A 72,089-nucleotide genomic window follows, 5' to 3' on the forward strand; every position below is an offset into this window, starting at 1 on the left:
AAGCAGAGAATTCTGCACTGAAGTTCACTAAACAGTGGGATTTCTGAGTTCCCTGGAGGGCCTGGAAGTTTTGATGCCGAGATCGGTCACTTTTCACCAAGGTGCATGAGAGACCAGTGGAGACGAATGTACTAGGTATTATACACTAGAGTTCATTGTTTCCCATGCTTGAGATTGTTCATTGAATGGGGCTCCGCCACTCTACCCTGGTTTGACTTTACAGCTGTTATCTTTTTCCTGTTGCCCAAACTGTGATGTTGTGAAGGCCACTAGCAATATGAATGCAGTGGCCAACCTTATCAGCATCCAGGTCTGGCTCTAGTTGTGTGGGTGTTTTACTGTTAGGATTTTGAAGCCATCCATGAAGACAACTTGCAGGAAGAAAGGGGTGGCAATTTGGATGGATGGGCGAGAATGTAGGATTCTTCTTCGAGTGCTGTCCCTGTGGGTGCTCCACTCCAGGTGACGGTGCGTCCCGGCACCATTGATCGGAGCTCTTCGGTAGCAGTGCCTGGTCGGGACACACACGCTCAGCTGCTGTCTCGTGGCATTGTTAGGATCTGCCGGAGCGTGCGCGTCCCACACCCCCTCAGTTCCTTCTCAACCATCTTAGGCTGACGACGGGACTTGGGGTAGTGTTCATCTCTTCCCTGGTTACTGTAGGAACTAAGTAGAGAAATAGAAATAGTTAGCTAGACATTCCCCGTTCTCCCTTTCCTTTTTTTAGTTAAAAAAAAAAAATTCCCTCAAGTTAGTCTCTCGTTGAGACTTCCCCGGCTGCTCATACTTTCATTATACCGGGGTCTCCAGGCTTTAAGAAATGTGGCTCCTGCAAGGAGTCTGACGGGCACTCACTCTGTGTTAAATGCCTCGGCGAGACACACGTCCCTGTGAAGTGTCTCCACTGTACCAACTTAAAAACTAGAGCTCGCCGGGACAGAGACTTGTGGCTAAAAATGTGTCTCATGGAGATAGCTCTGCAGCCGCCTATGGAGAAGGGCAGTAAACCCTCTCCCTCACGCTCCCCTGCCAAGTCAGAACCAACCGGGACCGCGGTTGACCCTCTCACGCGAAGAGGCAGGAAGCCCTAATGTCTCCTCTCAGAGACACTCAAAAGGGTAAACGATCTCCCGCAAGGTTTTTACCCTTGGTGCTGACAGCGCCGAGAGCAGGCACCTCTGACCGCTCCAGCACCTCAGCAGCGGCTCACGCGGGGCACAAAGGCAGGGACCCGACTTCCCACAGCGGGAAGCTCTCCTTGGCACCGGTCCCACTGGCACTGACGATGGACCCGGTGCTGGCAGCGTGTTCCACCTCAGTGCTGACAAGAACGTCGGTACTGAGCCTGCCCGCCGCCCCTGGAGCAGATTCAGACCCCCTGCGGGGCTCTCACAAACGTCTCGCGGCTCCTACTAAAGCCAAACAAAAATCACTCCGGGCTGCTGCTCACACTCCACGCTCCGCAGCACACCAGCCTAGGGAGCAGCAACAATTTCTGCACTAGCAGGATATCTCTGTGGCCCCTGAGCCTGACTCTCTGCTCCTCGACATGGAGCCTTCATTGTTTGAACAGCAGCTCTCGCCACCTGACCTGCCTACTTTCACTGACAGCGAGAACGACATACAGCAGCAGGCAGAGTTCTCCCCACCTGAGTCTCCCCCTCCCCTAGAGCCATACATGTCCCAAGACATGAGGCATCATACGAACCAGCCTCAGTTTCCCTAATTTGTCCCCCAGTGGGTGGGAACCCACTTTTCCTACCCGGTACCCTGGCCTCAGCTCCTGCCACCACTCCTCCTTGCGCCCCTTCTACCAGACCGCAAGCTCGTCCTGCGCCTATATCCCCAGCTCCATCAACATCTAGAGCTCCTGAACCCCCTCTTGAAGAGGTGGGCTAAGAACCCTTCCCAGATTTACCGGCTCCTGTCTCGCCATCAGCCGCAGAGGATTCCCTCATGCCTCCACTTCCACAGAACGTGGACAACTTTAAGCAATTCCAGGAACTTTTCAAGAGAGTGTCACTCAGCCAGGACATCCCTTTGGAAGAAGTCCAGGAGACACAACATAGACTCCTCAAAATCCTCCAACCCTCTGCACTCTCAAAGATTGCGCTACCCATAAACGAGGCCCTCCTAGAACCAGCCGATACTCTCTGGCTGACCCCTGCCTCCATCCCACCAACATGCAAGAAAGCTGAACGTAAATACTACGTGCCCGCGAAGGACGTCGATTTTTTATTTTCCCACCCACAACCCAATTCTCTTGGGGTGGATGCAGCGACGCACAGAACAAAGCAGCCACAATACCGGCCCACTTCGCAAGGCAAAGACCTCAAATGCCTTGACCTCCTGAGCTGCAAGGTTTATACCTCTTCCACTCTACAATTTAGGATTGCAAATTATTCCGCCCTCCTCGCAAGCTGAGACTGAAAACTACAACAAGCTCTTTGATTTTGCCTCCCATATCCCGGAGGACAGGAGAGCGGACTTTAAGTCAGTCCTTGTCAAAGGACACTTTGTGTCTAGAATGGATGGCAGACACAGCAGCCCGGACCACTGCCACTGCAGTGGTGATGCTCCAGTCTTCCTGGCTGTCTGCATCCGGTATCCCCAAAGATCTGCCGACCAAAGTGGAGGCTCTTCCCTTTGATAAAGATAAACTCTTCTAAAAAAACCAATGAAGTTATAGAATATCAGGGTTGGAAGGTACTTCAGGAGGTCATCTAGTCCAACCCCCTGCTCAAAGTAGGACCAATCCCCAACTGGCCCCCTCAAGGATTGAACTCACAACACTGGGTTTAGTAGGCCAATACTCAAACCACTGAGATATCCCTCCTCGCCGAAGTCCTTCACACTATGAAAGACTCAAGGGCCACTTTGCGCACACTGGGCATATACCCATCCCTCCCCAGGAAACAACGGTATCAACCTTATCAGAGGCCCCACGCAGAACAATATCACTGACCTCAGTCCAGACCATATGATACTGGGAGAAACCGCAACAGACCTCCTAGGCACAGGCAAAACCATGTGCAACCAACTACTTCCCACCCATTGGGAAACAAACAGCAATTTTGAAGTATTGCTCGGGGGTCTGTGCAACCACCCCTTGACTCTGCCACCTATTTGCCCATTTGGCCACCGCCTTCAGGCTTTCCACCATGTCTGGCAACAGATCACGCAGGACCGCTGGGTTCTGGAAATAGTTCAGTCAGGTTACTCCATCCCTTTCCTATCTTCCCCGCCCACCCTTCCCCCTCCCTCTTCAGGGACCCCTCTCACGAGCACCTCCTTCATGTAGAGGTGGCTCATCTTCTCCATGTAGGTGCAGTGGAACATGTACCAACGCAACATCGGGGAAAAGGGTTCTACTCCCACTATTTTCTGACCCAAAGAAAGATGGGGGATGGAGACCTATACTAGACCTACGCCAACTGAACAAATTTGTACCTGTACAAAAATTCAAGATGGTCACATTGGGCACAATAATACCCGTGCTGGAATCAGGGGACTGGTTCACAGCCCTCGACCTACAAGATGCCTATTTCCATATATCCATTCATCCAGCACACAGACACTTCCTGCGATTTGCACTCGGACAAGACCACTTTCAATACAGAGTACTTCCATTCGGTCTCTCCACAGCACCGAGGGTATTCTCCAAGGGTAGTCCACCACCGCAAACACGGGATTATACTTTTCCCCTACTAAGACGACTGCCTTATCAAAGCCCGCTCCTATGACGAGATGTTAAAAGCGACGAACTTTACCATTTCCCTCTTCCACAATCTAGGCTTGCAAATAAATTTCCAAAAATCCACCCTGATACCTACACAGCAGATAGAGTTCATTGGAGCTCACCTGGACTCAATTTGAACCAGAGCCTTGCTTCCACACACCAGATTCCTCACTATTACGCATCTCAGACACACGATCTCTGTTCGCCCCAGAATACAGGCACGGACCTGCCTACACTTCTTGGTCACATGGCAGCCAACACCTTCGTGGTCAAATACACCAGGCTGCACATGAGATGCCCTCAGGGCTGGCTCAACTCCAACTACAAACCCAGCAGACACAGTTTCTGCATAACACCGACTCCGCCACTGAATGTATTGGCCTCCCTACATTGGTGGACAAAACCAGAGAACCTATGCATGGGTGTTCCCTTCCATCCACACCCCCCAGTACTCATGCTCACCACGGACGCTTCCCTGATAGGGTGGGGAGCGCACCTAGGCAAACACAAGGTCCAGGGCCGCTGGTCCCTATCAGAGACACGTCTGCACATCAATCTTCTAGAGCTCAGAGCCATCAGGTATGCTTGCCTTCACTTTCTTCCCATCATAAAGAACAAATCCATTCAGGTCCTCACGGCCAATATAGCATGTATCTTCTACATCAACAGGTGAGGGGAGCACGATCACATTCCCTATGCACAGAAACCATCCAATTACGGAATTGGTGCATACAACATCACATAGAAATCACCGCTTTCTACCTGCCTGGGTGTCACAACGCTACCACCAACACACTCAGCAGACACTTCTCCGAGGAACACGAATGGGAATTGCACCCCACAATACTCCGACAGCTCTTATCCCACTGGGGCAGATCACAGAGGACAAGGCCCAGGTCATACTTATTGTCCCAGGTTGGCCCAGACAGACATGGTATCCTTACCTGCTACGCATGTCCATCTGTCCTCTAAGGACTCTCCCTGACAGGCTAGATCTGCTCTCCCAGAACTGCGATTGGCTTCTCCATCCACTGCTCCGGAAACTCCATCTGACGGTGTGGTTCCTTCATGGTTTCAATCCCACGAATTAGCCTGCTCGGAACAGGTCCAGTACATCCTCATACACAGTAGAAGGGACTCCACTCATAAGACTTACCTGCAAAAGTGGAAACGCTTCTCCATCTGGTGCTTCCACAGACGCCTGACACCCCAGACTGCAACCCTCCCTGACATCTTAGACTACCTTTTCGAACTGAAACAGGACAGGCTTTCGCTCAGTTCTATCAGAGTACACCTTGCGACCCTTACCACCTTCCATGACACTCTGGACAACTATTAACTTTTTGCCCACCCCACCATGAAACACTTCCTCATGGGCCTGCAAAATCACTACCCTGAGATTCATTCACCAGTAGCCTCCTGAAATCTTAACCTAGTTTTCCGCGGTCTCATGAAACCTCCTTTCGAGCCCCTGGCTACCTCATCCCTGCTCCACATGTCTATGAAAGAGGCTTTCTTGGTTGCCATAACGTCAACGAGAAGGGTTGGTGAAATAAGCGCCCTGATGGCCTACCCTCACTACACCATTTTCTCCAAAGACAAGGTTACTATGTGATCCTACCGCAAATTCCTCCCCAAGGTGGTGTCTACCTTCCACCTTAATTGCCCAATACACTTACCTGTATTCTATCCCAAGCTTGACACGACTCCACAGGAAGCAGCATTACATACCCTCAATGTCCGACGGCTCTTGCATTCTATCTTGATAGAACTAAACCATTTTGTAAATCCCCTAGGCTATTTGTTTCTACTACCGAGAGATCAAAGGGTGATGCTATCTCTAAGCAAAGACTCTCCAAGTGGATCTTGGACTGCATCAGATCCTGCTACCAGACCCAGAGTGTTCAACGACCAGAAAGTGTCAGAACGCATTCTACTAGAGCAATGTCAACATCCGTTGCCTTCTTCCACAACGTACCTATTACAGACATATGCATGGCGGCCACGTGGACATCTAACCACACATTCGCCAAACATTATGCTATCACACGGGATACCATGGCAGACGTCGTAGTCGGCCATACGGTACTGTCTACCGTTATTACTGCCGCAACTCCAAAATCCCACCAAACATAATGGGTACTGCTTCACCTTCACCTGGAGTGGAGCACCTACATGGACAGCACTCGAAGAAGAGAAAGTTACTCACCTTGCAGTAACTGAAGTTCTTTGAGATGCATGTCCCTGTGGGTGCTCCACTACCCACCCTCCTCCCCTCTACTTTGGATTACTAATCAGACAACTCTACATTAAAGAAGAAACTGAGGGGGGTGCAGGACACGCGCGCTCAGGCAGACCCTAACAATGCCGCGAGACAGCAGCTGAGCGTGCCGACCAGGCACTGTTACCAAAGATCTCCAATCAACGGCGCCGGGATGCACCGTCACCTGGAGTGGAGCACCCCCAGGGACACACATCTCGAAGAACCGCAGTTACTGCAAGGTGAGTAACTTTCTCTTCCCTTTCAAATATCTCTGCAGACCAACATGTCAGTAACTTCATGAAGCATCTCTGCTTGCTGGGATTGGCCCTGGGCTGTGATCAGAGGCATCAGTTACAAGGAAAGGGTGAGGCAAGAAAAGACTCAACCTGAGACTATCCAAGCTGCCTAACGCCTCTGGATGCCAATTCCCATTCAGAGGGGTGGGAAGGATGGTCTAGTGACTAGGGCACTGGGCTCGGACTCAGGAGACCTGGATTCAATTCCCGGCACTGGTTCCCAGTGTGACCTTGAACAAGTCATTTAATCTGCCCTGTCTCTAAGTTCCCCATCTGTGAAATGGGGATGCCCTTTCCTTACCATGCAGTGATGTGAGGATAACTGCATTATGAGGCCATCAGATACTGCCGTGATAAGGGCCATATAGGCATGTTATGTAGTGAAATGTCAGCGTCAATGTGCCCGACTGTGTCAGTCTGGAAAACAGGGCACAAAGACATGGAGCCGTGGGCAACCCCCCTGGGAAGCTTCACGTCCGGGGTGCAGCCTCAGGCAAGGTGGGGCTGGTGAGCTGTAGCCTCTTCGGAGCCTGGGCATTCCAGAGGGACACAAGGTTCAGCTACTGCGGCTGTTTGCCGCTTGCTGCGTCGGTCGGGGTTTGGCAGAGTGTTTATTCTGAGGACCAAATAATTAATCATAACAAGATCTAATGGCTGGAAGTTGAACTCAACAAAGTTCAAACTGGAAATAGGGTGCAAGAAAAGTGAGGCTAATCAATCATTGAACGGAGCCCTAAGGGAGGTAGTCAAGTCTCTGTCACTTGGAGGTGTTAAATTAAAAATGGATTTATCTCCAAAAGATATGCCCTAGCTTGGTCACAAGTTGTTGGGCTCGATGCAGGAGTCACTGGGTGAGGGCTCCTGGCCTGTGCTAAGCAGGAAGTCAGGCTGGGTGCTCATTACGAGCCCTTCTGGCCTTAAAATCCATGAATCGCTGAAAAAGGCCAGGAATTTCAATGGAACCTTAAAGGAATGGGTGCCTAACTCCCTTAGGCCCTTTTGACTAGCCCAGCCCAGGATGATTGCTGCCCCATTTCTCACAGCATGGATCATGGCCATAGGCGCCAGCTTCCTCCGGGCCCAGGGGGCAATCAACCCCCTCTCCACCCCACCTCTTCCCCCAAGCCCCACCCCCACCCCACCTCTTCCCATCCCCATTCTGCCCTAGACCCCGCTCCCACCCCATCCCTTCCCCCAAGCCCCACCCCCACCCCACCTCTTCCCATCCCCATTCTGCCCTAGGCCCCGCTCCCACCCCACCTCTTCCCCCAAGCCCCACCCCCACCCCACCTCTTCCCACCCTGTTCTGCCCCCTAACCCCCAGCATGCCCCATCCCCACTCCTCCCCCTCCTTCCCAGAGCCCCCTGTACGCCATGAAACAGCTGATCGCAGCGGGTGGTAGGCGCTGGTAGGGAGGGGGAGGTGCTGATTGGCAGGGCCACTGGTGGGCGGGAGGTGCTGAGGAGGGAGCTGGTTGCCAGTGGGTGCTAAGCACCCACTTATTTTTTTCTGGAGCACCCATGGAGTCAGCATCTATGATCACGGCAGCTCTTTCAAGCTATGTACTATGCAACGCTATGACTACTAGTGTCGTTTATCCTTGGGTCAGTAATTATTGAAATATGGGAACAGCTTCCCTTGACTTCCATGTGCTTTGGATCAGGCCTTGTGTCTTTTGACAATGCCTAGCACATTGTGGGTGCTACTGCAACACAAATAAACAATGATCATGGCAATTCACACAACTTCACTGTATCTTTCAGACTGCCAGAGCCAAACCCAAGAGAGCTCTTTGGGCCTCAGATAAAGCACCTTCCTCAAAGGATAATGGCAAACCCCAGGAAGGGAGAGGAGCTAGAAGAAGTGATTAAGTCCTGCTGGCTCAGTGTTGTGATTTCTGAGTCATGTGACTGGCACGGCAAGGACATCCGGACTTAAGGGGATTTTTTTCACAGCTAAAGAAAAATAATGTTTGAAGAATGTATGGAATCCCGTGTCTGCACGGTGCCGGTCATCATGATTAGCTGGGAGCACGGCACGTAGTATAGCCATTTCTAGGCATTCCTCCACCATGGCATGGCAGAGTAGACTCTAGCCGCCACTGCTGCTCCCTGGCTCTATAACCAGAGTGGTCCTGGGCTGTGCTCAGAATTTAACCTCATCTCTTTCTGTCAAAGGTGTATTTTTCCTATTGATGGTAATTCACATGAAGAGCTCTTAGGTCTTGCTCAGTATTATCCCTCCATTTCCTCCATGATCAGCCGTGAAGTCGGCCACCATAAGGATGTCCTTCCAAGAGACACATGGCTGGTCTGTCTTCTATCATCCTAACCACACGCCCTGCCCACTGAAGTTACTGGGATTTTACTACATTTACTATACTTGGTTCTCCATAAACCTCCCACAGTTCCCTATTAGATCTTCTCCACACATCAGTCTCCTTTACCGGCTCAAAAACTCATCTCAACACTTCATTTTCAAAGGTTTTCTGCTGTCTTCCTCCCTTCTTAGTAAGTGCCCAAGTCTCACATCCATATAAAACAATAGGCCTTGATATCTGAAGCCTGGTCTTTCTCAGTAGATGTTTGGAGCTGAAAATTCCAAGCAGGCGATGAGGGGGCTAGTTCACAGTGGGCAGAGTTGATAAGAGCAGCTGCTCAGGTTCAGATGAGTTCTTGTGGACAGTCTATTTGGGAGGTGAGTAGTAAATTGTGGGCACCAAGAAATTAGGGTTCAGAATTCCACCTGTAATCATACACACCCCAAAATATGGAGGCCACAGTCAGCAAATCTGGCCCAGTGAAATGCAGAAGGCGATTGTGTACAGTGGCTAGTGTATGTTTAATGACGCCAGATGTGTGGATTAATGAATTGCATTGAATGTTGCCTGCAGTGCCTCACTGTGGTGTCTCTGGGGAACCCACTAGGTAGCATATCTGACCAACAGAATTGTGTGTGGGCTGCATTTTAAGCCCAGGAAATGTTAACCCCACTGTGAGCGTGACCACGGTTACACGGCCTTATCTGTACCACACAGACCACTCTGAAGGAGAGGAAGGTGTCCTGGCACTAGAATGGACAGCTCTAGTGGTTCCACCAAGGACGGTCCGGGGTCTGGGCAGCACATTGACAGGTGGGCTCTGGAGCTGCACCTTGGACCCACCTGCAGCTCTTGGTGCTTTGCAGTGTGGAAATACTCTGTTTTGCCTGGTGTCACGGATCCGCAGGATCGGTGCTCCGCTCCTAGCCTTGGAACTGTCTCTTGGAGGAACCCTTTGATGTGCCAGATCCCAACAGGTCTGACTCTTCCTTTGTCCACTGCCTCCTGCGACTGAACTTCTGGGGCTTCAGCACTCCTGCGTCACGTCATGAGCTCTGTTCGGTGTGTCCAACGGAGATAGATCCCTGGTAGAGACTTGTCCACTCTTCAGGGATTTACACACGTCAATAAGTATTTACAGTGATACTCAAGCAGTGTTTTCAAAACAGTTGGGTTTCTTAGTCAACTGGAACACAGCATTGGAAGTCCTTAGGTTAGCATAGAGAAATGAAGATTAAAGCATAGATCATCCTGGTCAGCGAGAGCACCAGCCAAATTGTAGCAAACTCCATTTTCAAGCTCTCTCTCTCTCTGACTTCCTTCCTTAATATCTGCATGTGAACATTGCAGAACTAACAGACCAACGCAACACAAAGAACCTTTAATAACAACACCCCTACCAGACAGGCCTTGGAAGAGACGACCGGCAGGTTTATGTGAATTCAGAGGACAGCATTACCTGGTCATAGTGGACTATTTTGGTCTGCGACCCCAGACTCTTTTTGGAAGCCAACCTTTTATTCCCCCACCTCATACTTTCCAGTCCTTTGTTGAGCTGGGGTTTCTGCTCAGCTTCCTTGCTGAAAGATGGGGAAATCTATGAGTCATTGGAGCTTACATTGTCTCTCTGGCCCCCTTGTTTATCTGCGTCGGTTTCAACTAGTTCTTAACGACTCTTCATTCCACTCAGAAAGGGAGGTGACACACAGGTTTATGTCCCTTAGCTTTCTCTAAGAGCAAACGTAGTAATCCTCCCTGCCCAGGTAGCCATGCAAAATATAAGGGAAACTGAGGCACATATAGGATTCATAAAAATATTACACAAATTCCCATTTCATCACCCATGGCTAGTCTTGATTTATGGCTGCTGATTTGGAGTATTTGAATATAAGAGCTGACACACTGGTACAGGCCAATTGTCCTGTCTATGAGCATGACTAATTACAGATTCTTCAGTGAATCCCCACTAATCCATCTGGCCAATTGTGCAATGGATTTCCTCCCGAGTGTGGCCGAAGACAATGGCATGTTCTCTTACCATTTGTCTTACCGCAGCACCAAAAGGCCCCCTTCTCCCCTCTCAGGAGTGTGGCTTTTCTGTGCTATGGCGATTCACACCCAGATGACAGCTGATGTCATCTTTCTGGCCCAGCATGTACTTTACCTGGAGTTCTTCTCTTCTTCTTTCCTGATGGGAATATTTATATAAAAACAGCTCCTTTGTTTCTGAAGCTTCATTTTAGCCCAGCTAGTCAGTAAAATACCTGCCAGTTTTAGTTAAAAACATGAAACTTATCAGTCCAGTCTGCCTTGTTCTGGGCATTTTTTATACTATCCAGGTGACAGTCATGGAGCTGATATGGAATGTTATGAGTACTGAGACGTGATCATTTTATGGACACTGTATGTGAGTGGGTCAGTCAAAGTTCCTCCAAGCCAATGGCTTGTCAGGATGATGTGGTTAAAGGTACATCAGTTTCATAGTCAACAGTACACAAGAGAGTGAGGTAACCAGCATCAGACTGCCTCAACCTGATGGGTCAGGTACACCGTTTGCAGCTGGGTGAACTGGAAAGGGCCTTTCAGTGGGAGATCAAGTGAGATGCAAACCCATACCCTGTAGGATTGTAGTCAAGCACCTTTCAGCCACTGCACCTCAAGAAACTGAGTGAGTGAGAGGAAGTTATTGTGTATTGATTATTAGAATTTCCTGTATGACTGTATGGCTCTAAATTTCATTGTTGGTAGTGAATGTTTAGTACATGCTGTGACATATCGGTGTATAATCCAGAGCAGTGAGGGGCTATGTCACACCTGCCTTGTAACCTGGGGTGCCTTGCTGTGCCTTGCTGTTGTAGCTTCCAACCTAGACTGCTCACAACCAGCCATCAGCATGCAGGCCATTCCCCAGATGTGTTTGTGTAACTGCAGCCTGCCGGTCATACCCTGGCTCTCACCAGCCTGGGTTATACTGCAAGGCGACCTCCACACACTCCCAGTCCTGGACTTTCTCCCCAGAAATGTATGTCTTGCACTGTCCATCCTTCTCCCAGACAGACCAGAAATATTAAGTTTGTTATTCCTTTATGGAAATAATATACACCAGTTTGGTGCTACATGAGTTTTGAACATGCACTCTTAATCATACAGGGAAATCTTATAACTTTACATGCAATGTTGCCACACATATGCTATCAGGACAATACTGACCAGCAGATTATGAGTTTTCAGATGGTACCTCAAGAGGCAGACCATGTACAAAAGTTATTACAACAGGGTATAGGGTGTGAATACAGGGGTGTATTCCATCACACATATCTTTAATGCTCAAATTCAGTGGGGTCTGTAAGGAAGGCAGCACAATGACTTCCCAGAGACGAATGTCCAAGCACACACTTGAAAGGCAACAGGATCCTGGCTCTGAGGAAGATGCCAGCTTGTTTTCCAAAGCTGGAGGTTACCAGAGCAAAGGGCTATAACCAGTTACAAAGTGATTTGATCCATGCAAAGAGGAGTTGGCACTCTCCAGGAGCTGCCACGGGTGTTGTCCGTGAGCTCAGACACAGACAAGCTGCCCCAGAGAGAGGCTTTGCAGAAGTGTCTATCGGGAGTTAGTCCTGCTAAGGTCCCCGGGTGGGAGATAGCCAGACCCCTGGTAAGCTGGAGATGTGTATGGAGTGTTTTACCACAATGTGTTCTGCTAAAGGCATTTGTTCTAAATAAGCACTACTTTGCGTGAAGAAGGCCGTTTTGGTCACCACTTACCACTGTCATTGCGTGGCTCAAGCTTTCTCTTGCTGCCTTGGAGTGGCTTCTCATCTCAGGGGTCTGAGTCCAAAGTTCTGTATCTTAGCACCTGGTGCCTCTACCCAAGGGAGCCCCTCCCAGTGCCTGGGACACAAGGGGTGCTGTCCCTTGGGGAATTGTTTACTAACAAATAATACACAGGGAGTGTATTTCAATATACAAGGAATAAAATAATTATCATAGTCCCCAGAGTAGCTATACAAGAACAGGGAGAACTTAGGTACAGGGAACAAAGGATAAGGGATAAGGAAAGAATAGGAGTAACTAGAATAATACAATAGTAACAATACTTTAAACCTTCCACCTCTCAACATTTACAACAGGCCCAAACTACCCAGCTGCATCCCAGCACCTGCCTCAGCAGACAGTGGATTGAGAGTCAGTTCTCTTTACTGGGTGATGCAATGCTGTCATTATTAGCCAGCTTAAAACTCACCAGCAAAATAAATAGACGCAGGATTTCTTACAAGATCTTCACCCCTAAAAGGCTAGTATCCTCCTGATGCTTCCTGCTCTGGAGTCCAACGGAAACTTAGGCTGACACGGTGCCCTGGTCTGGAATTGCTTCTCAGGCTCCTGGGTTGCTGGTCTCTGTTGGGTTGATGCTTTTCAACAACCCAGGAATCACCAACAGAGTTCAAAGTTTCCCTTTGGATAGGAATGGGAAGTTTAATGGGGACCTCCCAGGCTGCGATGTTTCTCTCTCCACTCCATGGCAACAACAGCCAAAATTGAGAGTAAAGCCAAACTTTTGGTCTCTGAGTTCTGGCTTATGTTTGGTTCTGGGAGTAGCAGCACCCTGGACTCTAGGCATTCTGGGAAACGGAGTCCTGAGCCTCTGTAGCCATTGCTACTGTAGTCCAGGGGCCAGTTCCTCAGAGGCTTGGAGGAATATGTCAGGAACAACCATCTCCAGAGAGGGTTACCCGTGCAACCCAGCGCCTGGTCTCAGAGTGGGAGAATTGCATGAGTCCACCCCCAGAGACAGGTGACAGCCTGAGGTCTGAGACTTTGAAGGGGTGCACACGGAGTCGGCAGGAGATGTCAGAGATTCCAAGGCCAGAAGGGAGCATTTCGCTCCTCCAGTCTGACCTCCTGTGTAGCACAGCCAGAGAACTGCCCTACAAGAACTGCAAGAGCATTTATCCCAGTAAACGTACCAGACCCTTCTGAAAACTTCACTTTGGTGCTTACAGCCAGCACCTGGTGTTCCACTGAGCTCACTGGCTACCTTCCCTTTCAGGTCAGTCTTGGGATCCCAGGGGTGACCTATGAACTGGGCTATTCATACTGGATGGCTGCAGCCGGCACCATCTGCACCTGTGTGACAGGGATCCTGCTGATTGTTGCCAACTGTCCCAGCACCCGGACACCAAGACGGGGGAGGAAACGTCCACGTGCCTGCCTGCCACCTGTCTCCCAGAGGAAAGGCACCTACCTGTGAGGCTGGAGCTGAGCACTTCACTCCCTGCCAGCCACTGGAGAGACAGGCCTTTGCTTCAGTGCAAGATGCTCTGGAAAACTGAGATGAAATTTTGTTTTTGTCAACGTTTACTGTCCCCCTCCGACCCCCATTTTTTTTACCAGCTCTACTATAGGCCAGTGCTGTGAGAAGCCCCTCGCTCCCTTGGGAGAGCAGTCACATGCACGCTGACATCAATGGGGCTACAGAGGAGTGAAGGCTTTGCACTCTGGTCCAGAGGGAGGGTAGGATGGCACTGCAGGAAATGCAGCACAACCTAACGATGGTCAGGCAGCTTCACAAAATAGTTGTAGAAACCGTTAAAGCTGCAAGTCACCTTGGGGGCAGGAGATCGTCCCGATGTCTGTGCCTAGCGGTGAAGGCAGGATCATTGCAGGGCACCGAGCTCTGGAGAAGCAGGACTAGCCTGGGGACAGAAGGCAATGCCAGCGACACTGGGTTTCTATCTGTGCTCATTTCTCTCTGTGTTTGTGTGTGTGTGTGTGCGCGTGCAAATGAGAATCTGTGTGAACTAGATGATATCAGTGTCTCAGCAATGAACTGATTCGCCCTCAGATAAGAGCACTATGAATAAGCAGCAGTTCATTCCAGTTTGCTCTAGCGAGAATTAGACAGTCCTTTGTTTTCAGCTCTTTTTCATATTAATCTATTACAATTACACATTATTACAGGGGAGGAAACCTCTTATTTACTAGAAGAAAGCAACAAATGGTGCTCTTTAAACAAGGCTGTGGAAAGCCCTACAGATGGAGCACTTAGGAATGAGAGCAAATGACTTCTTTTTGTTCAAAATGTGGAGAAAAAAATCACTGTGCCAGTGATCTCAGGGCAAAGAAAGACTGGAACTAGGAAACATCACAGTATAAATGGCACCAGACCGTAGTACTTTGTTGTGCGTAGTCTGTATTATTCAGCTTGCTTAACTACAAAAGCTCTGTAAGAATATTCCACCTGGTTGTGGGCAATAGAACGGCTTGTATGGAAATGCTCCCCCATCGGGTATGGCCAGGTATTAATTTAATAGAAACAGCCAGGTGGACTCCTCAGATTTCTGCTAGAAGCAGAATTTAATAGGGATCCAGGCTTGTTTTATGACTAGGAAGAGATTCCTATTGTCAGAAGCACACAATGTTGGCCTGACTCTGCTCCCCCTAACAGCACTGAGATTTTGGGCTGGGGTTTTCCAAGTAGCCTCTCAAGAGAGTTAAGAACTGGAATCCCACTGGGAACCTAACTCCCTTAGGCTCTTCTGAACACCCCGGCCTTCACCCAGTAGTGACTCTGGGAAGGATTTGGGAGTTGTGGTGGATATCAGCTGAACATGAGCTCCCAGTGTGACACTGGCCAAAAGGACTAATGGGATCCTGGGATGCATAAACAAAGGAATCTCGAGTAGGAGCAGAGAGGTTATTTTATCTCTGGGTGTGGCACTCGTGCGACTGCTGCTGCAATCCCGTGTCCAGCTCTGGTGCCCACAACTCAAGAAAGATGTTGATAAATTGGAGAGGGGTCAGAGAAGAGCCAAGAGAATGATTAAAGGGTTGGAAAATATGCCATATAGTGATAAACTCCAGGAGCCCAATCTATTTGGCTTAAGAAACAGAGGGTTAAGGGGTGACTTGATTATAGTGTATAAGTATCAACACGGGGAACAAATATTTAATAATGGGTATGACACTGGCAGACAAGGTGCAAGCTCATGCCAAGGCCCGGGCCTCACTGAACACATACAAATGCATGGCTGGAAACCAGTCTTGCTTACTTGTGTTTTAGCATTATCAAAATTGCTATTGGATGTTAAATTGATGAAAATGTGTTTAGTGTTTAGACTTTATAAAATGCTTGTAGGGTGCTGGGTGTATTGATCTCACTTATAATCTCTAGAGCCTATGGTATAAAGTTATATTGTGTGTTTGCATTGTAAACCTCTGTAATTGTGTAACTCAACAAACAGGCAAAGAAGAATTGAGTAAGGGAAAGTGCTCATCCTGCATACAAGAATAGCCCATGGAAGGCAAAAGATGTATTGTGTAGCATCAAAGCACACACTGTTGATTTCATTCCCACCTCCCTCCAGGAACTCATCCCATCAGTTTTGGACTTTGGAAAGGAGGGGATAAGGAGTTTCAGGAGTAACTGAATCTCTCTTATGCTGCCTGGTTTCTGAGGGGCAGGGACTCCTAAACATAAGCATTGAGAGCCCCATGCTGGTTAGCCGGGGTTAGCCCTGAAAAGGCATTCAGTGCTGACAGATTATTACCTCTTTGTCACCTGTTGAGACCGTAGCCTGAACTCACCTGTGTGTAGATGTTGCCTGCTTTAACCTGTAAATAACTCTCTTGTTTCTTTTTCCTCGGTAATAAACCGTTTGTTAGTTTATTACGGGATTGGCTACCAGCATTCTTTGGTGTGAGATCTAAGGTACAAACTGATCTGGGGTAAGTGATGTTAGGGCTCCCCTGCCCTTCCTTGGTTCTTGTCACGCAGACAGAGAGCAGAAGAGCCGGCAATGCAATGTTTGTTGGGGTTACCAAGCAAGCATAATGCACAGCTCCGTACACCAGTAGAGTTTTTTTCCTGTCCCCCCCTCCTCTTTCTTAGCAGCTCAGTTATTCCTGTAGGGCATGCCCTGGCCCCACCCCTTACAATTTATGGTCTGTTCCGGTTTGGAGGGTTGTGAGTCTGGGGTTTTCGGCACCACCTCCCTTGTACCCCATGAGAGGGGCAGGGGGTGAGGTTGTGTACTGGCCAAGGCCAGACTTTTCTTTGGCTTTTCGTGTTTCTTACGCCTCCCCCACAACCCCCCTTGCCCCTCCCAACTGGTTGCTGGAGCTTGTCTTGTGATAAGAGTCGAGGCAGCCGGATATTAAACTCCCACCAAAACCAGCAACACTTTAGCTCAATTTCTTACCTTTTCTCATTATACTAACAAACCCATCTGGTTGGGCAGAAGCAACACAAAGTGTCTTTGTTCACACTGTGACAGACCCAGAGCAGTGGGGTACAGCAGTCTGGTAGAGGGCAAATAGACTGGTCACTGGATGAGTAGTTGTCTGTTCCCTGAGTGACCAGAGCTGGGGCTGCACTAGAGTAATCAGGAACCTGCTAGAACCAGTTAAGGCAGGCAGGCTAATTAGGACACCTGGAGCCAATTAAGAAGAAGCTGCTAGAATCAATTAAGGCAGGCTAATCAGGGCACCTGGGCTTTAAAAGGAGCTCACTTCAGTTTGTGGTGTGTGTGAGGAGCTGGGAGCAAGAGGCGCAAGGAGCTGAGAGTGAGAGGGTGTGCTGCTGGAGGACTGAGGAGCACAAGCGTTATCAGACACCAGGAGGAAGGTCCTGTGGTGAGAACAAGGAAGGTGTTTGGAGGAGGCCATGGGGAAGTAGCCCAGGGAGTTGTAGCTGTCATGCAGCTGTTACAGGAGGCACTATAGACAGCTGCAGTCCACAGGGCCCTGGGCTGGAACCTGGAGTAGAGGGCGGGCCTGGGTTCCCCCCAAACCTCCCAATTGACCTGGACTGTGGGTTCTTCCAGAGGGGAAGGTCTCTGGGCTGTTCCCCAACCCACCTGGTGAATCTCTGAGGCAAGAAAATCTGCCAATAAGCGCAGGACCCACCAAGATAGAGGAGGAACTTTGTCACAACACATATTAGTAAGGATATAAGAATATCAAAAATCAAATGGGCAAACAAAACCCCAGAGTCTATCTCCGGCAAATATACAGGCCTGAATGCTATATTACCATCACTAACAAGTGACTGGTCTCTTGGGACTGGACGCAACCTAATTATTTTGATCTTTGGTTAAAGTGAGCATTTATCACTAAGGCTAGTTTAGGTGGCGAGATAGACTGGCGTGTCCAGGGGGACTGTCTGTGACGCCATCTTATCTTATCTTATCACAGGATAAGATTATTGTGAGTTCACTTTGGGAGTTCACATTTGTTACTGGGTTGGTGAAATCTAATTATAAAACTTGCCACCAGTCTGGGGTTTCTGCCCTGCCTTTTGACAGTCTGCCCTGAGCTTGGCGCTCTCGGCTGGGCATCACTCCAGACAGCGTGACAATGGGCTCTTCATTCTAGCAGAGAAAGTTCTAACATGATCCAGTGGCTTGATGCTGAAGTGAGACAAATTCAGACTGGAAACAAGATGTAAATTTTTAACAGAGAGTAATTAACCATTGGAACAATTTACCAAGGGCCGAGTGGATTCTCCATCACTGATGATTTTTAAATTAAGATTGGGTGTTTCTGTAAAAGCTCTGCTCTGGGCAGGTCTCTGGCCTGGGTTATACCGAAGGTCAGACAAGATGATCACAATGGTCCCTTTTAGCTTTGGAATCTCTGAATCGACATCCGTGGGAGCAGAGTCGGGGCAACGCAGAGCACCTTAGAAAATCCCACCCTGACTGTACAATGCAGGAGAGAAAAGTCGTTGTGCTCATTCTCCATCCCTGGTGATTTTAAAATCAAGATCGGACGTGTTTCTCGACGATCTGCTCTAGATCACACAGGAATGAATTCAGGACATTCGCGGGCCTGTGTTATACCAGAGGTTAGACAAAATGGTCATAGTGGCCCTTCTGGCCTTGGAATCTATGAATCATTATAGGCCTGGTGCTGGAGCCCTCCTGATGTTGAGTGGCACTTACTTATGCAAGCAGAGGGATTGAAACCAATGGGATGGTTCATATGCGTAAGCAGTGTCCATCCCGAATATGGGATGCAGAACTGGGTCCTGTAATAGCAGCTCCTGCCCGGGATAATATCTCCTGAATATGACACATTTAATGGAGGAAACATAATTGTAAAGGACTTGGCACTCACTACTCTGTCACCTGTCCTTAACTAGAAGTGATGACTGCCATCTTGGCCAGCAAGCTGGGATTGAGCAAGGCTAAAAGCATGACCTAGCTGCTGCCGTACCTTCTCATAGCCTGGGGGAGAGGAAGATTGTGTCACACTCCCACCAGTAGGTGACCCAGACACTCAGCAAACACCTAGAGAAACTGGGCAAAACTTTCACTACAATGGGAGTTTAAAACAGCTGTGATAGATGATAGGTTACGCGAGTGACTTGTCCTCGTTTGTACTTGTAATAAGCTGGTTAAGTGTGTTGTGTCCTGCTCTAATGGCTGGTCTGCAGAGAGGATAAGCACCTACTACCATTGCTAGTGCATGGAGCTATTTCTTTAGCTAAATTGTAGAGGCTTTTCTGTGGAGCTGCATGTGACAGGTTCATTTTCCGTGGGTCACCCAGGGGAATGGGGTTGCTGCATCCAGAGAGCAACGTGCTCCGTGTACATTCACATCTCAACGCCACCTAGAATGTTTACTTGTCAATAAACTTATCTGATTGGTCCAGTTTTGTGAAAAAAGTAGGAGTGTAAAACAGAATGTTTGTGAGTTGTAGGGTGACCAGATCACAAGTGTGAAAAATCGGGACGGGGGTGGGGGGTAATAGGAGCCTATGTAAGAAAAAGCTCCAAAAATCAGGACTGTCCCTATAAAATCGGGACATCTGGTCACCCTAGTTGGTGGCTTCCAGGAGCTGCACAGGATACATAACCATAAGCAGAACTTTTTTCTCATGTCCAGTGCTCCAAACAACAAGGATTTTTGAACTGCATGTGTATAGTCTGGAAGTGCCTGTATTTCTCTGGGAGGCAGTTATACCCTGGGCATCTCTGTGCTCCTCCCTGTGAGCCAAGAGCTCCTAGGAATCTGTTAGGTTTACGGTCATTACCATTTCTTGGATTCTCCAACCCTGCGATGATGCTGGAGCCCCCCCCACCCCGCTTTCTGATGGGGGTCAGTGATGTCAGAAAGCCTAGATCTGATTTTATCAAAGGAAAATATGAAGGGCCAGCTCCTCGGCTGGAGTAGATCAGCATAACTTCATTAACATCATTGGAGCTCCTATGGTGACATACAGAAACTGAGGCTCTCCAGGATGTGAAGGGGGTAAATGAAAAGTGTCTCTTCGTTAAGGCCTAAAGCAGCTACCACTGCATTTCTCCAATGGACGTGGGGTAGCTGAGATGCCACGGGATGGGGCAGGGCTAACCAGGCTTCTTAGGGCTCCAGAATCCAAGATAAAATTCTGGTTTGTTGGCGACTCCCTTGCCAGATTGCCAAAGTCTTGGCGAGTGGGATGGAGCTAGTGACATCAGCCAACTGAAGGGTTGGCAGGAGGGACAGGCAGCCTGGAAAGAAGTGATCAGACTGGCTGGATTCACACTGGGCTTTGGCTGAAGGATGTGAGCCTAAGTGAACTGAGCTGGCCAGAAAGGCTTGTGGACCCAAGTACAGCTCCCCTTAGGCCCAGGCAGCGCTGGTGAGGTCACTGATGCATTTCACCCTTTATGCTGGCTTCTGTAAGACAGAATCTTACAGGTTCTAATCTAACATGGAGATATACCTATCTCCCAGAACTAGAAGGGACCCTGAAGGGTCATCGAGTCAGCCTCCTGCTTTCACTAACAGGACCAAATACTGATTTTTTGCCCCAGATCCCTAAGTTGCCCCTCAAGGATTGAACACTCAACCCCGGATTTAGCAGGCCAATGCTCAAACCACTGAGCTATCCCTCCTTCTGGGGGAGATGGCGTGGGATCCACACGGGACTGCCTGTTCCACAGATAAACGCTGATGACAGATGCAAAGACGCTTCTCTCCAAGAAAGATGGATCAAACCCACAAATTCCTGTGAAATTCCCTGAGAATAACAGCTACTGCGCCTGGCTGCTGTCGAGGTGGGTTTCAGCATGTTATTGGCCAAAGAGATGATTTTAGTATGAATTGCACAAGTGCTCTGAGTACTGGAACTGCATATTAGAGAAAGTAGAACTGATTAATTAACCCAGGCCGGATTTTCAAAGAAGCCAGTCAGGTGCCCAACACTCACTGCATTTCAGTGGGAGCCAGGGCTCAGATTATCAAAGATATTTAGGTCTTTGAGGCACCTAACCCCCTTAGACTAATTGGCAAATCCCAGCCTAAAAGTAGAACTCAAAAAGCCATGCTGTGATTCTGGGTCCTTTAAGAAAAAGACGGGCATCTGAGTCTGTAGGCATCATCTTAACTCCACATTTATTTCTGAAATTCCTACAGAAGATAAAGAGTCCTAATTGCTACAGGCTCAGGAGAAGCAAATTCATTTTGCTAAATTAAGAATCCACTCAGAGATCATGGGCACGGGCAGCTCGGAGGCACGAGTTCCATCTTGTCTCTGCACTGCTGCGTCTTCATTTTAAATCCAGCCAGCTGTCCTGGAGCCAGGACAGAAGCTGAAGGGGAAGGTGGAAGGGAGAGGAACTGAGAGGTCGCAGAGGTCAGTGATAAGGAGGATGGGGTCACTGAGGGCAAAGGAGAGGCAGGCAGGCATCGAAATGAGAAGAAGGTGGATGGTTGTCAGGGGGTGTGACATTCTGTACCTTGAGGGAGCTCCCTGTAACCCCCATATTCCTCATTTACATATAATTGTGATCTTTCTTATAAAGCAGGCTGTGTGAGGTCTCAGGGGAAAGGTTATAATCTGCTGAAAGTCATATCTATATCTATATCTATACATATATATATATATCATTAATGCATATGGAGTTATGAGAATTGAGTTGTATGGTGGTCACTAAAACATGCTGAAAGTTGGGGGATCAGCCAGATATTAGCTCTTCAGAGACAACAGCAAGGAAAGTAGCCAACACCTGGGTCAGGTGTCAATCAACCCGTCACCAGCCATTGTCCAGAAAGGGAGCTACAATTCAATGATTCACCTGCATGAGGCCACACCAGGGGAATTGCTCAACCTGCATTGGAGACTCAGCAATGCCCCAGACATGCCTGGACTTGTGTTTTCCCAGCACATGGACTGAGGGTATAAAACAGACACAGGGGCCCCATGCTGGGCCTTTCTCCCTCACCCACCTACGCTGCACGCAACAAAGGACACTCTGAAGACTCCATCTGAGGGGACTGGCCAGGTTTTAAGGGTGAAATCTGTGTACGAGGAACTGCAATATCCAGTGGGGTGAGAAAAACTGCTTAGCCTAGATGTGTTGCCCAGTCTAATAGGGTTGAGAGTTTAGACTGTGTGCTTATATTTTATTTTGGTAACTAACTCTGACTTTTTGCCTATCACTTATAATTACTTGAAATCTATCTTTTGTAGTCAATACATTTGTTTAACTGTTTATCTTTACCAGTGAGTTTGTATGAAGTGTGTGGCAAAACTGCTCAGGTTTGCAAAGGCTGGTGTATGTCCACTTTCCATCGATGAAGTGGTGAACCAATTAATAAATCTTGAGAAGTGCAAGACAGTATATTCCTGTACAGTGCTGGGCGCTGGGGGAATTTGGCTGGTGCCTTTCTCTGTGTGATTCATGAGTGTCTCTGGGAGGATTCATGCAATAGAGCTGGGTGTGGGTCTCCACATGCGGTTGTGCCGAGTGATCACAGCGCCTAGAGGGGTTGCTGCTGGTCACTAGCAAAGCATGGTGAGAGACAGCCCAGGCTGGAGAGTCTTAAGGCGGCACAGTGGTCCCACAGTACCCCGGGGATCCAGTCACAGGGGGGATGGTAGGTGATATCTCCTCCAGCAAGAGGCAAAGATGGTGTGTGGCTGGAAGAAAGAAAATGGTTGAGAAGGATGGAAGCTGAAGGGCTGGAGGTAGAAAGCAGAAGCCCTACATCACTCTTAGGGTATGAGTGTGTGGCCACCAGAAGAGAGGTGAGCCACTGAGTCTGTGAGATTCAGCCAGGCTTTGGTGAGGACGAAGGGCTCGAGGCGGTCAGAGCTGAAGGGTTCACGGTTAGGGAGAAGGCCTGGGACCTGCAGGAGAAGGCAAAGGATGGGAGCAATGTTAGAGGGAGTGGAACCTTTCAACATGATCCCTGTCAACACTAAGGGCACTTTGTGGCCTCGGGAATGACTGAGATATTTTCCTCTTAGCATGTCTGTTTGCACTTGGTTTTCCTCCCTGCTTCCAATGGGGAGAACGTAGCCCCTTCCATGATCAGTCGGGATTTACACTGCACCTTTCATCCGCAGAATTCAAAGCGCTTTATAGCCCAGCCTCCCCTTGCCCCTGGGAGGGCAGTTTGCACTTGGGGCCTGGGTCTGCCAGCAGCAATCTGCAGATTTGGGACCTGATTCTGAACATACTCCACTGATAGGAGTGTGGTCCCTGCTGACTCATGGGGGTGAGCTCAGGACCAGGGCAGGCCCCTTCTCAGGAGGGGGCAAAAGCAGCTTTTCCTGCCGACGCTTTGGAATATTTGTGTTAAATGTAGAAAACGTCATGAGCCCCAATCAGAATCCACACTGATCGTGACAGACCTTTATTAAGCAGATGCTCAGCCTAGCACATCTATATCATGCTAACATGACACCATCTTCGACAAGCCCGTGTCTTGCCAACATGATGCCAGCCTCTGTGTGGAGTACCTTAAAGCCCCTTGCAGCTACGCTACACTTACAGAACACGACAGAAACATTCATGAATTGCCCTAAAAACACATCAAGGTTCTGGAAAATTAATTGCTCACGGTCAAAGAGTCACTGTCACAAGCTGGAACCTGACATGATGCCCTCACTTCAAAAGCAAATCCAGAGAAAAGGATTCCAGGCTGCGTAGAACAGTCTGGCTCTGTCTGGCAATTTCAGGAGGTTTGGTCGCTCTGGGAGAGCAGCAGACGCCGAGAGTGGGACTGGAGGCAGGTATCCTTGGAGGTGCAGCTACTTCATTACACTCGGGAGTTTATCACGTACAGCCGCCCAGTGGCAGTTCTTCCAGAGGGGTAGATGGACCTTTGAGGTCTCCTGGAGGGGCTAGCATCTGACAGAGAAAAGATGTAAAATAATGTAATTGAGAAAGATTATCATCTAGAGAAGAGGGGAAGTCAAGTTGTGACACTACACCCCATATTCTTTGTAGAGATATGGCTACGCTATGAATGTGGCATAACTAAGATATGTTTTATGCAAGATGGGTCGGGTGAGATATCATTGGGAAGGTTATGAGTTACTGAATGTGATTATCCAATGTGTATGCCTGTATCATTTCTGTATCTGAAGTTAGGAATATTGACTATGTATCAATTACAAAAGTGTTTGCACCTGGGGAACGCCCATCAGACAGAATGCCATCAGTCTGGCTGGTTAGTCAATGGGCCATGAGGGAGGACAATAGGACTCCGAAGATGCTAATCTCCCTCCTTCCTGAGAAGCTTCCTGGGATGCTGCTTTGACACTGCAGGGTCATGTGATCATGTCACCTGGTACTGGACCCCATCTTGACCTGCTAGTATTTTTCCACAAAAGGGGTGGAGACCAAACTGGAAAACAAATGATTCCTGCCATATGTAAATCCTATTTAAGGCAGGGAAGTGAGTTAATCAGGGCTCTTTTCTTCACTGAATCCCCGGCCAGGATGACTGCTGAGAAGATCTAAGAAACTAGGACTGGGGGGAGGGAGTGGGGAGAAGAGCTGAGCCCAAGCTGGAAAAGGTGTCTGGCCTGTGAAAGAAATGCCTAAAACAACATTTAGGGTGAGAAAATGACCACTTCTAACCGGTTTCTTTAGTGTATTGAGCTTAGGTTGTGTGTTTTAGTTGCTCAGTAATCTGCTTTGATCTGTTTGCTGTCCCTTATAATCATTTAAAATCTAACCTTTGTGGTTAATAAACTTGTTTTGTTTTCTAAAACCTAGTTTGTGGAATTCATAACTGGCGGGGGGCAAAAAGCTGTGCATATTTTCCTCACATTGTGGGAGGGGGAAATTTTCATGAGCTTACGCTGCACAGATTTCTGTGCAGCGCAAGATGATATAATTTTGGGTTTGCATCCCAGAGGGGGAGTGCGCTTGAGTGCTGCACAATTCCCTAGCTGAAGCCTTACCAAACAATACTGATCTCAGTGTCTGTGGCTAGGTCTACACTACCCGCCTGAATCGGCGGGTAGAAATCGACCTCTCGGGGATCGATTTATCGCGTCCCGTTGGGATGCGACAATCGATCCCCGAATCGACGCTCTTACTCCACCAGCGAAGGTGGGAGTAAGCGCCGTCGACAGGAAGCTGCGGAGGTCGATTTTGCCGCCGTCCTCACAGCGGGGTAAGTCGGCTGCGATACGTCGAATTCAGCTACGCTATTCACGTAGCTGAATTTGCGTATCTTAAATCGACTCCCCCCTGTAGTGTAGATGTAGCCTGTGTCTTTCTGCAGTTGGCTGTGTCCCTACCTGTGTGTGCTGGAGGAGGCTTGAGGGCCTGGTTCAGCAAGACAGGGTGAGGGAGCCCAGGCTAGTGGAACAGGCACGCTCAGTGGTACCCCAGTACATCAGGTGGCACCCCAGAGGGGAGGGGGCAACCTGTCAAACAAGTGACTCATTATTAGAATCATAGAATATCAGGGTTGGAAGGGACCTCAGGAGGTATCTAGTCCAACCCCCTGCTCAAAGCAAGACCAACCCCCAACATCCCAGCCAGGGCTTTGTCAAGCCTCTAAGGATGGAGATTCCACCATCTCCCTAGGTAACCCATTCCAGTGCTTCACCACCCTCCTAGTGAAATAGTGTTTCCTAATATCCAACCTAGACCTCCCCCACTGCAACTTGAGACCATTGCTCCTTGTTCTGTCATCTGCCACCACTGAGAACAGCCTAGCTCCATCCTCTTTGGAACCCTCCTTCAGGTAGTTGAAGGCTGCTATCAAATCCCCCCTCATTCTTCTCTTCTGCAGACTAAACAAGCCCGTTCCCTCAGTCTCTCCTCAAAAGTCATGTGCCCCAACCCCCTGATCATTTCCATTACCCTCCACTGGACTCTCTCCAATTTTTCCACATCCTTACTGTAGTGGGGCCCAAAACTGGACACAGTACTCCAGATGTGGCCTCACCAGTGCCGAATAGAGGGGAATAATCACTTCCCTCAATCTGCTGGCAATGCTCCTACTAATGCAGCCCAATATGCTGTTAGCCTTCTTGGCAACAAGGGCACGCTGCTGACTCATATCACTGCTCTACAGCCAAAATGCTTCTGAAATGAATGTAGTCAAACTTTACTAATTCTGGGTCACTGAGAACAAAAATGATGCTTAAAATTGTTGATTGGCTCTAGTTTTCAAGATATGCTATTGGGGCAGTATATACGACTTGGGAATGGCAGAGGATAAGTGAGTTATAAAGGGAAGGGATCTCAATTTAAACCAGAAATGACTAAAATACATCTTTGACTGGATCTATGAATAGATCTATGACTGGGTTTGGACAGTACTTGCTTTTTAGGCAAAACAATGAATGATGCAATCTGAAGCTGGTATTGCGTCATACATGATATGAATTGCATCATGTTATTCCTAGAAGTCATGGACGATGCAATCATAATGAAGCTTCCATCACTCTGCTGAACAAATTGCCCTACATCAGCTCTAGAAATCATACAGTGTCGTGCTCTCTTATTTGTCAGTGTTTGATTTTGCAAAGGGACACATTTCTGTTTAGCCAAAGTGAGCAGAGATGCCTCGTACTTGTGTGAACAGTGCAGATAACTTCTGCTATGTTTGTGGTGAAGTGACTTTTGCATCACAAAAGCGCAGTATAACCACTATGGTTAAGAAAGCCTATCACCTTTATTTTGGCTGCAAAATTGGAGATCAGGACAAGAGGTGGGCCCCACTTGTGCAACAAATCTTCGCCAGTGGTTGAACAGGAAAAGGAAATCTATGCCTTTTGCAGTGCCAATGATTTGGAGAGAGCCAACAGATCATACCAGCAATTGTTACTTCTGCATGGTGCCTCCAGTTGGGAGAGGTGTGTCAGAGAAGAAAAAGTGGACTGTGCATTATCCAAACATTCCATCAGCTATATGCCCAGTACCCCACGGAGAAGGACTGCCAGTTCCTGATGCACCAGAATCATTCTCACTTGAGTCAGACGAGGAAGAGGATGAAACTTCTGGTCCTGAACCATCAATGTCACAGGACCCACGTTTTCTCCCATCCTCCTCCTCTGAACCACACCTCATAACACAAGATGAACTGAATGACCTTGTCAGGGATTTGGAACTACCCAAGAATAAGGCAGAGCTGTTGGGCTTCAGACTACAGCAGTGGAATCTCCTGGCAGGTGATGTTAGGGTTTCCATGTTCCGTGACTGTCAAAAGGATCTTGTCCCATTCTTCTTCATGGAAGGTGATCTTGTAGCCTGCAACAACATCGATGGTGTGATGGCAGCCCTCAACATCGTTCACGATCCAGATGAGTGGAGACTGTTCATTGATTCATCGACGACGAGTCTTAAAGCTGTTTTACTGCATAATGGCAATGTTTTGCCATCAATTCCAGTTGGTCATGCAGTCCATATGAAGGAAACCTATGACAACATGAAACAACTTTTGAGGTGCATAAACTATGACCAACATCAGTGGCAGCTTTGTGGCAATTTGAAGGTTGTTGCTCCCTTGCTTGGTCTGCAGACTGGATACACAAAGTACTGCTGTTTTCTCTGCGAATGAGATAGTCATGCAAGAGATTCCCACTACATCAAGAAAGATTGGCCACTCCGACAGTCATTGGAGCCTGGGAGGAAAAGTGTTCAGCATCCACCACATGTTGAATCAAGGAAGATTTTGTTACCACCCTTACACATCAAGCTGGGTCTGATGAAGAACTTTGTCAAGGCCATTGACAAAACACAAGCAGCTTTCAAGTACCTCCGTGGAAAATTTCCAAGGTTAAGTGAAGCTAAGATAAAGGAAGGTGTCTTTGTTGGTCCTCAGATTCGTAAACTTCTTCGAGATGATGCATTTGACCATGCACTGCGTGGCAAGGAAAAGACGGCATGGAAAGCCTTCCAGTTAGTGGCAATAAATTTTCTTGGAAACAAGGCAGACAACTACAGGTTGTTGGTGGAAAACCTCCTCAAGGCATACAAAAGCCTTGGTTGCAACATGTCACTAAAGATACATTTTTTGCACTCTCATCTAGATTTTTTTCCACCGAACTGCGGAGCAGTGAGCAACGAGCACGGCGAGCGATTTCACCAGGACATTGCAACAACAGAGAAACGCTATCAGGGCAAATGGAGCCCATCAATGCTTGCAGACTATTGCTGGACAGTGACAAGAGATGCTCCATTTAATGAATACAAGAGACAAGTCAAGAAGCGCCGAGTAGACACTGAATAGGACTAAACTATGTACATAATAGTTTTTTGCCTTTTGTTTCATAATAAATTTTATTTATATAACCCTTTTGTTGATTTTTAAAGTGTTACATAAACCGAACAGGTGAAATATTATCATGTAAAGCAACCATAAACACATGAAAAGACCTAGGTTTACAATTTATGATTAAAACTCTATCTACACAATATACATAGACATAAAATGTAAAAACTTAAATATCTTAGAAACAGTAGCCAATCAATTGTTTTAATTGTCATATTTGTATTCAGCACATCAAAATACATAATAAATAGCACATTTTATCTGTGAAGCAGACGACTTCTCAAAAATTGTAGACCAGTGTATCCAGCTTCTCATCCACTGTAATCGCCAGATCCTTTTCTGCAGAACTGCTGCTTAACCAGTCAGTCCCCAGCCTGGGGATTCTTCCTTCCTAAGTGCAGGACTCTGCACTTGTCCTTGTTGAACCTCATCAGATTTCTTTTGGCCCAATCCTCCAATTTGTCTAGGTCACTCTGGACCCTATCCCTACACTCCAGCATATCAACCTCTTCTCCCAGTTTAGTGTCATCTGCGAACTTTGAGGGTGCAATCCATCCTATCATCCAGATAATTAATAAAGATGTTGAACAAAACCGGCCCCAGGACCGACCTCTGGGGCACTCCATTTGATACCTGCTGCCAACTAGACATCAAGCCATTGATCACTACCCATTGAGCCTGACAATCTAGCCAGCTTTCTATCCACCTTATAGTTCATTCATCCAATCCATACTTCTTTAACTTGCTGGCAAGAATACTGTGGGAAACCGTAGCAAAAGCTTTGCTAAAGTTAAGATATATCACGTCCACTGCTTTCCCCATATTCACAAAGACAGTTATCTCATCATAGAAGGCAATCAAGTTGATCAGGCATGACTTGCTCTTGGTGAATCCCTGTTGACTGTTCCTGATCACCTTCCTCTCCTCCAAGTGCTTCAAAATGGTTTCCTTGAGGACCTGCTCCATGATTTTTCCAAGGACTGAGGTGAGGCTGACTGGTATGTAGTTCCCCAGGTTCTCCTTCTTCCCTTTTTAAAGATGGGCACTATATTTGCCTTTTTCCAATCGTCTGGGACCTCCCCCGATTGCCACAAGTTTTCAAAGATAATGGCCAATGGCTCTGCAATCACATCAGGCAATTCCCTCAGGACCCTCGGATGCATTAGATCTGGACCCATGGGCTTGTGCATGTCCAGCTTTTCTAAATAGTCCTTAACCTGTTCTTTCACCACTGAAGGCTGCTCACCTCCTCCCCATACCGTGTTGCCCAGTACAGCAGTCTGGGAGCTGACCTTGTCTGTGAAGACCGAGGCAAAAAAAGCATTGAGTACTTCAGCTTTTTCCACATCATCTGTCACTAGGTTGCCTCCCCCATTCATTAAAGGTCCCACACTTTCCCTGACCTTTTTCTTGTTACCTGTAGAAACCCTTCTTGTTGCCCTTCACACCCATTACTAGCTGCAACTCCAGTTGTGTTTTGGCCTTCCTGATTACACCCCTGCATGCTCGAGCAATATTTTTATACTCCTCCCTAGTCATCTGTCCAAGTTTCCACTTCTTGTAAGCTTCCTTTCTGTGTTTAAGCTCACCAATGATTTCATTTTTAAGCCAAACTGGTCGCCTGCCATATTTGCTATTCTTTCTGCACATTGGGATGGTTTGTTCCTGCGCCCTCAATAAGGCTTCTTTAAAATACAGCCAGCTTTATATTTATATTCCAGTAGCTCCTAGAGGCCCCAGTGGAGATCAGGTCCTTCTTGTGACACTCCCTGAAGAACTCAGAGTTGACTTTCAGTGAAATTTAGGGTGCATTGACACTTCCAATCTGGAGTGTAAATTCCAGCTTGAGGGGACATGGCTGCTCTAGTTCTGGTCAGTCTAGTGTACTAAGAATAGAATGTAGTCATGTTGGCGTGCAGCCCCTAGCATTTTGGATGGTTATGTGCTCGGATGGCGCTAACTCCTCCCACCAAATGTGCAGTTGCAGCTCTACTTTATTTTTAGCATGCTAGCTTGATCAAAGCCAGAATTTACCTCCATCTCCAAGTGCAGATATACCCGAAGTCTCACTGGAAGTCAACCCTGAGCTCTTCAGGGAGCGTTTCTTGCTCTGTGTCTGTGCAGCACCTGTCACAACAGGACCCTGATCTCCACTGAGGCCGTTAAGTTCTACTGAAATACTCTTAAGCTCCTAAGTACCTAAGACCCAGAGCTACAGAGGTATTTAAGCATCTAATTCCCATAGAAATCAATAGGAGTTTGGCACCTAAATACCTTTGAGGATCTGGGCCTAAATTACTTTTGAAAATGGGACTTAGGTGCTTTTGAAACTTTTACCGTATATCTTTAGCTATTTGTGCTTCAGATTCCATTCCAGCCTCCTAATTAATTTCCTCCTTTCATTCTGCCTGCCATAGTTTATGCTCCTTTTCCTTGGCTTCACCATGACAGGACTTCCATTTCCTGAAGGACCCCTGGCTTGAATAATCTCTTGACCTTGCCATTTCACCAGGCTAGTTTACTTCTTGTCTTCCTGTTGCCCTGTTTGCATGCAGGTATTCATGCCTTCTAAGATTCCCATGCTTGACTCAAGTAGTCACACTTATCCAGCCCAAAGGGGACAGTGGCTTAGAGAACTGGGACAAGGTCTGCTTCCAGTTTCCTGGCCGGTGGTAGATGGGGGAGAGGAGGCTGCAGCCACCTAGGTAGTGGGGAGTCAGGGGACAGCTTGTAACAAGCACTGGGACGCAGGGAGTGCACTCTTGGTGCCTTATTATATGTTCAATAATCCTGTGCTGAAGTCCCACATGCATGGCACCGTGTTCTCCATCCCCGAAATGGGTGAACAAAAGCCAGAGCGATGCTGAGCCCAGGGGAGTATGTGTGTGTGACGTGCTCCTTCTACTGACATTGGGGTGACTCTATCTGATTATGCTGGGCTGCTGGGTTTCCTTCCTGAGCCAAGGCAGGTTGTCACAATCACTCAGTGTCCATGTGATACTGAGAAAGGAGCGGGAGGCGCCTTGACAGGCGCCAATAGCTCAGCATCCCCTGAGGCAGGACACCAGGGGCCATATTGCCAAAGGCAATTTGCAGCTCCCATTGACTGCAGTGCAATGTGTGGGGGCCCAGCACTTCTGACGACCAGCCACATGAGGGCTTCTGCTCTGGAGGCAGCAGCTCGGCCCATCCAGACGCCCTGGAGGCTCCGGCTGTTGCATTGTTGACAGGTTCTTCTTTCACTGGCTTGAACCAAACTGGGAATGAAAGCCATTACTGAGCCTTCCTTAACATGCACGCCTACAAACTCATCTTCACAAAGCTTCCACTAACAGGAAGTGAGTGTTTTACATACATCTGGCGTACAGAACAACACAGTAATCCCTGTGCACTGGGGGAGCAGGGCAAGCATCACAACCAAAGGCCAAATACCAACTGATCTCTTACACCGGCCGGGGCAAATCCAGAATACATTGACTTCAGTGGAGTTACTCTAGATTTAAGCTGGGACAACTCAGAACTGAATATAGGCCAAGGAGAATCTCCTGGTGTTTCTGAGCTGGGTCTCTATCTAAATTATTTTCCTGTCTAAAGATAAATTATGCTGAAAAATAATAAGTTTGTATTAAAGCAGAAGACATGTTTTGTGCTCTCTAAGGTATGGTCTTGACTAGGAAAGGGGATGGTTGTGTTCTAGGCTAAGCCACAACTTGAGGTGTTACCCTGCATCTGCATGAGGAAAAAGGCTGAGTTTACATCTGGTTTAGCTAGCACACGTCAGCTAAACCTAACCTAAACTCAACCACTTTTCCTAGTCAAGAAAAGCCCAATGGCTACATGTAAAGCAGCAAGTTTAATATTGATTGATCAGTGAGATTCCTCAACTGTTACAATTTTCTCCTAAATCTGGGCCAAAAGTTTCAAACTTTGTGTCACTATGTTTCTGAAGATACTGGACAGTTTGCAAATCTGTTTGTAATCGACTTGTCCCTAGTAGACTGGTATTGCCATTACTGACCTGTGAAGATATAAAGGCAGCAGGTTAGCATGATGGATGCCATAAAGCAACCTGTCGAACCAACCATTCCCAGCCAGCAAGACCACCCGAAGTCGTAGTGGATCCCCAGGAATACGTCGTGTAATATCAGAGTAGCTCTCTCCACATAGACATCCACCGCATACCACACGGAGCCGACCATGCCAAAGACGCCTAGCCAAAGGACAAAGTCAGCTGAGAAAAAACAGCACAGAACACACTCCACACCAGCCACTCTCCTTGGGGGGACAGGCCAGGCCAGTCTGACCAGGGCTGCCAATCCCAAGGCTTCAAATATCATGAGTCAGACTTCAAAAGTCAGGAGATTTTTTTTTAAATAATATAATATTTGGGGAGGGGAAGAGAAGGGGAGAAGGGTAGTAAAATCTCTCTGAACCCCTGGGCTGAAGGACCTGCCTTTCTATCCCTCTCCATCTGCCTCCCCTAGTACTGCCCTTTTTGTCCCCTCCCTGTCTCCTTTGCTGCACCAGTCATCATGCTCCCCCTCACATTCACCCGCCACGCTCCCCAACAGTCTCCTTTCCCCACCTGTTGCCTCAATTCATCTTCCCGCACATTTCTCTCCCTTTCCCTTCCCGGCTTCCTACTCCTCACATTCTGCTTCTCTGCTCCTCCTTTTGCCTGCACTCTCAACCTCTGCCGGCACCTCCAAATTACCCTTCACGCCCTCTCTCCCTCCAGCTCCGCCATTTCCTTTGCTCCCCATTCCACTGTACCCCAGTCTCTTTCTGGTGTTGTCCCTTTCCCCTACCCCCGCCCAATTCCCTGTCCAGTTTCCTAGCCATAGAACACGAGGGTAAACAGCCTCCTCTAAAGACAGTCTGGCTTCAGTTCCATTGGGAACAATGGGATACAGTGGCCATCTTTACTAGGTGCAGCCTCACTTTCACCTGTAGGGAAATGGGCACCATCTTGAATGAGGGCAGCCTGTGGCTTCAGCCCCAGTGGGTCAGGAGTAAGGACCTGAGGAAGAGCTGGCCTCTGGGCAACCTAACGAGCACAGCTGGCCAGTAGTTGGTTGCCTAATTGGCTATGCTACATGATGGGTTGGAAGAGCAGCAGACTGGAGCTGAAGCCCAAAAGCAGCAGTTCAGCGGCAGCTCAAACCAGTTGCCCATGGCTGCGATTGCTCTTATGCCGGCTTGTTCCCAACCTTGCTCCTGCCTTGGCCCCAGCCCTGCCCCTGCGTCGGCCCCAGTCCTGTCCCTGCGTCGGCCCCAGCCCTGTCCCTGCGTCGGCCCCAGCCCTGTCCCTGCGTCGGCCCCAGCCCTGTCCCTGCCTTGGCCCCAGTCCTGCCCCTGCGTCGGCCCCAGTCCTGCCCCTGCGTCGGCCCCAGTCCTGTCCCTGCGTCCGCCCCAGTCCTGTCCCTGCGTCCGCCCCAGTCCTGTCCCTGCCTTGGCCCCAGTCCTGTCCCTGCCTTGGCCCCAGTCCTGCCCCTGCCTTGGCCCCAGCCCTGTCCCTGCGTCGGCCCCAGCCCTGTCCCTGCGTCGGCCCCAGCCCTGTCCCTGCGTCGGCCCCAGTCCTGTCCCTGCCTTGGCCCCAGCCCTGTCCCTGCGTCGGCCCCAGTCCTGTCCCTGCCTTGGCCCCAGCCCTGCCCCTGCCTTGGCCCCAGCCCTGCCCCTGCCTTGGCCCCAGCCCTGCCCCTGCCTTGGCCCCAGCCCTGCCTCACTCCACATAATCCGCTTCTGACCCTTGGCTCTGATTCCTGCCTTCTGACTCCAGCTGTGGCCCTTGGCTCTGGCCTCTGACTCCAGCTCTGACGCTGGGCTCCAATTCCTGGCTATTGACACCTGCTCCAACCACTAGGCACGACTGTCCACATCCCAGTCATTGACAGTTTGAGCAGTCCCTCTACAAACAATAAGAGAACCAGAGCTGATGTGGTGAGCATGGACTCTACAATCCCTCTTTGACGGAGATCGTGGGAGCCCTACGGACCTTGTGTAGAATGCAATCCTGTAAAACTCAAGTCATGCCACCTTCAACCCCAACCCCTGCTCCCCACGAGCCCAAGCCCCTCCTGCCTGACAAATTTAACAATGATCACAACAAATTTTGTGTGTTCCTAAATCAGGGTCCACTCCTATTTCTGCTATGCCCACGGTCACACCCACTGACCAAGCCCAAGTGGGATTGATTATCAGCCTGTTTATCAGGGAGTCCCTGGCTTGGGTGTCTTTGCTCCTGGAAAAATCAAACCCCTTTCTGGGACACCTTGAGGACTTCATCAGAGCTATGGCAGTGACTATCGATGACCCAAGTCATGAGTGTATGGCTGAAGTGTTGCAACAGGGATGCTGGCCCTTAGCTAAATATGCAGCAGAGTCCCAATGCTTGATAGTAGAAACCAAATGGAGTAAGGCTGCCCAGCATTATAATTTCCGGCTTGGCCTCATGACCATATACAAGATGAACTGGCATGTTGGAATCCTCATCTGGCTTGGATGCCTTAGCTGACCTATAGATCAAAATCAACGGCCGCTTGCCCAAGCACCTCCAAGAAGAAGGATGGTCCTCCTGGGTCCTACCAGGCTGCCAGATCTGGTTCCCTCCATCGCCAGTCCCTTCCCCATCACCTCAGCTCATGCTAGTTGAGCATGTCTGGCCCCACCTCTCTGACTTGGAGAAGACTCAACACTGGACATAGGGCCTCTGGCTGTAACGTGGAGAAACAGGACACTTTGCATCAAGCTGCCCTGCCAAGGGGTTGGGATCCTGATCTGCACCTGGGTTGGGAAATGCCAAGCCGCAGCCCCAGGAGCAGAGTTGGGCTGGGTTGGCACCTTCCTCTCTTCCCAGTAGCCCAGACCAACACTCAGGTACCAGTACCCCGGTGATGGGCAAGCAGTGTCCAACACATCTCCAGCTCCCTCTTTGGCTCTGGCACCCTGCAATTCCCAACACCTTCCTCGAGGCACTGGTGGAGTCAGTTGCCTCAGGCAGTTTCATGGATCTGGAGTTTTCCCAAGCACATAATAACCCCATCCAGTGCAAGAACCCCCCAAATTAGCAGAGGCCATAGATAGGTCACTCCTTTCATCAGGATCAGTCACCCACCAGATGGCTCCATTAGAGATAATTATCCTTTCAGGCCACCTAGGAATCCTCCAGGTTGGGCTAGTTCATGCATCTCACTCATCAGTTGGGCTCGGGGCCACGACCTGTGCAGCTGATGGCAATAAGGCATGATACACTTTGACTCCCTGTCTTGCAGACAATCCTGCTTCCTGAGAGCCAAGCCAGGGCCAGCCACCTGTTGTGGCTTACTTGGTCCTCCAAAGAAGTCAGAGATGTGAACAGAGGATCCAAAGCCAAACTTGGCAACCCCTAGGACCTCCCCAATGGCTCCAGGGATTCCTATTAAATATCAACTGATGTGTCCGACAATAAGAAAGCAAACACCTCATTGCTGCTATGACAGCTCCATCAACCTCCAGCCAGAAGTAGAGGGTCCCTTTGGGAGCAATTACTCCCTCTCCAAATCTGAAGTACAGATATTCCCAAAATATCTCAAGGAAAACCTGCAGAAGAGGTTCATTCACTCCTCCACATCCCCAACAGGGGTCCAGTCATCTTTCTGGCAAAGAGAAACTGTTCCCTTCAGCCTTGTGTGGACTACCGAGTGCTGAACAAGATTACAATCCAAAATTGGTACTTCTTCCCACTTACTAATGACCTGTTTGAAAGACTCCACTCTGCCAAGGTCTTCACAAAGTTGGACCTCCACAGAGCTTATAACCTGGTAAGAATCTGGGAAGGATATGATTGGCAGACTGCCTTTTGTACCAGCTATGGGCACTTGGAGTGTTTTGTCATGCCATTTGGATTGTTCAGCACCTTGGCAACTTTCCAGCATTTAATCAGTGACGGCTTTCAGGACCTTTTGGACCAATTACCGTATAGACTCATAGACTTTAAGGCCAGAAAAGACCATAATGATCATCTAGGCCATAGATCCTCACCCACCCACTCCTGTAATATACCCATAATCTCTAGCTGAGTTACTGAAATCCTTAAATCATGATTTTAAGACTTCAAATTACTGAGAATCCACAATTTACACTAGCTTAAACCTGCAAGTGACCCATGCCTCAGGCTGCAGAGGAAGGCAACAAAGCCCAGTGTCTCTGCCAATCTGACACAGAGGAAAATTCCTTCCTGACCCCAAATATGGCACTCGTTAGACCCTGGGTATGTGGGCAAGACTCACCAGTCAGACACCTGGAAAAGAATTCTTTGTAGTTACTCAGAGCCTCCCCATCTAGTGTCCTATCACCGGCCGTTGGAGATATTTGCTACCAGCAGTTGCAGGTTGGCTACATGCCCTTGTAGGCAGCGTCATCATACCAGCCCCTCTATAAACGTATCAAGCTCAGTCTTGAAGCCAGTTAGGGTTTTTTGCCCCACAGCTCCCCTTGGGAGGCTGTTCCGTAACTTCACTCCTCTGAGAGTTAGAAACTGTTGTCTAATTTCAAGCCTAAACTTATTGATGGCCAGTTTATATCCATTTGTTCTTGTGTCAACATTGTCACTTAACTTAAATAACTCCACCGCCTCCCTGGTATTTATCTCTCTGATGTATTTATAGAGAGCAATCATATCTCCCCTCAGCCTTCATTTGGTTAGGCTAAACAAGCCAAGCTCTTTGAGTCTCCTTTCATAAGACAGGTTTTGCATTCCTCAGATCATCCTAGTAACCCTTCTCTGCACCTGTTCCAGTTTGAATTCTTTCTTAAACATGGGAGACCAGAAATGCACACAATACTCCAGATGAGGTCTCACCAGTGCCTTGTATAATGGTACTAACACTTCCCTGTCTCTACTGGAAATACATTGCCTGATGCATCCTAGGACTGCATTAGCCATTTTCACGGCCCCATCACACTGGCAGCTCATAGTCATCCTGTGATCAACCAATGCACCCAGGTCTTTCTCCTCCTCTTTCAATTCCAACTGATAAATCCCCAGCTTATAGCAAAAATTCTTGTTAGTCCCTACGTGCTTGACCTTGCACTTTGCACTATTAAATTTCATCCCATTTCTATTACTCCAGTTTACAAGGTCATACAGATCTTCTTGTATGATATTCTGGTCCTCCTCCGTATTGGCTATACCGCCCATCTTATATCATCTGCAAAACATTTTAGCACATTCCCATTTGTTGTGCCAAGGTCATCAATAAAAATGTTAAATCAGATTGGTCCCCAAACCGATCCCCGAGTAACTCTACTAGGAATGTCTCTCCAGCCTGACAGTTCACCTTTCGGTACGACCCGTTGCAGTCTCCCCTTTAACCAGTTCCTTGTCCACCTTTCAGTTCTCTTATTAATCCCCAGCTCCTCCAATTTAATTATTAATTTCCTATCTGGGACTGTATCAAATGCCTTCCTGACATCCAGGTAGATGAGATCTACTGCATTTCCTTTGTAAAAAAAAAATCAGTTATCTTCTCAAAGTAAAAGATCAGGTTGGTCTGGTACGATCTACCTTTTGTTGTATTTTATCATAATGACCATTTACCTTTATGTCTTCAATGATTTTTTCTTTCAAAATTTGTTCCAAGACCTTGCATACAATTGTGGTCAAACTAACAGGCCTGTAGTTTCCCCAATCACATTTTTTCCCTTTCTTAAAAATAGGAACTATATTAGCAACTCTCAAGTCATAGGGCATGACCCCCTGAGTTTACAGATGTATGAAAAGTCCTTGCTATTGGGCTTTCAATTTCATGTGCCAGTTTCTTTAATATACGGTGGATGGAGATTATCCAGGCCCCCCAGTTTAGTCCCATTAAGATGTTTGAGTTTGACTTCCACCTCGGACGTGGTAATATGTACACCTCTACCTCGATATAATGCTGTCCTCGGGAGCCAAAAAATCTTACCTCGTTATAGGTGAAACTGCGTTATATCGAACTTGCTTTGATCCGCCGGAATGCGCAGCCCCCCCCCCCGGAGCACTGCTTTACCACGTTATATCAGAATTTGTGTTATAGTAGGTCGCGTTATATCGGGGTAGAGGTGTAATTCCATATCCTCGTTCCCATTAGCCACCTTGCCACTACCCCTAAGATCTTCATTATACTTATTAAAACTGAGTCAATTATTTATTTATGTGTTGGGCCATGCCTAGATTATCATTAATCTCCACCCCGTCCTCAGTGCTTAATGGTCCACTTCTTCTTTACTTGTTTTCTTTTTATTTATTTGGCTATAGAATCTTTTACTATTGGTTTTACTCTCCTTTGCAAGGTCCAACTCTGCTGGCTTTTGGCAGCTCTCACTTTTCTCATACACTTTCTGACCTCCACGAGGTAGCTTTCTTTGCTAATCCATCTCATCTTCCATTCCTGGTAGGCTTTCTGCTTTCTTTTAATCACCTGTTTGAGATGCTTACTCATCCAGTTTGGTCTGCAACCCTGCCCTATGCATTTATTCCCCTTGCTTGGGATGCAGACTTCAGATAGTTTCTGCAATTTTGACTAAAAGTAATTCCCAGTCTCCTCCACATTCAGATCCTTGAGTTCTTCAGTTCAGTCCACTTCCCTAATTAATTCCCTTAATTTTTTTAAGTTTGCCCTTTTGAAATTAAGGACCTTAGTTGCAGACATATTTTTGTTTATCCTTCCATTTAGTTTAAACTGAATTAGCTCATGATCACTCAAACCAAGGTTGTCCCCTACAACCAATTCTTCTATGAGGTCCTCTCTACTCACAAATACATAATCTAAAGTGGCATCACCTCTTGTTGGTTCAGTGACTATTTGGTGAAGAAATCTGGGAACTATCCCATCCAGGGAAATCTGCGCCCCACTATTGTGTGTAGCTCTTGTCCTCCAGTCTATATCTGGGACATTAAAGTCTCCCATAATCACACAATTCCCAGTAGTATTTATTAAAAACATTAAAGAGGTCTCTATCCATATTCAACTCAGATCCTCGGTGTCTGTAGCATATCTCAATCACTATCCCAGGAGAATGTCTGTTAGCTTTCTTCCTCAGAGTGTTTTTGACCCAAATAGTCTCTGTTTTATCCATCCCATCACTTCTAATTTCTTGACAGTCCACCTCATCATTAATATACAGTGCTACTCCACCACCTTTGCCTTTATTTTTGTCTTTCCTGAACAGCACATACCCTTTAAACCCTGTACTCCAGTCATGACCACTATTCCACCATGTTGTTATTATCCCTATAATATCTAATTTCATTCCTGCACCAGTAGCACTAGTTCCTCCATTTTGTTACCCAGCCTCCTTGTGTTGATGTATAAACATATTAGCTGTTTCTGCTTGGCTTCGCCTACCTTCCTCACCCACTTGGAAACAATCATTCTACTGCCAGTATTGCCTACCTGACTGTTAGCTTCACTGGTATCAGCATTATCTTTCATCTTAATGTCCATTCTCCTACCCACTGCTGTTCCTTTCTCCATTGCTGTGTCCGTTCTTACTTGATTTTCCTCCCAGTCAATATTAAAATCAGGCATGGAGATGTAGCGAGGCGGTGAGATACCCCACAGCCCCGCTGAGGGCCGAACCTCCCCTAACACCAACGTGGGCGGAGCCACTGGGTCTGGCGCCCACCCCTCAGAGGTCACGGCGCCGACCCGGAAGTATAAAAGCCCGCCTGCAGAGCTCAGTGTAGAACAAGCCGCTGGAGAGAGCAGACGTCTGTGGATGAGCTCCTGCTTGGGAGACAGCAGCAGGCCGCGACCGGCCTGAGGACTCACCAGGCCAGCCGAGCCTACCCCTCGCCCGTTACCCCGAGGAGGACTGGCCGAGCCTGCCCCTTTCCAGCTACCCCGAGGAGGAGCCGAACCTACCCTTCGCTACCTACCCAGAGGAACCGATGCTGGTGGAGAGCACCGAGGACACTAGTCCGGCCCAGGTACCATACGAGGGGGAGTGTGGAAGTAGCCCGGGGGCAGCCGACCCCAGTCTGGCTGCTGCACTGCCAGAGCCTGTGTCAGTGTGTTGCGGCCAGGATCCCCACTGACAGCAGCAAGTTTCCGCCGCTGCTAGGGCCCCAGGCTGGGACGCAGTGGAGTGGGAGGGCCTGCGTCCCCCCTGCCACCCACTCCTTGGGTGGCAGACTCCCCATTTTCCTGGCCTAGAGAGGCTGGGACCTCTAACTCATTGGCTCAGCCCCTGGTTAAGGGCCTGGGATCCTGAACTATTGGCTCAGCCCCTGGTTAAGGGCCTGAGCCCCTAACCGTGTGTTTGCTGTCCCACACTACCTCCGGACCAGGACTGACAGCGGACCAGAGCGAGGCGGTGGGATACCCCACAGCCCCGCTGAGGGCCGAACCTTGGCCGAGACTTCTACACTTGGTACCAGAAGTGGGGATTTTGCCCAGGATGTAGGCACGAGCCCTTGACCCCTGTGAGAAAGGGTCCGGGGGGAAGCGGTCCCCCACAGGAGACATGGATTTGACCAAGCTCTACACGCTCCTGACGGAGAGCCAGGAGCGACAGCAGGCCGCCCAGCTCCAACAGCAACAGCAGCTCATCCAGCAGCTGGTAGCCCAGCAGCAGCAGCTGATACAGGATCTGACGGTGCAAAACCGGGAGTTCCAGCAACAGTGTTTACAGCAGCTGGTGACAGGCCCCAGCCGGGAGACCCGGACGGGACTTCCTGACTCACCCCGCCTGTAAGACTGACCAAGATGGGACCACAGGATGACCCCGAAGCCTTTCTGGTGACCTTCGAAATTCGGTGACTTAGATATTGGCATAGAAAGTACGCTTATTAAGTTTGCGGATGATACCAAACTGGGAGGGATTGCAACTACTTTGGAGGACAGGGTCATAATTCAAAATGATCTGGACAAATTGGAGAAATGGGCTGAGGTAAACAGGATGAAGTTTAACAAAGACAAATGCAAAGTGCTCCACTTAGGAAGGAAAAATCAATTTCACACATACAGAATGGGAAAAGACTGTCTAGGAAGGAGTACGGCAGAAAGGGATCTAGGGGTTATAGTGGACCACAAGCTAAATATGAGTCAACAGTGTGATGCTGTTGCAAAAAAAGCAAACATGATTCTGGGATGCATTAACAGGTGTGTTGTGAGCAAGACACGAGAAGTCATTCTTCCGCTCTACTCTGCTCTGGTTAGGCCTCAGCTGGAGTATTGTGTCCAGTTCTGGGCGCCGCATTTTAAAAAAGATGTGGAGAAACTGGAAAGGGTCCAAAGAAGAGCAACAAGAATGATTAAAGGTCTTGAGAACATGACCTATGAAGGAAGGCTGAAAGAATTGGGTTTGTTTAGTTTGGAAAAGAGAAGACTGAGAGGGGACATGATAGCAGTTTTCAGGTATATAAAAGGGTGTCATAAGGAGGAGGGAGAGAACTTGTTCACCTTAGCCTCTAAGGATAGAACCAGAAACAATGGGTTTAAACTGCAGCAAGGGAGGTCTAGATTGGACATTAGGAAAAAGTTCCTAACTGTCAGGGTGGTTAAACACTGGAACAAATTGCCTAGGGAGGTTGTGGAATCTCCGTCTCTGGAGATATTTAAGAGTAGGTTAGATAAATGTCTATTAGGGATGGTCTAGGCAGTATTTGGTCCTGCCATGCGGGCAGGGGACTGGACTCGATGACCTCTCGAGGTCCCTTCCAGTCCTAGAATCTATGAATCTATGAAAGGGTCGCACACGTTGCTGGGTGGGCACCAGACCAGTGGGCCACCCTTCTGGCACCATACTTGAAGGGGACGGCGCAAACAGTCTACCGGGGGTTATCCACGGAGGATGCAAGAGACTATACCCGGGTAAAGGTGGCGATTTTATACGCCCTAGACATCAGCCCGGAAACCTTCCGGCAGCGCTTCCGGGCTCTGTCCTACACCCCAGGCGCCCGACCCTGGTTGGTGGCCAGGAGTTGAGAGACCTGTGTCGGCGATGGCTACAACCCGACAGGCGGAACCCCGAGGAGCTCACGGAACAAATCCTGTTGGAACTGTTCATCCACATCCTCCCGTCACAGGGGAGGGCTTGGGTCCTCTGCCACCGGCCTCCAACGGTAGCGGCTGCCGTCACCCTCATGGAGGACTTCCTTGCGGCGGAAGCCCCGGTCGGGCCGGTTATGCAGGGCCACCCTCCAGGGCTTGATTGCCCCAACCCTGAGAGACGGACAAGAACCTGAGTCGAACCACGGAATCCCCCGCGGAGTCAGGAGCCCCGGTATAGAGGTCCCGAGGGTCCCCCTTAGCCCGCCCCCACGGGGCCTGAGACCGGGACTGGCTGCGGCCCACGGAGTCCCCCTAGGAACCAGGGGGGAGGCTCAGCCCAACCTGGGCGACCCGAAATCGGGCCCTGTTTCTCCTGTGGGAAGCGTGGGCATCTCCAACGGGACTGCATTGAGATGGACTGCAGCTTTGGGCATGTTTGCGCCGGAGAAAACCGTGCCCAACCGCCGCAGGCTGCCAAGGTCACCGTGCCCATAGTTGTCAGAGACTGCCAGACGTGGGCCCTGGTTGACTCTGGCTGTGGACAGACCCTAGTCTGCCAAAGCCTGGGCTTCCCTGAAGACCCCCATCTGGGAAACATTCTATTGCAGTGCATCCATGGTGACATTCGACCTTACGCCAGTGCCCGAGTCCCACTGACCGTTGACGGACTCACACAGACCATGGTGGTTAGCCTGGCCCCGCGACTCGCCTACCCCGTGATCCTGGGGCGGGACCGCCGGAGTTCCCATGCGTCCTGGGTTCCCATGCACAGGAGAGCCCCGATATCACCCCAGCATTGGAGGGGGACTGCCGCGAGGACCCTGCAGAGGAGGCTGAAGAGGCGGGACATCAGAGCTAGGAAGGCGTGCCTAAAGACCCCCAATAACGTCGGTGGACGACCCTAAGATCGGCACAGACTTCTGCCGAGACTAGAGGGAGGATCCCACCCTGAGTCGGGCGTATGAACAGCTGGTGGCGGTAGATGACACTCTGATTGATCCTGCCCGGGCCAAGGTATGGCCCCATTTCGAGCTACGACGCGACCGCCTCTATCGGGTGGACCGAAATTCTCGCAACGGGGAGGTCCAGAGACAACTGATGGTGCCTCGGTGCCACCGACAAGCGGTGATGAAGCTTGCCCACGACGTCCCTGTGGCCGGGCACCTGGGTCAGGAAAAGACCCTCGCCCGGATTCTGTCCTGGTTTTTCTGGCCTGGGGTGCACCAGGAGGTGCGAAATTATTGTAGCTCCTGTCCGGAGTGCCAGCTCGCTGCTCCCCCACGGACGGCCCCAGCCCCACTAGTCCCCATGCCCATTATGGAGACCCCATTTGAGCGGGTGGCCATGGATTTGGTGGGACCCCTCCCGAGGAGCCAGGCCGGGTTTCTATACATCCTGGTCATGGTGGACTACGCTACCCGCTTCCCCAAAGCCGTCCCGCTCCGGAGCATCACTGCCAGGACCATTGCCAACGAACTCGTCAAGGTCTTCGCCTGCGTGGGCTTGCCCCAGGAGATCCTCACTGACCAGGGTACCAACTTTACCTCCCGGTTGCTGCGGCAGGTCTGCAGACTCCTTGGGATTAAGCAGCTATGCACCTCTGTGCACCACCCACAAACCGACGGCCTGGTCGAGTGGTTCAACCACACCCTGAAAGACATGCTGCACAAGTTCTCCCCCGAGGACCTGCACCGATGGGACCAGTTGATACCACCGTTGCTCCTGGCTGTCCGAGAAGTACCCCAGCCTCCACAAAATTCTCTCCCTTCGAGCTGTTGTATGGCCGTCATCCGAGGGGACTGCTGGATCTCGTGAGAGAGACCTGGGAGCAAGCCCCATTACCCCACTCAGGGCCTTCTCCAGTATGTCCTCCAGCTTCAGGAATGTCTAGCACAAGCCGGAACTCTAGCTCGAGAGAATTTGAAGGCCGCGCAGGAAGCTCAAGCCCAAACATATAACTGAGAGGCCCGAGTCCACGAGTTCCAACCCAGCGACCGGGTTCTACTTCTCTTACCTTCCAGTGAATCAAAACTACTGGCCCGGTGGCAGGGGCCATATGAGGTGATCCGGAAGATTGGGCCGGTCACCTATGAGATTAACCAGCCAGACCACCGGAGAAAAGTCCAGCGGTACCACATCAACCTCCTGAAACCCTGGCGGGAACAGGAAGGCCTCTTAATTAATCCCTGTCCACCAGAGCCTGAGTTAGGGCCCCGGGTTACCCCAACCCAAGACGCCACAACACCTCAGCTTGGAGAGTCCTTAACTGTGGAACAACGAAAACAGACCGGGTGCCTCCTGCAGGCGTTCCGTGGGACGTTTACCACCCAGCCGGGCTACACGACCCTCGTATACCATATCATTCAGACGGAGCCAGAGGTGGTGATCCGAGAGTCAACTAGACCCCCTACCCTATCGTATGCGGCAGGTCATCGAGGAGGAAGTCCGAGCGATGCTAGAGCTGGGCGTCATTGAACCATCACAAAGCGAGTGGCGCAGCCCAGTAGTCCTGGTTCACAAACCGGATGGCACACAGTGCTTTTGCATTGATTTCTGCCGTGTCAATTCTATCTTGAAGTTCGACACCTACCTGATGCCTCGGGTAGATGAGCTGCTGGACCGTTTAGGCAAGGCCCGCTTCCTCACGACCTTCGACCTAAGCAAAGGGTACTGGCAGATTCCCCTCAACCCCACGTCACAGGAAAAGACTGCTTTTACCACCACCACGGGCCTCTACCAGTTCACTCGGATGCCCTTCGGTCTCCATGGTGCCCCCACAATGTTCCAGCGGCTCATGGACCGCCTCCTTCTTCCTCATCGAGAGTACGCGGCCGCGTACCTGGACGATGTCGTCATTTATAGCAACCGGTGGGAGAACCACCTGGAGCGAGTAGTGGCTGTCCTGAGGTCCCTACGAGCCGCAGGGTTAACCGCCAACCCAAAGAAATGCCGTATTGGGTGGCAGGAGACCACCTACCTATTGGAAGGGGACAAGTGAAATCGCTTGTGGGAAAGGTTCAAGCCCTAGCGGCATGCCCACCACCCACTACGAAGCGCCACGTACGCCAATTCCTCGGACTTGCGGACTATTACCGGAGGTTCATCCCTGACTTCGCCTCCATTGCAGCCCCTTTAACAGAGCTTCTGACCAAAACCAGTCCCAGAAGGGTGAAATGGACCCCGGAGTGTGACGGCACCTTCCAGGCCCTCAAAGACTGTCTCTGCTGCAAACCCATCCTGTACAGCCCCGACTTTACCCGAGGGTTCATCCTCCAGACCGATGCCTCGGAGGTAGGACTAGGGGCGGTCCTGTCGCAGGAGGTGGATGGGGAGGAGCAACCAGTTATATATCTCAGCCGGAAATGATTCCCGCGAGAAAGGCACTACGCTGTAATAGAGAAGGAGGCCCTGGCAGTAAAATAGGCCTGTGACGCCCTGCGTTATTACATCCTAGGGGCCCCCTTCATACTGGTCACCGACCACACCGCGCTTCAGTGGTTGGCCCGAATGAAGAACAATAATATGAGGCTAACGCGGTGGTACCTGGCATTACAGCCCTATGCTTATACCATCCGCCATAGGGCCGGTAAGGACCACGCGAACGCGGACTTCTTGTCCCACCTGGGAGAGTTGGACGGGTCTGGCCCCGATGGACGGGAGCCAGCTTTGGGGGGGGAGGTGTGGCGAGGCGGTGGGATACCCCATAGCGAGGCGGTATCCCACCGCCTCGCTGAGGGCCAAACCTCCCCTAACACCAACGAGGGTGGAGCTACTGGGTCCGGCGACCGCCCCTCAGAGGACATGCGCCGACCCAGAAGTATAAAAGCCCGCCTGCAGAGCTCAGTGGAGAACAAGCCGCCGGAGAGAGCAGACATCTGTGGACAAGCTCCTGCTTGGGAGACAGCAGCAGGCCGCGACCGGCCTGAGGACTCACCAGGCCAGCCGAGCCTACCCCTCGCCTGTTACCCCAAGGAGGACTGGCTGAGCCTGCCCCTTTCCAGCTACCCCGAGGAGGACTGGCCAAGCCTGCCCCTTTCCAGCTACCCCGAGGAGGAGCCGAACCTACCCTTCACTACTTACCCAGAGGAACCGATGCTGGTGGAGAGCACCGAGGACACTAGTACGACCCAGGTACCATACGAGGGGGAGTGTGGAAGTAGCCCGGGGGCAGCCGACCCCAGTGTGACTGCAACACTGCCAGAGCCTGTGTCAGTGTGTTGCGGCCAGGATCCCCACTGACAGCAGCAAGTTTCCGCCGCTGCTAGGGCCCCAGGCTGGGACGCAGTGGAGTGGGAGGGCCTGCGTCCCCCCTGCCACCCACTCCTTGGGTGGCTGACTCCCCCTTTTTCCCTGGCCCAGAGAGGCTGGGTTTCTGACTAACTATTTGATTGCTGCCCCGCCCTGACCTAGGGCCTGGACTGCTACAAACTCATTGACTCAGCCCCTGCTTAAGGGCCTGGGATCCTGAACTATTGGCTCAGCCCCTAGTTAAGGGCCTGAGCCCCTAACCGTGTGCTGTCCCACACTACCGCCGGACCAGGACTGACGGCGGACCAGAGAGAGGCGGTGGGATACCCCACAGCCCCGCTGAGGGCCGAACCTCAGCCAAGACTTCTACAGGAGATTACATGAGCATCCCCTGTCTCCTCTGAGTTCCTAATTTAAAGCTCTTTTAATCAGTTATGCCAACCTCCCTCCCAGAAGTCTATTTCCCTCCCTCCTCTGGTGGAGTCCATCCCATGAGAACAGTTCTCTGTCCATCAATGTCTCCCAGTGGTCAAACATCCCAAAGCTGCCCTCATAGCACCACTGCTTGGGCCATCTGTTGATCATCATAATCTTACTTCGTCCTCGTTCTCCTTCTCTAGGGACAGGTAGAATCCCACTGAAGATTCCCTGAGCCTCCATTTCTTTAAGTGTCTTCCCCAGCCTGGCATAGTCTCCCTTGATGTGTTTGAGTGAGAATCTAGCGCTATCATTTGTTCCTATGTGAAAGACAATCAGTGGATTCTTTCCTGCTCCCATTAGGTCCTCTTCAGCCTCAGGTTCACATCCAATATCTTAGCTCCCAGCAGACAGCACACCCATCTGTTCTCCGGATCAGCTCTGGTGACAGACCTGTCTGTTCTTTGTAGACCTGCCCCTTCCTGGTGTGGGTGTGATTCTCCAGCCTACTTCCTGTTCTTTCTGGCTGCAAGTCCTCTCACCTTTTGTTCCCCTTGCAGTCTTCTGCGAGTCATCCAGTATCCTCCTGGGGCTCTGAACTCTGACTATCTCCACTGACTCTTCCCCTCTTCTTATAGGACTAGCCGCTCTTCTCTTCTTTCTGGCCCATCCACCTTCTGTTACTGCCTGATGTGCCCCTTCTTCATTTTCCAACTCAGCAAACCTGTTCCTGAGCTCTATTTCTTCTTCACTAGCCAGTCTTTTCCTCTGCCTGGTTCTCATAGTCACTTGCTTCCACTGGTCACTTTCCTCACCCAGCAGTCTCCCCTCAGAGTTCTCCAGTCTAGCTTGCATCTGCGAGTGTTAACTTTTGCCTTCAGCCTCCTCTTGCCTTCCTTGCATTATCTGCTCAAATCCCCTTCAAACCTCAACCATAGTTTCCACCTGCATCTCCAAACCTCAGATCTTCTCTTCCATCAGCTCTGTCAGGCAGAACTTCATACAAACAAAGCTCTTTTTGGGTACCCATTCCACGATAATGTACATCCCGCAGCTTCCACATCTGGTCATCTTCACTGTCTCTTCCATTCCTTAGGTCACTACCACTTCTGCCTTCCTGCCTAAGCACCTGTCAAGGGAAAAAACCAAACAAACAAAAACAAAAAACCAAACCCAAGACAAAACCAGACCACCGCACAGTCCCTCCCAAATAAACTTCCTCAAACTCCCCCTACTTTCAGCCCTGTTTGCTGGCACCTGTGCCACTGCACCTGTGCCGTTAGCTGCCTGAATGACATCCTCATTTTCTCTGAAAGTCAGGACTGCCACAATCATCAAGTGCACACTGTCTTGGAGAGACTCTGCCAAAACCACCTCTGCACCTTGCTTGTGAAACGTGAGTTCAATAAGGACACCGTAGAAGTTCTGAGGGACTCACTAGGGACTCGTAGAAGGTGGCAGCAATAGCCAATTGTGCTGCACCCAAGGATGTACGTGGGGTGCAGCAATTCCTGGGGTTTGCCAATATCTAGGTGCTTTATTAAAGGATTCTCTAGCCTGGTTGCACCCCTAATGGCACTTCTGCAAAAGAGGGTCTGGTTTGCCTAGTCCACAGAGGCTCCGTTGGTCTCTGATCAACTGAAGAGTGCATTCACCTCAGCACCTACCCCGCATCTGTAAAAATACAGAACCCTTCACAAAGCTGCAAGCAGGGACATTCTTTCATAACTGGCAGATTGGCAATAACAAAATGCCAATAGTGATTCTGGGGGACCTTGCTCCCCTGGCTCATGAAGCCATACACTGGCCACCTCAACCGCAGGGGGGGAGGGATAGCTCAGTGGTTAGAGCATTGGTCTGCTAAGCCCACAGTTGTGAGTTCAATCCTTGAGGGGGCCATTTAGGGATCTGGGACAAAAATCTGTCTAGGGATTGGTCCTGCTTTGAGCAGGGGGTTGGACTAGATGACCTCCTGAGGTCCCTTCCAACCCTGACATTCTATGATTCATCAAGGAAAGATTCAACTACCCGTGCAGAATGACAGTTGAATGTACTTCTGGTAGATTGAAGAGATGCTGGCAGAGATGCTTGGATCTCAGTGAGGAAAAATATCCTCATGGTTGTAGCTGCCTGTTGTGTCCTGCATAACATCTGTGAGACAAAGTGGGGAAAAGCTGTCCCCAGATTTGGGGGCAGTGATGGAGTGGCTTTCTGCTGACTGTGAACAGCTATTACAACATGGAGCTATTGGTTGAGGAAGGTTTTGAAAGAGCACTTTAACGGTCAGCCAGTAGAGTTCTGTGCTGGAGTGTTCACTGGGCCTGGAGCTTTTGGTGCTACTAGGAATTGTGCAGCGCTTGCTGTATATGTATAAGGATGACTGGGTATTTTTCTGAAGCTATGAACTGTGTGGTGCTAAGTGTGCATTTATGAGAATTGTTTGTTTTGACTTAGTGCTATGCAGTCTGGTGTATTTGCTGTGAACTAATGAAGATAATTTGATGATCTAAAAATAGTACTTTATTGGATGGCAATAAACCATGCTGAAAATCAAAGTGCAACACAACCCATATGCAATGTTATACACATTTTTAACATAATGGGATGAAAATTTAAAATTAGAGAGGAAGTAAACATATACGTCCATTTGAGTAAACAAATGTAGTCTGTTGTGGCTACACATATCCCAGTCATGGTTCCCACAGGTATGTGAAGCTGTGGTTTTCCTTGCTGTCCTGCAGCATGAAGTGTTAGGGGTAAGATTACATGATGCCGTGTGGTATGTTGGAGAGTGTATGGATAAGTAACCATGGAGTTCTCCAAAGAATGCAAAGGGTGGAGAATCCAGGACTTTTGGACCTGTAGATCAGCTGGGGTCTGCAGCATTTGGCCTTGCTGCCTGAGAAATCCCATTCTGTCCTGGTTCATTTCCCATTCTTTTGCTTTCTGGGACTCCTGGGCCGTTTTCCTGTCCTCTCTTTCCTTCTCCATGCTACAGTCACATTGGCACTCCAAGCCCTTTGTTCATGGGCCAATGAAGCACTGGCTTGAAGGATCTCGCAGAACATGTCCTTCCTAGTCCTCTTCTTTCTCCTCCTCATTGTCAGGTGTTCTGTGGGTGAGAAGCTCCCCTTCTTTATTCCCATAGACACTTTTAATAAGACTTGCATATTGACACGTCAGTTTTGGAGCACCTCGGCACAGCACCATCTCCAGCCCCAGCCATGGTGAGTATGGCCTGCCAGGGGTGAGGTGGGGAAGGATTTTCCGTTGCATGAAGCTATAAAATTTTGGTCCCTACTCCACAGGCATAGGAATATAGGGAAATGACACTGAATATTGGCACTATGTTTCACAGGCAGTGGTGATTTTAGTTGATGTCTAACTCCTGAGGGTCACAAAGGCACAGAGGACACAGCTTGTGCTGGTGTCCCAAAGCCACCCATTCCTGTATGCCACAAGCCTGTTAATTGCAATGGTGCCAGCCAAACTCATCACAGAGTGGCGTGGGAAAGTGTCCTGCCTTGGAGGAAGAAATAAGGCAGCCATGCTTAGAAACCTTTGGGAGGGGACTGTAGAGTATCTCCACCTAAGTTTCACTGAGATCTCTCAGGAGGATAAAAGGGATTCTTATTCACATAAACAAAGTGTTCCGTGTTCTCCCCCACATCCGCATAATCCAAGAGGGGAATGAAAAGCAGCTGCTAACTCTGCCATCTCTGTTGTACCACTAAAGTCAATACCTTCGTCTTGTTAACTCGGGGCTGGGCTGGGCACCAGCTTTGAATTTAAGCACTGTAAGGAAAAATGCCCTTACACACTTATCCAAGTTCCCTTTCCCTTTGTCAGGCTCATCTGTGCTGACCTGGTGGGACCGGCCAGATTGTGGCAGAATCTTGAACAGGTCCTGGCTTGCAGCAAGGCTAGAGTGCCCTGCCTTGTCTCCTCCTTGCTGTTCATGGCAGCAATCTCTGTCTCTGAGGGATCCACAATAGACTACAGGCTGCTGGTAGGATCTCTGCCAAGTCTGGCATGCAATTCATTGTAGAAATGGCCGGTCTGCACTGCAGCACCAGATCTATTGTTGTGTTGCGTGGCCTTGTGATATGCCGGGAGCAGTTCCTTCGCTTTCACAGAGCACTGCGGTTGATGCCTGTTGGAGCCCGTCACCTGCATCCCCTGTCCAGATCTACTCATAGGCGTCCATATTTCTAGGGCTGGTCTGTAGCTGCACTTGCAGAGCCTCTTCTCCCCAGAGGCCCAGGAGATCCAATACTTTCAGTCTACTCTAGGCAGAAGCGCATCTAGTACTTCTCTGAGCGCGTGGAGCTGATCTGGTCGGTTGGGCAGTTGCACACAACAGAGGTGGAGTTGAGGCAGTGGTGGCTTCTGGTCTCTGTGACCCATGGGCAGTGGAGTTTAAAATTGTGAACAGAGTGGTTACTGTCACAGGGAAAGGGGCATTGTGGGACAGCTGCTGGAGAACTGTTAGGGTTGACACAGGTCATTCAGTGTTTACACTTGTACTATGTAGGCCTTCCAGGGAGGTGGTTTTACTGTGTTGCCATAATGGGGCGCTTATGTCAGCTGGAGACAAAGGCACAAATAGTTGAGTGCTTAGCGGCTTACAGTGACCTAACTTTGTAGTGTAGACCAGGCCTTAGGTTTCTATGCAAATCCCACCCAATGATGCTATCCAAATTCACTGTATAGAAGAATATATGTATGTTTATGTGTATGTATGTATTATCACTGCACCCTTTTCATCCTCATTCCACCCAGCGCTTCAATTCAACCCAATCTCACTATTCCCAGCTCAGCCTTTCTCAACCCAAAACTCACTCCATCCACCCACCCACCCAATGCCATTTCACTCACCCCATCTGCCCTGGCCCACCCAATGCCATTCCATTCTTATCTCTACTGTTGCCCTACAGCAGTGGTTCTCAACCAGGGGTACGTACCAGCAGAGATCTTCCAGGGGGTGCATCAACTCATCTAGAGATTTGCCTAGTTTTACAACAGGCTACATAAAAAGCACTAGCGAAGTCAGTACAAACTAAAATTTCATACAGCCAATGACTTGTTTATACTGCTCTATAGACTATACACTAAAATGCAAGTACACTATTTATATTCCAATTGATTTCTTTTATACTTGTGTGGTAAAAATGAGACAGTAGCAATTCTTCAGTAACAGTGTGCTGTGACACGTATTTTTACGTCTGATTTTGCAAGCAAGTAATTTTGAAGTGAGGTGTAACTTGAGGGTACGCAAGAGAAATCAGACTCCTGAAAGGGGTACAGTAGGCTGGAAAAGCTGAGAGCCACTGCCCCACAGCAATCCACTCAACAGCCACTCCCTCCAGTCAGGGCCGGCTCCAGCATTTCTGCCGCCCCAAGCAAAAGAAAAAAAAAAACCCCGCGATGGGCAGCAGTTCAGCAGCAGGTCTTTCGCTCCCAGAGAGAGTGAGGGACCTGCCACCCCCGAATTGCCGCAGGTGCCGCCCCTCTCCCTTGGCCGCCCCAAGCACCTGCTTGTTAAGCTAGTGCCTGGAGCCGGCCCTGCCTCCAGTTGAGACTATCACATACAGCGCAGCTCTATCCTACCCACACCACACCACAGCACCCACCATGATCTGACCCCATCCCACTCAATAGTCTTCTAGCCTATCCAGCTCCACCAGCCCCAGCTTCACTCAGCCAGCACCACTCCCCAGGTCCAGTGGACTCAAATCCCATTCCACTACACAGTTTTGTTATTGACAAGGCAGATTGCTAGTGCTTTGGAACACTTACTTCCAAGGCCAAGGGTTAACCCAGCCATGTAGCACATCTTCAGTTTGATATGGGGCGCTTCCTTGAGAAACTTGATGCAGTCCAGACCCAACAGCAGCGTAATCAGAGCCAAGCCCGCCAGAATGTCAGCTGTGATCAGCAGTGCTCGCGTCACCACGATCTTCACTGAGAAGAGCGAACAAAGCAAAAACTGGACAGATCACAGGCATGACAGTGTGGATTTGACTCCAAACACCTTCTATCACTCTGTGTTAAGCGTGCTGCTGTTCTATGGGTAACACATGTGTGCTATTGTAACCCACTGGTGAGTGTTTGTTACAGGTCCCCCTCTGGGTCCGATCCAAAGAGACACGAGTCTGGTACAACCCCCAGCTGCAGAGCCTTGGCTTGGTTTAGCTTAGCCATGGAGGTCCCTGGTTCAGTCCTGATGTGTTGTCTAAGGGGGTGGTTGTCCCACACTATAACCACTGCTTATCGTGCTGGCCAACAGTGTCTCATTGTTTCCTTGTTGTGTCCATCTGTTGTCTTATACTTAGACTGTGAGCTCTGGGACAGTCTTTTTATTCGTGTTTGTACAATGGGGTCCTGGGCTGTGACTAAGGCTCTTAGGCAGTACTGTAACAATAATAATTAATAATATAGATATCACAGCGTGAGCCGTGTCTGGGTGTTGTTGTGTTCCTAGTATCAGTCTTCTCACTGCTGCAAGGATTTCACCGTGTTACGCAAGACACAGCAGCCTGAATGTCAGGAGAGTTATTTCCCCTTTCCACCACACTTAAAACTACGGGACATCTACCAGGCAAATACGCACAGTGGAGTGTGTGACAATCCAGGCAGCACAGCACTGTTTGGACACATGGTTTGATTGTAATGCAGCTGGCGCCAGGGTGAACGCCCACCGTCGACATCGATGTATGATCCATTGGTAGAACTCGTATGTTTAGATAACGCCTTTGTCTTATCACGAACAGGATAATGACAGGAACAACTGAAGATCATCTAAAACTGACTGTGGCAGATCCTCTGCTGGTGTAAATTGTCGAAGCTCCGTTGGCATCATCGGAGCTATGGCAATGGACACCAGCTGAGATCTGCTCCACTGCCTTTATCTCAGTCTGGAATGGTCTTCACTCGGGGTCTGGTTGGGGAGTGTGGCCTAGTGGTCACGGCCACAACCCCTGACTGCCAAGGGGATTGTGGGAGGGGAGCCCGGGCCCTCGCACTTCACTGAGCTCCGACCCAGGGCCCTTTGTGCTACCAGTATTCTGGCAACCAAGGCTGCTTAAGGCTGTCCTCCCTGGGCCACTTCCTCTCGTCCTTCCCCTAGGTCAGCTTAGTCCAAACCTTAGTTCCCTGTTGGGAAGTCCAAACCAAAATACGTAAAAGGGGGCTATCAATGTCCAGGGTCCACAGGTGGGAGAGAGGGGGCTATTTCCCTCTCTGGTTGTCTCTGGGATGGGTCCTCTCTTCCCTCAGGTAGGGCCCCTTTGGGCAGCTTTGTCAGAGCCTTTAGGCTTCCCTCTGCTCTCCTGGAGCTGTAGGCTGCAGATCTGCTCACCTCCAGCTCTGCCACCCAAATGAGCTAATTCCCTGTTTTTTAATTCCTCCAGTAGATGGAGCATTTGTTGCAGGTGTGGCGGGGCGGGGCTGGCTGAGCCCAAAATAATCTCTTAACCCCTTGTTGCCCAGGGGTTTGCATACCCCATCACACAACTAAAGCTTTTAATACCATCTAAATGTGACTGCCAAGCAGGGGACTTGCCCCTATAAAAGAATCTAAACAACTAAAGGAAAAGAGATGAAATTTTTCACATGAAGTTTTACTTCACTTTGGGTTTTTAATGTTTTAAATGTTTTACGTGTGATTAATTAAAGGTTAAAAAGGATTTTTTAAAGCGTTGGTTGTTACAGTGGGAAGAGGCAAACTATATAGCTCAATGCAAACTCCAAATCACAATGAATTGCTTAACGTTGTAACATATGTTTTGTAAAAACACCCTCTTCCCGAACACCCACTCTCATCACGACAAGCAGGACTCACATGGATGGCCTGCTAAAATGGAGTCATATTGGTCACAAGTCCTGATGCCATCCTGCACGTTGGTGACACATTCCCTCCACAGCCCCCGGCATTTGAGGCTGACCTAGAAGAGGAAGAAAGAAATTAGAGATAGAGACATTCAAGCAAAAAACATCCCATGATCCTCTGGGGCTAGCCTAACCCAAGAAAGCATTGTCGGTCTCAACGGGTAGTGATCAATGGCTCGATGTCTAGTTGGCAGCTGGTATCAAGCAGAGTGCCCCAGGGGTCTGTCCTGTTGCCGGTTTTGTTCAACATTTTCATTAATGATCAGTATGATGGGATGGATTGCACCCTCAGCAAGCTTGCAGATGACACTAAGCTGGGGGGAGAGGTACATAGGCTGGAGGGTAGGGATGGGGTCCAGAGTGACCTAGACAAATGGGAGGATTGGGCCAAAAGAAAACTAATGAGGTTCAACAAGGACAAGTGCAGAGTCCTGCACTTAGGACGGAAGAATCCCATGCACCGCTACAGGCTGGGGACCGACTGGCTAAGCAGCAGTTCTGTAGAAAAGGACCTGGGGATTACAGTGGACAAGAAGCTGGATATGAGTCAGCAGTGTGCCCTTGTTGACAAGAAGACCAATGGCATATTGGGCTGCATTAGTAGGAGCATTGCCAGCAGATCGAGGGAAGTGATTATTCCCCTCTATTCGGCACGGGTGAGGCCACACCTGGAGTATTGCGTCCAGTTTTGGTCCACCCCACTATAGAAGGGATGTGGACAAATTTGAGCGAGTCCAGCAGAGGGCAATGAAAATGATCAGGGGGCTGGGGCACATGACTTATGAGGAGAGACTGAGGGAACTGGGGTTATTTAGTCTGCAGAAGAGAAGAGTGAGGGGGGATTTGATAGCAGCCTTCAACTACCTGAAGGGGGGTTCCAAAGAGGATGGAGCTCAGCTGTTCTCAGTGATGGCAGATGACAGAACAAGGAGTAATGGTCTCAAGTTGCAGTGGGGGAGGTTTAGGTTGGATATTAGGAAACACTATTTCACTAGGAGGGTGGTGAAGCACTGGAATGGGTTCCCTAGGGAGGTGGTGGAATCTCCATCTTTAGAGGTTTTTAAGGCCTGGCTTGACAAAGCCCTGGCTTTGATGATTTAGTTGGGGTTGGTCCTGCTTTGAGCAAGGGATTGGACTAGATGACCTCCTGAAGTCTCTTCCAACCCTAATATTCTCTTATTCTATGAGCTGCCAGCCAATTGAGACAGTTTGAAAACTCTCTGTAGTTCACAGGCACAAATCTGGATACGGAGCAGAAAAGAGCCATGAAAATGATTTGAGGGCTGAAAAAATACCTTGCAGTGTTAGTCTGAGAGCTCTATCTGCTCAAATTATCAAAAAGAAGCTTGAGAGGTGATTTGATTATGATGCATAAGTATCTTCATGAGGAGAAAATGCCAGGTTCTAAAGGCTTTTTAATCTAGCGGAAAAAGATGTTACAAGAATCAATGGCTGGAAGTTAAAGCCAGACAAATTTAAATTAGAAACAAGGCACACATGTTTAACAGCGAGGGTGGTTAACTTTTGGAACAAACTACCAAGAGGAGTGGTGGATTTTTTGTCTCTTGATGTCTTCAGATCAAGCTTGGCTGCTTTTCTGGAAGATACATGTTAGCCAACACAAGTTCCTGGGCTCAACCCAGGGGTAACTGGGTAAAATTCTCTGGCTTGTTCTAGGCAGAAGGTCAGACTTTGATCTAATGGTCCCTTCTGGCCTTAAACTCTATGAACCTATAAAATATATGAAACGTTAAATGCAAAACACTGTATGCTGACTGTATGGTGTGTAGGATCTACCCAGCTATGCCCCATCCTTGGGTCATCTTCAGCCTCATGGGGTGGCATGACCTGCGCCTTGCTTTGCTACAGCTGTGAACCATCAGTCCAGTGATTTCGTGAGCTCGCCACAGTTTTTGCTACATTGTGAAATATTCTTCAAATTCTAAGCTTGCATTTAAAAAACCTTAAGTTGATATCTATTTCCATGTAAGACACAGCTATGAAAATATATGCAGATGTGCTGTGGCCCTGTTCATGCCATAGTGCAAACTCCCCCCTCCCCCCGCACACCTTTGACTGATACTTCCTAAATTCAAGTATCTCCTTAGTCACAGCACTGAACACTGAGCAAAAGGCTGTGCTTTTTCTGCTCACCTCCAAGCTATCATCAGCATTAACCATCCAGCAATCGGTGCAGGTGGCTATGACCAGGAGGAGGGTGGAGAGGAGACCCAGGCAGAAAGCCATCAGCTGGAAGATCACAGTCATCTGGAACACTGCAGGACCCCAAAGCACAGTGGGTTGGCATTGACACATCACCCGGAAGAGAAGTGAACTTCCCCACCCTAGTCTGGCACCATTTATACCTCCTGATCCCCCAAAGCAGGCACCATTACATTCCCCACCACACACGCAGGCACCATTTGTGCTGCCCACACAGTACTGCTAACTCTGTTTAGAACCAGGGATGAACTCAAGAGATGGAGAATGAAGTCCTGACTCAACTAAAGTCAATGGCAAAATTCCTCTTGGTTTCCATGCGGCCAGCAATTCACCCCTTGTTTCCAGAACTGTAGTGCAGGACTGCAAGGGATCCTAATAGGCAAATGTCAAACAAAAATTAGGGAAACAATTCTCACACCAAACTGAACGCTCAGCCTCTGCACACAGAGTGTGTTCAACAGGCACATTCCACTGCCTCACCAGTCCCCAACAACTATGGGGGCATGAATGATTGTGGGTCTGTGCCTGGAGGGGGGATCGGTGGGTTAAACCACGCGGTTCAGGGTGAGTGGAAGCAAGCGATAAGGGTACATGTTGTTCCACTGGAGAAGCAGAGGTGGATGAAAAAATGACTGAGGTCCATTTGAAATGGAAAGAGGCTCCTTTGGGGGGTGTTTATCATTTCTAAGCTATGTAGCCCATACTTCTGGAATACTACAAACATTTTCTTCTCTCAGCTGAAATTGATCATGAGCAGCATGATAGCAATATACCGGCTCTATTAAAACATAGACGGGTTCCTGGGCGGGTGTGTGCATGAATGCACATGTGTTTATATTGCATGGGGGCGTCTGTGCATGTGTGCGCTCATGTGCATATCAAGAGGAGACAAGTCTTCACGGCAGAGTTAACTCAGGTGATCGGCACCTATGTCTCAGCACTCGCGTTAGCCTAGCGCCAGTGCCTGAGTCCATCAGAATGCTCTAGGACCCCATTCCAGCGCCCCAAAAAAGGTCTGGAATGGTATCGTGGAACTTCTCATCCTCGTGGTCCTGCACTGCTTGTGTGTAGCGCTCACCACTGCCTAGCAGCCACAGTGCAAAGCCATACCTGAGTAATTAGGTCCTCACCAGGGCTTCACTCACCTGCATCTGTCGCTAGGACTTCTGGGGGCACATCCCATGGTTCTTTGTGCTGCAGTGAGTTGAGTTGCTGTGACATTGTGTACCTTGGGGGAGCGCCCTGTAATCCCCATCTTCCTCATTTATAGATGAATGTGATCTTGACTATAGAGCAGGCCTTGTAAGGCATGAGGGGAAAGGTTATGATCAGCTGAAAGTCGTTTCTCTGTCCATATATGTGTATCATTAATGCATATGGAGTTATGAGAATTGAGTTGTATGGTGGTCACTAAAACATGCTGTAAGTTGGGGGATCAGCCAGAGATTAGCTCCCCAGAGGCAACAGCAAGGAAAGTAGCCAACGCCCGGGCGGGGTGTGAAACAACCCATCACCAGCCCTTGTCCAGCAAGGGAGCTACAATGCAATGACTCACCTGAATGAAGCCACACCAGGGGAATTGCTCAACCTTGACTGGAGACTCAGCAATGCCCCAGACATGCCTGGACTTGTGTTTCTCCAGCATGTGGGACTGAGGGTATAAAACAGACACAGGGGCCATATGCTGGGCCTTTCTCCCTCACCCACCTACGCTGCAAGCAACAAGGACACTCTGAAGACTCCAACTGAGGGGACTGGCCCAGATGTCAAGGGTGAAATCTGTGTACTAGGAACTGCAATATCCAGCGGGGTGAGAAAAACTGCTTAATCTCAATGTTGCCCAGTCTAATAGGGTTGAGAGTTTATTTTGGTAACTAACTCACTTGATAAAAGCAACAGAGGGTCCTGTGGCACCTTTAAGACTAACAGAAGTATTGGGAGCATAAGCTTTCATGGGTAAGAACCTCACTTCTTACCCACGAAGAAGTGAGGTTCTTACCCACGAAAGCTCATGCTCCCAATACTTCTGTTAGTCTTAAAGGTGCCACAGGACCCTCTGTTGCTTTTTACAGATTCAGACGAACACGGCTACCCCTCTGATAACTCACTTGATATTACTTAAAATCTATCATTTGTAGTCAATACATTTGTTTTACTGTTTATCTTTACCAGTGAGTTTGCCTGAAATGTGTGGTAAATCTGCTCAGGTTTACAAAGGCTTGTTGTGTATGTCCATTTTCCATTGATGAAGTGGTGAACCGATTAATAAATTTGCACTGCCCATCTTGAGCAGTGCAAGACGGTATATCCCTGAGGTACAGTGCAGCTGGGGGGATTTGGCTGGTGCCTTTCTCTGTGTGATTCATGAGTGGCTCTGGGAGGATTCATGCAATAGAGCTGGGTGTGAGGTCTCCACATGCTGTTGTGCTGAGTGATCACAGCACCTGGAGGGGTTGCTGCTTGTCACTAGCAAAGCACTGTGAGAGACAGCCCAGGCTGGAGAGAGTTAAGGGGGCACAGCAGTACCCCAGTTCCAGGCTCCACTCGGGGGATCCTGTCACAGTCATTCTGTGATTCTTTCCCAGTGAATTATGGGAGAAGTTGTCTGTCTTTCTAGGCACATGGGGGAGGGAATTATGGGAAGTCAATGGAGGACTATCATCAGCACTCAAGTGATTAGTCTGTGTCCTCACTGCAAAATGAGTGAGTTACCAGCCTGAGTGAAAGTGGCACCCGAGCTCTAGCCTCTCCCCAAGGTCGGCCAGCAAGTCCAGGTTGAAAGCACCACTAAACTCACATCAGAAGATTTTGTGTGTAGACAGGAGGAAATTAGGGACAACACCCTACTAGGAGCCCAGGTTAACTCTGCAGTGAAGACAGACCCATGAGCAGCGCATGAACCGCTGGCTGGGGAGGCTAGCCCCCAGCCCTACCCCTCCCTCCTGAAGCCCCACCCCTTCTGGGCCTGCCCCAGGCTAGCCCCCACCCAGCTCCAGAGCACCCACAGCCTCCCACTCCACCCCTAACCCTGGAGTGACGAGTGGGCGGGTTGCATGGCCCGAGCCGGGACCCCCCATAGGGAGACTGGAACAGCCACACGGAGCCGGAGCAGGGGGAAGGGGCTGGGGGCAGAGTGTGGGAGGGGCCACACCTGACTGGGGAGTCACAGCCTCCTCCACCCATGGACTGACCCATAATGAAATGCTCCTTTTGACCTTAGCTATGGAGTTGCAACCAGCTCTCTCATAATACACCGTACTTAAAACTACCAGTCTACAACTCAGACAAGCCCTTCCTGGGATCTTTAGCAGAGCTGACAACTCTCTTGACTTTACAATGAGTCTCATGAAATCTGGTGTTTTTCTTATGATTAGGTGAGGAGCTCAGCTTTTTATTTTTTTAAGTAAATTTCCGGAGCTCATGGTTGCAAAGAAAAGCTGGAGAACATGACATGGGTGCTCCCTAAAGACTCAGAAACCAGAAGGCAAAGAAAAAGAACACAAATGTTATTATTTTTAACACATGATTTTTAAGCTACTATGATGATTGTTGTGGCCTGACTCATGATTTTTACATGCTGAGGGCTGGCAGTGCTGTCGTCTGTATGTTGTTTCTGGGCCTGCAGATTGTGACACCCTCTTTCCCGCAGTCTGTGCCCCTTTCTTCACTACCTGCTCCACATCATTTCCTGTCTGGTTTGTTGTGTAATTTGTTGCTGCGGGTTCAATGACAAACACTGAACATGAAACAAAGGCAAAGATCCCAAATCACTGACGGCCAGGATGGGGTCCCCTGAAGCATGCTGGGTTGTTACGTTTCTCTCCCTGACGACCCGTTGATTTCAGGGACTTCCAGAGTAAGTGGCTGCTCAGCAGGATTAAGGGGACAAGCATGTGGCCCTAACAAGTGATCAGAGACCATCTCATCAAATCTTTGAATCAGCCGCTCGACCTTGCCTGGTTCTAGCAATAATTGAAATGCTGCACCCAGAGCTGCCCATGCCCCAGCAGCTGACACTTGGCAGCAGTGCTGTCTTTTCTATGGCCAGGTGGTGCCCCAAGGGCAGAACACGTCCCTGGCATTGCCAGTGGTGTTTGGGGTTAGCAGGTGGCATGGAAACTGCTCCCATTCTGATCATGGATCCCATGTGCTGTTAGGGAAATAGTCCTTGGGAGATTCCCCAGCTCACTTGTTCATAGAGTCCAACACCAGAAGGGATCACTGTGACCATCTAGTCTGCCGTCCTGTGTAACGCGGCCAGGGAACTTCTCAACAGAATCCCTAAGAAAGATCATTTAGAAACACAGCTAATCCGGATTGAAAAATCGTCAGGGGTGGAGACTCCACAATGACCTTTGGTTCCAATGATTAATTACTCTCACTGTTAAAAATATGCAGCTTATTGTGATGTACCTTTCTCTGCTAGACTGAAGAGCCCATTATCAAAGTTTGTTCCCCAGGCAGTTACTTATAGACTGAATCAAGTCACCCCTTCACCTTCTCTTTGTTAAACTAAATAGACTAAGGTCCTTGAGTCTATCCTTAAAAGGCATATATTCGAATCCTTCAATTATTCCTGTGGCTCTGAACCCAGTCCAACATCCTTCTTGAAATGTGGACACCAGAACTGGACAGAGGATTCCAGCAGTGGTCACATCAGTGCCAAATACAGAGGTAAAATAACCTCCCTACTCCTACTCCGTATTCTCCATTTATGCAACGCATTAGCCCTTTTGGCCACAGCGTCGCACTGGGAGCTCATGTTCAGCTGATTGTCCACCACATCCCCCAAATCTTTTTCAGAGTCGCTGCTTCCCAGGAGAGAGCCCCTCATCCTGCAAGTATGGCTGACATTCTTTGTTCTCGATGTAGATATTTACATTTAGCCGTATTAAAATGCCTATTGTTTTCTGGGGCCCAGTTTACCAAGCAATCCAGATTGCTCTGAATCTGTGACCTGTCCTTTTCATTGTTTACCACTCACCCAGTCTTTGTGTTATCTGCAAATTTCATCAGTGATGATTTGATGTTTTATTCCCGGTCACTGGCAAAAATATTAAATAGCAGAGGGCCAAGAACCGATCCCTGCGGGACCCCTCTGGAAACACACCCACGCGATGCTGATTCCCCATTTACAGTTACATTTTGAGACGATCAGTTAGCGAGTTAAGAATCCATTTCATGTGTGCCATGTTGATTTTGAATCTTTCTACTTTTTTAATCAAAACATCATACACTACCAAGTCAACGCCTTACAGAAGTCTAAGTCTATTACATCAACACTATTACCTTTAGCATCCAAACTTTGTAATCTCAACAACAACAAAAGAAATCAAGTTAGTTTGACAGCATTTATTTTTCCTGTTTTCTCACACAATGCCTCATTGTCTGGGCGTGTTGCTGCATTCATGAAACTCATGGGGTCCCCTGTGCGTGTACTCATGCAAACTTTATTTGAAGCAAGAAACTCAGGCAGGGCCCTAACAGAGACCATCAATGCACAATCTGCAAATTCTCACAGCCCTCTAGTGCTATAAACAAGGGAGCAACTTCCTCGAAACACAACACTTACCTCTCCCTACTGGATGGGTCTGCTGAGGCTCAGACTAGGGCTGGGATTTTCAAAGCCTCCTAGGGGCTTGGATCCATCGCTTTCAGTAGGAAGTAGGCATCCAAATCCCTTAGGCACCTTTGGAAACCTACAACCAGGAGTATGAACCTTAAAGTCTCTAAAATGTGCTAATGGGCCCTGAGTGTTCATTCCTCTCATCAGCTGTGGAGTGACCAGGAGTTCACCCTTCTTGGTGGCAAATGGTAACGTATCTGCTAACAGGCACTAACTAACCCACTGAGGGAAGCATATTATTAAATATTTGCAGATGTCCAAGCTTCTGAGGTCAGTTTGAGTGCCACTTTTGCAATTACTCGCTTCATGAATCATGAGCAGGGTTTGAACTGGGGCATTCAGTACTGCCCCACAGACACCTTGAGCTAGCTGTGTTTCTTTGTCACTTCTAGGGGTGACATTACTTATCAGTCATGGATTCTGGGGTTCTGGGCCAGACACCAAATCCTATTGGTTTCTCTTCCTAGGTAAGGTGGGCCTTCTGGTAGGGGGACAAGAGGCTGAAGGCATTAGGCCTGGTCCCAGAAGGGAAAGGGTTTAGGCCATAATACCACATATGGTACAGCGTCATTTCCTGAGACATCATGTATGGTGACATCACTTCCGGTGATGGCATCAACCTTATCTTATTTCGTGACCAATCTTTTATCTCATCCATCAATCTCGTTTCAACACAAGCTAGGGGCCACCACTGCATTCTAAGCCTCAATTTGTAGTCATTAACTTTCTTAGTCACTCTTTGGAGCGAGTATGTCTCATGCTTGTTCTCAGGCAAACTGTGACTTGTTCCAGGAAACTCTGAAGCAAATCTCTTCAGCCATTTGAGTTATGTGAGCATAAAAAAAAATCCATCTCTAAAAGAAATGTTCAGTCTTTGTTTGCGCTCCGATAGCTCAAAAACAAGTTAGTTTCAACATCCAAGTCTTGGCCTGGCATAGCTGTTGGGTGGGATGCCAGCTTTGCTGTGTTTGAAAACATTTTGTCAAGAAATAATGAAGTTAGAATCAATTAAAAATTGCATCCCATGAGAGCAGCAGCACCTCGTATTCCTTAAAGGAAAAGTCCAGGGACAGTGCAAAATGCCAGACCCAGACAATCCTGCATCAACAGCAGGGGAATCAGACTTCTTTTGAATGAACATTGTTCATCAATCCTAAAAAGAATGTGAAACATATTCATCCTACGGACCCAGTCATCCATCCTGTCTGTCTGGCCTAGCTATCTAGCTTGGGTAGTTTGTTCTAAAGCACCTAAAGTAAGAGAGTGCGACATGTTCCTGTGGCGAGAGGGGCAGAGATGGAAGACATTTCTCTCTCATTGAGTTCAGTGGGAGGAACAGCTAGCTCTGAGTGCTGTCTTAAGCTCTTTAACGTTTTTTGCAGGAGGAAGTTTATTTTTGGTTACTCATTAGAGACACCCGGGGGGTCTGAAATCTGCACAAGATGAACCCCACCCGATCCAGCAGCCTTCAACGACCTGAAGGGGGGTTCCAAAGAGGATGGAGCTCGGCTGTTCTCAGTGATGGCAGATGACAGAACAAGGAGCAATGGTCTCAAGTTGCAGTGGGGGAGGTTTAGGTTGGATATTAGGAAAAACTATTTCACTGGGAGAGTGGTGAAACACTGGAATGGGTTACCTAGGGAGGTGGTGGAATCTCCTTCCTTAGAGGTTTTTAAGGCCCGGCTTGACAAAGCCCTGGCTGGGATGATTTAGTTGGGGATTGGTCCTGCTTTGAGCAGGGGGTTGGACTAGATGACCTCCTGAGGTCTCTTCCAAATCTTCTATGATTCTATGATCCCCTTCAAGGAGATCTCCTGAAGGTCCCCCCTTTACCTGCAGAGTGACTGTTTATCACCAGGGCCAAGGGCAACTGGGAAGAGGTTTCCCTGCCATCTACTTTCTGTTTAGTCTCACTGAAAACAAGCTAGTGACATCAATGTGCCTGTCCTATTTCCCATCAGGCTCCTGGGTTCTCCTCCCTGGCAGCTCGGAAATTTCTTTTAGCTCACAGTACTGCAGGAAACAGGGAAGCAGCCCATAGGACCATTCCTCTGGGAGCAGCAGGGCACTTAGTCAGTGACTGTCTATGACCCGCACTTCCTGGGGACTTCTCAGTCATAGGGAATAACCATGATCCCTGATCCTCCTCATGAATGGGGCTCAGTGGGCAGGTGACCTGGGCCAGCTGTTGGCAAAGGATAGGCCCAGTGAACCAGGCAGCGCATGGATCAGTGGCTGTAGACACACAAACACCAGCTAATGCACACACGTGCAGCATCAGAGCGAGACTCCAGGGTGTTCAGCTAAAGGAAAATGCTTGCTGGGTGTACGTCCACTGTGGCCCAGCCATGAGAGGGAGACACGGCGCCTCGTACAGTGCTCTGTGATTGGAATACGCCTACTAATTAATAATAACCTTAAGCATATCAGGCAATATTCCATGCAGCAGACGGACATGGTATGTGCACCCTCCCTGCCCTGCACACACCCAGCTGGCCAGGCACATTACATTTGCATTTCCCAGTAGACCTATAGGATACAATAGCCATTGTTAAGAGTGGCTGTTTTACATGTTCGATGGTGTGAACCCCCTGGGGGGAAAAATTCCTAAATCCTCAGTACCAAGTCTCCTGTGTAGGCACCACCCAAGGTAGTCGGATTAATAAACCTGCCAGGGCTTTGTATAACAGGATTAGGCAGTGCAAGGACTAGCACGTGTGGTACAGAACGGGAGAGGCCAGGCCATGGTGCTGTTAAACTGACTCTTGGAACGTAAACAGTAGCAACAGCCCCATTAAAAGGAACGACTATTGCCTAACCCTCTGAGATGTACAGGCCTTGATGTGCAATAGTCTGCTCACAGGACACTGCCAGGAGGGCACAGAGATGTGGGGCTCGGACTCTGCACTCGCCCAAGACACAGGCCGAGCGTGCTATAAAGAGAAGGCAGAACATGGTGAGTGAGGTCATGGCTGGCTGGCTGGGCACGGTGCACAGCGCACCGTAGGTCAGGGGAATGAGGACAGTGTGCCACTCAGTCACTTCCAGTGCTCCCCATCCCACGGTATTTTGGTGTGTTGATCAGATGCGGATTTCCCAATGAGAAAGACACGTTCTCTAGTAATGAGGCATTGACCAATCTACTGGAACATGCTAGCGGAACAATGCACAGGCAAAGGGGTGTCCGTTAGGTACCCTATGTGGAAGTGGACAGGAAAAAAAGGAAAAGAGAAAAGGCCAGAGGGAGAAAGTTGGGGAGAGATTCCTAAGAAACTAATTGACGTGCTACTTGCAGTGTTGTGGAGAGACATATGTGCTGCAGAATGATCAGACAGTCTACTCCAGCAGCCAGTCCTAGTCCCCCCAGATCGGATCAAACAAAAGAATGTTCAGTATAAGGTTCAATAGAAAAAAAGGTGCACAGCTAAGAGTGGTTGTGTGAGTCTCTTGTTAAAACATTGAACAAGGCTCCAGGACACCAGGATTCCATTCCTGGCTGTGCCACACAGTCCTTGTGTGACCGTGGGCAAGTCACTTAGGATCCATCCCACCCCCTCCACACAGTGATCACACTTAGATTACCATGAAAGGACTCTGGGAGGGGACGTAAAAAGTCAAAAGAAAGCGTGGGGCATGACGTCTGGGAAGCAGTGCATCTGAGAACGACTCTGAGGTCATAGGATGTAGGACGCTAAATATGAGCTTGCTGTGAGATGCCGTTTTTATTGGGGGTGGCGTATGTGTGTGAAATCACACACTCGGAGATGTAGCACCATGGTTTGTTAAGAATGGAGGCAAAACTAGTGAAAAAACATTGGATACAGAAATAATTCCAAGTTTGGAGGATAACCGTCAGGAAAGGTGGAGGGAGCTAAAGGAGAAGGTTCACAGGAGACATGAGTCAGGGTGTGTGGATCACAGTCTATAAACCCTTTGGGAAATAGCATGAATAAAGCCTTCAGGGGAATGAGGACAGCGGCGCTCCAAGCGCGTGCCTGGGGCAGCAAGCCGCGGGGGGCGCCCTGCCGGTCCCTGCGAGGGTGGCAGTCAGGCAGCCTTCGGCGGAGGTCCAGGGAGGTCCACCGGTCCCACGGATTTGGTGGCAATTCGGCGGCGGGTACGCCGAAGCCACAGGACCGGCAGACCTCCCACAGGCAGGCTGCCGAATCCGCAGGACCAGGGACCTCCCGCAGGCACGCTGCCAAAGGCAGCCTGCCTGCCATGCTTGGGGTGGCAAAAAAGCTAGAGCCGCCCCTGAATGAGGAGCAATGGCTTGAAGAGGAAGAAGGAAAGTTCAGATGTGTTGAACAGTAAGAGCAGCTGAGCCAGTGAATAGCTTCCAGGGATGGCCAGTGAGGCGTCATCGCTGCAGAGGTTCTGCATGTGGCTGGATAAGGATGGAGTGAGGTGAGAGTCCTGCATCTCCTTTAGCCTGGCAGTCTCTGGTGTCTGACGTTCCTGCTGATCACATGTGCACAGCGTTCTGCGGCAAACATAAAGGACGTGACCGGAACTGGAGTCCGGCCAGTGAATTCCCAGAATTTTCTGCCCTCTTCCTATCCCAAAGGAGAAAACCCTCCCAAACCACGTGAGCCACCCTATCTGCCTCATGCCACACAGCCCAGAGCAGTGCAGGAACCACTCCTTCCTGGAGACTTGGACCAGCTCAGGCCAGATCAACAACGGGCACTTCCCTTTTGAGGCTGCACTGTGACGCTCCAGAGCCGCAGCTTTCATTTTAAAGAGGTCTTCAGCCCTGGTGGTCACAGAGAAACCTTTCCAATGTGTCCCCCAGCCCTGCCCAGTGCCCAAGCTACCCCCTGCCACTGGCCCACCTCCTTCAGTTGCAGCTCAGGGGCCAGCAGCTCCCCCCACTCCACCCTGTTCAGAACCTCCAGCCGCACCCAGTGCAGCAGATGACCCAGCCCTCATCCTTGCCCCCCACACAGAAGGAGCCTAAACTGCCTAACACCCAGGCTACCCAATAAAACACAAGAGGAGCATTAACCCTCGCAGGCCAGAGAAGGTGAGCACGCTCTCTGCAGGCCCCTGCCAGTGAACTCCTATGAGATGGGGGGAAATCCTGGCCCTATTCCCTGGCAGCATTTCTGCAAGAAACACAAACACCTCTGGAAGCTGCCAACGGATTAACAGGAGTAACTGGATGCCTACTAGACACTGACATTCATTTTTATATTCTCCGGGTCTCTTAAAGTCCAATTGACTGTATTTTACCCAACCTGGGTTTATCACAGTACCAGCTGCAGGGGACAGGTTGCCCAGATATTACCTCACCCACCTTCTCCCTCTATTATCCTGGGACCATCATGGCTACAAAAAGACTGCAAACAACAACCGAAGGGTAAGTCAGTTCTGTACCTCTGAGAACCCCGTAGGGCTGCTCCTCACATGTCTTGATCTGAATCCCCCTGGTGATAATTCCAGACTCACTTCGCTCGAGGAGTAAGCAGAAGAGCAGAGAGCGTTCACTCATTGATAGAACAACGTGATCAGCAATGGGAGTCCTCTCTCTCCAAGAGCACCATGCCCCAGCATCCATGACAGTGTATAACATGGTATGTAATAACTCATTGTAACTGGAAACAAACTGCATGCAAATCTTGTTAATTCAGCAGGCTTCCTTATGATTGAGCTGGCTTGCTTTATGTTTGACTATGAAAGCTGGAGGTTAATTAACACACGTTTCACTCCCAACTTTAACACAAGTTTAACTCCTTGCTGATGTGAAGCTGCTGTACATTTTATCCCAACCCCACCAATGTCATTTAAAGACATGCAAAGACCTTAGACTTATGGCAAGATTGCCTGAGAGTAACTGACAAAACAGAGGTCAGGGAAGAGGATGGGAGTGCTAACCCAGACTTGTCCCACTGACAGTAATGCCCCCCTCAGCAATGAAGAGGAATTTAAGAGGTTACCTTTACTGTGCACAAGTCAGACTCATCCTTGTTGTTCCCAGGAGGAGGGATGGAGAAATCTCTCAGAAGCCACGGACTAGGGTAAGAGATTTTGTTTCAGAAAGTTATAAAGGTAAAATGAGTTTGATCCAGAAGTATCAGTTGGGGGCCTGGAATCACCTGACTGAGTCTGGAGAAAGCAGCGCCCCCCTGGGACTGGCAGCACTCAACGCCAACACCCGGGTTAGACCATTTTAAGTTTTTCCAAGTCATGTCAGATGTGCTTTGCATTGTAAGATGTGATGTGCGGCCTCGTAATTAAAATGGTAATGGGTCAGAAATCAAGTGCAATGTCCATGTGCCGGTGTCCGCAGGAGACCGGCTGGTGGTTGTGGGGAGACATCATGCTTGCTAGGTTGGGTAGTCTCAGCCCTGAGTTAAAATCAGGGAGTTCTTCATTTCACCATCATTGCCCTTTATTATTTTTAAGTGCCCCAAAGCGTACTAGATATCGAGAACCAGTGCAAGAGGAAGAAAGACAAGGCCACTGCCCCCAGTGTCCGAGATAAGTCAACGTGACAGCGGCAGGGCACAGGGGGAGGAAGGATGAAGATTATAACCATAAGAGTTAATGGGATCTCACTTGTAGAGTCATAGATTTTAAGACCAGACGGCACCAGTCTGACCACCTGCATAGCTCAGGCCATGTGGTTAAGGCATGTTCCCGTCTTGGGGATCCCGTACAGATATTATGTTTATTGTTGTTGTCATCTCATATATGAGCATCTGACAAGGACGTGAGCCTGAGGGAGGGTCTGAATTGGGAGAGGTGAGTGTCATGCTCTGAATCAGCTACTCTTTCTCCAAATTGTTAGGTGCCAATTGCACCAGTCAACAAGCGTGTGACTCAAAGGGGCATTATCAGCTCACCTTAGTATTCAACACTGTCCTTCCCTCTCTGTGTTATTTATGTGACCCCCATCACTGCAGGATCTGAGCGCCTGGTCATCTTCCTTATATTTCCCCTCACAGCGTCCTGTGAGGTAGGGAAGTGCTGTTACCCCATTTACCCAGGAGGGACTGAGCAGCTAAGCCTGCCACAGGACAGAGCAGAGAATCAAAGGTTGGGCTCTCAAGTCCCAGGCTAGTACCCCACGCCACTGGGAACATCCTTCCTCTCCCCCGATAAAGCCCAGGCATTTTCTGGAGAAGGTTCTCAGAAAAGATGAATGCCTCATAAAAATCTTAAATCTCAGGAAAAATTTCCTAACTGTAAGTTCAGTAGGACAACGGTCCAGACACCTATGGAGGTTGTGGAAGCTCCTTCACTGGCGACTTTCAAAGGGAGGCTGGATAGTCACCGGCCTGGGATGCTTTAGACGCAACAAATCCTGCATTTCGGCAGGGGGCTAGACTGGATCAGTGTGTGACGGGTTCTCCCCGGGGTGCAACCTGGAACTGGGGTACCACTGAGCCCTTTGACTCCCCAGACAAGCTGCAGACCGGTCCTGGTCCTACACTCCCACCAGCATTCACAGCTGTAGTTACATGCAGGCTCTGGCCAGCCACTTCCCTCGATGTGAAGAGGACGATGCACAAGCCCTTATTAATCGAGCTGAGATTTTCCCCCCAAAGACTTCACTCAAAAACACACTGGTTAAGATAAAACAGGTTTATTAACTACAGAATGGTTGATTTTAAGTGATTATAAGTGACAGCAAACTGATCAAAGCAGGTTACCTAGGAAATTAAACAAAAACGGAATCTAAGACTTTTATAAATTAGATCGGATTTGAATCAGCAATATCTCACTCTGACTGATGATACAAGCAGTCCACTGAGCTTCCATACACAGGCTAGAAATCCCGTTAGCCTGGGACCAGCATATTCCCCAGTTGAGTCATTTTTCCTTAGGTGTTTCCAGGTGTTCTCTTGTGTGGGGAGTGAGGCCAAGAAATAATGTCACACCCCATCTTTGATAGTCTTCCCATATGGCGGGAACCCCTTTGTTCTAAGCTAAGTTCCCAGCCCAGTTTGTGGAAAAATACAGGTACCAAAATGGAGTTCAGTATCATGTGGTCTGGTCACATGCCCTTGAATGCCTCACTGAGTCATAGCAGCCACTATCCATAGTCTGTTTGACATGTCCCCAGATGTGGACAAACCTTTTCCATGGCCACTGTCTTTGTTGATGGGCTATTAGCACTGTCTAGCATCTTTATTGTTGTACCTGAAAGGCGCTGTGGGTGTTACCCAGAGCAAGCACATTTGAAATGAAGATGCATAGTCAATATTCATAACTTCAGGTACAAAAATGATACATGCACAAATAGGATAATAATATTCAGCAAATCATAACTTTTCCATAGACACCTCACATGACATATCTTGTACAAGGTGCGTCATAATCACACCACTATGATGAATATGGGGTGCAGTGTCACACGGTGTTTCTACCGGTGCCGGTCCCTGAGATCTCCCTGACACGGTTTTGGAAGGCAGCAAGCCGATCCCTGGTATCTAAAAGGTTGAGAAACTCTGGACTAGGTGACCCTTGCAGTCCCTTCTAGCCCTTTGGTTCTATGAAATAGGTGAGTATGTTGGTATCTCAGCCCCATATGGGTAATGATGTTAAGGGTCGTGGTGAATAATTCACGATTATAATAATGTTGCCCCTTGGCCTGAGCCAATATTTGGGCTTTGCTGGGTTCTGTAAGGAGGAAAAGGAGAAAAAGAGCCAGATATTTCTTTGGTGCAATCTTGTTTATTTACAAAGAATGCCCAAAGACCTGAACGCAGGAGGACCAAACAGAAGGCAGTTTCCTTGCTCACAATTTCTAAGCCTGCCTTAAATTCTGAGACTCAGATTCAGTGCCTCCCACTATCCTGCTCCTTGGACTAGAGTCCTGTGGCACCTTTAAGACTAACAGAAGTATTGGAACATAAGCTTTCGTGGGTGAATAAGCACTTTGTCAGACGCATGACATGCGTCTGATGAAGTGGGTATTCACCCACGAAAGCTTATGCTCCAAATCATCTGTTAGTCTTAAAGGTGCCACAGGACCCTCTGTTGCTTTTTACAGATCCAGACTAACACGGCTACCCCTCTGATACTTGACTCCTTGGACTAAGTATTCCAGGCTATTCCAAAGGCCAAAGAGTGCAGTCTTCCCAGCCATGAGGGTTTGACACAGAAGCACCTCTAGTTTTCCAATTACTATTATTGACCATTTATATGAATGCCCTCAACAGGATGGAGAGTCAGCTGTGCCCTCTCTCTCCCCATCCATTGCATAGGAAGCCTAGTGCCTAATTCACAGTTCGTGGAGTCTACTGGCTAGATAGGCACCTATTCACTGAGTCCTTTTTAGAGACTTCAGGGAAGATAATGTAATTAATGCCAATCAACATGGGTTTATGGAAAACAGATCCTGTCAAACTAACCGGATATCTTTTTTTGATGAGATTACAAGCTTGTCTGACAAACGTACTAGCGTTGATGAAATATACTCAGGCCTTGTCTACACTACACAGTTTTGTTGACAAAAGTCAGCTTTCGTTGACCAAACAGTGGAGGAGTACACATTGCAATGCTCCTTCCGCCAACAAAACTCTCCT

The 72,089-nt window shown here is 49.1% G+C and overlaps 1 protein-coding gene across 1 annotated transcript; it reads right to left on the reverse strand.

Moving 5' to 3' along the window:
* Positions 1–23,327: 23,327 nt before the first annotated feature.
* On the reverse strand, positions 23,328–58,148 carry LOC128826279 (claudin-16-like). Its single transcript, XM_054009527.1, has 6 exons — positions 58,073–58,148; positions 56,859–56,980; positions 54,658–54,760; positions 52,614–52,778; positions 32,156–32,347; positions 23,328–23,747 (listed from the first exon to the last, which is right to left on the reverse strand). Exons 1-6 carry the CDS (start codon positions 58,146–58,148, stop codon positions 23,656–23,658), a joined length of 750 nt encoding a protein of 249 aa, XP_053865502.1. The 3' UTR covers positions 23,328–23,655.
* Between the last annotated feature and the right edge of the window lie 13,941 nt (positions 58,149–72,089).

The sequence above is a fragment of the Malaclemys terrapin genome, chromosome 19 (assembly GCF_027887155.1).
Source record: "Malaclemys terrapin pileata isolate rMalTer1 chromosome 19, rMalTer1.hap1, whole genome shotgun sequence".
In the NCBI taxonomy this organism is placed as follows: Eukaryota; Metazoa; Chordata; order Testudines; family Emydidae; genus Malaclemys; species Malaclemys terrapin.

Coding starts and splice junctions, on each gene's coding strand:
- LOC128826279 (XM_054009527.1), bottom strand. CDS start 58,148: ATGTCACAGCAACTCAACTCACTGCAGCACAAAGAACCATGGGATGTG. Junction 52,779..54,657: donor CATTTTAGCAGGCCATCCAT/GTGAGTCCTGCT, acceptor CGCTCTTCTCAG/TGAAGATCGTGGTGACGCGA. Junction 23,748..32,155: donor CTGCCTTTATATCTTCACAG/GTCAGTAATGGC, acceptor TTTCTCTGTCAG/ATGCTAGCCCCTCCAGGAGA.